The sequence below is a fragment of the Oenanthe melanoleuca genome, chromosome 8 (assembly GCF_029582105.1).
Source record: "Oenanthe melanoleuca isolate GR-GAL-2019-014 chromosome 8, OMel1.0, whole genome shotgun sequence".
NCBI classification, from domain to species: Eukaryota; Metazoa; Chordata; class Aves; order Passeriformes; family Muscicapidae; genus Oenanthe; species Oenanthe melanoleuca.
Window position 1 is genome coordinate 9307417 of NC_079342.1, and position 72089 is coordinate 9379505.

General features: G+C 39.6%; 1 protein-coding gene across 1 annotated transcript; it reads left to right on the forward strand.

The window, feature by feature from the left end:
• Positions 1–1145: 1145 nt before the first annotated feature.
• PLPPR5 (phospholipid phosphatase related 5) lies at positions 1146–45261 on the forward strand. The gene is made up of 6 exons (XM_056497887.1): positions 1146–1494; positions 21647–21779; positions 23974–24224; positions 32986–33162; positions 34624–34743; positions 43074–45261. The coding sequence occupies exons 1-6, from the start codon at positions 1264–1266 to the stop codon at positions 43104–43106; spliced, it is 945 nt and encodes a 314-aa protein (XP_056353862.1). The 5' UTR covers positions 1146–1263; the 3' UTR covers positions 43107–45261.
• Positions 45262–72089: the final 26828 nt, after the last annotated feature.

Consider the following 72089-nt stretch of genomic DNA (forward strand, 5'->3'; position numbering starts at 1 on the left):
CACTGGTGCAGACTCTTCTCTTACTCTAGGATGTTATTTGAGTGAGGAAAGACTCAAGGCCAGCTATCAGTTTTCTTTATAGCTGTTAAATAAAAGCTTTAAGTATTAATTTTTTTCATAGCTGTCCACATATAAAAGACTATTTCAATTCCCAGTTTTGGAAGGATTGGCTGGCCAGGGTGGGTAGTCGTGGGACTGTGGGGAACTTCTACTGCGGCCAGAAATGAGCCAGAGCACAAGTTGATTGTGTAAGTCAAATGTATTTCACATATCTGATGACCCAAACAAGCAGATATGCTCGGGATAAGCACTATGTATCGACAGGTTTCTTAATATAAATAAATACACTAAAGTTATTGGGTTGGGGGTATGTCAAGGAATCTAATTTTAAACTTTATGATGGACTCTTTTGTTAACATGTAACTACAATGTATCTCCAATACTGCTGGCATAAAAATGTCTGGCAAACCATAGAGCAAAAATGAACAGTTATTTTCTTGGAAATTCACAGAATCATACAAGAATACATGGAGGTGTTTAAGGAAAGCCTGCATGAGGCAGTTAGTGCCATGGTCTAGTTGACATGGTGGTGTTAGACCATAGGTTGGACTCGATCTCAGAGATCCTTTCCAACCTAACAGATGCTTCTGTGATTCCATGTTGAGGTCTCTCGCACCCCGGCCGATCCGTGTGCCTGCCCGGGCCCGTCCGAGCTGTGGCTGTTGGCAGTGCCGGGGCCGCTTCCCGCCGGCTCCGTGAGGGGCCGGGCCGGGCCGGACGGCGTGCACCTGCAGGGACTCCCGGCCCCGAGCACGCCCGTCCTACAGGTGTGTGTGTCGGGGCACAGAGGGACCCACGCTGGCCCTCGCCCCGCAGGAGGCGGGGGGAAAGCGCGGAGGGTTCCTTTACTAATCACGACCCCTGGGCTGTGCCGGGAGCCGTCCGGGAGTCGAGCAATTCCCTTCCCCGCCGGTCCGGCGCGGCCGCTGCTCCCCGGGCGGGGCGGGGCGGGGCGGGCCGGCCCTGCCTCCGCCGCGCTCCGCCCGCCCGCCGCACGAGCCGCTGCCCGCGCTGGAGCCGCTGCCGGAGCGGCGGGCCGGGCCCCGCTGCCCTGCCCTGGCCTGCCCTGGCCGCCCTCCCCGCCGGGCTGACAGCGCTGCCGGCCGCCGCTGAGCCGCCCCCGCCCGCGGTGGATGCCGCCGGGGAGCGGGCGGAGCGCGCCGCCGGGCACAGGGGCTGCCGCGGCCGCCGGAGCCCACGTACATGCGAGTGCCCTCTCCGCTCACCAGCATGCTTTACTTCCAGATGGTGATCATGGCAGGGACCGTGATGCTGGCGTATTACTTCGAGTACACGGACACCTTCACCGTCAACGTGCAAGGCTTCTTCTGCTACGAGGGCGCGTACCGAAAGCCCTACCCGGGCCCGGAGGACCGCAGCGCTGTGCCGCCGGTGCTCCTCTACTCGCTGACCGCAGGCGTGCCCGTGCTGGTGGTAAGCAGGGGCCGCCGTGCCCGCTCTCCGGTGACTTGTTGGGCTGGGCCGGAGCGGGCCGGAGCGGTGCCGCGGGTCCCCGGGCCGGAGCGGTGCCGCCGGCGGGCGGGTGCCCTGCGCGCTCCCGGGGCTGCGGCCCGGCCCCGGGGCCCCGGCGGGCAGCGCTGCCGGCCCCAGCCCCTGCCCCACCGTGCCCACCGCGCCTCTCAAGTTTATTTTTAGCACCGGTTTATGTAACTGCCAATGATTGTATTTCCAGCCCCGTGCGACTCCTTTTGGTAAAAAATTATCTTTTCTTTTCGAAACGCGCGTCGCTTGCAGATAGATGGGCAACCTGAGAAAAACCCGGTTTTTAGCAACCACTTACTGATGTGTCATCCGCTACTAATTAGAAAACCCCTCTGTCAGTTGTGTTTTCTAAAAGTCAACTGGTACGTGCAAAGAGCAGGGAGCAGTTTTACTTGATTTAGTTGTCTCTCTGTGTCATAGTTACTGATGTGTGTGCAAACGAAGCATGTGTCTCTAATTGAATATGATCTTCATCAATCAGTTTTAAACAGGTGTATCTAAAAAGTGATTTATGTAATCGATTTTCTTTGGGGATCTTTTTTTGGAAAACAGCCAAGAGAAAGCTTTTTGGAAAAGCATTGAGATTCCTTTTAAGCTGTTGAAGGTACTCCTTGTGTTGTCAGATAACGATGGCATTAGCATCATTCAGTGATCCCTGACCATACTGAGGAGGAAGGATCTAGAGGGGACCATTTGACTATTGGGGATGGATTATATGTGGGTTTACCAGGTGCATGCACAGTTACACATGCAGAAAGCTCTTGTAAAGAGTTGATTTTAGTTATCCATAAGCATTTTGAAATAATAAAAAACTGCAATAAGAAGAGGCCTTTTAAGATGGCAATTATTTTTCTATCATAGTAATTATTTTTCAGGAAAATGTAACAAAGTAGGAGCACAAAATTAGGGTAATACTATGGTAATGCCAGACACAATTTCTGCTTTTGTGGCATTATGAGATCTCAGATGGTATCACACATAAAACCTTGTGGTCAGGATCAGTCTTAGTATTGAGACTTGGTTCTCTTTTTAACTTTCTTTTTTTTTTTTCCCCAAGGGATTGAACCTCTTCATTTGGCAAAACCTATTATGTTGCATTTTGGCTTTGTTTGGTTGTTTTGATTTGAACATCAATTACTTGACCACTTTATTTACCTGTTTGTTCTTTTGAAGCCCTAAATACTGTTGAGATTCAAAAAGGGAATTTTTGTTGGTTTATTTTATTTTTTTTTGTAATATATCTCTGTTGTTGGCATGTGATGCTTGTTTTTGCTTTTAATTCTATTTCTTTTGTCTGCCTCAGGAAGTTACAAAGATTATGTCAGATATTCATGTTAAGCATCTCTTTTTCCTAATATGTGTCAGCAAGATGGATTGGTAGTTTCCATTCATTTCCTGGGTGCTAGATGATTACATCAGAGAAATCTCCATGACATTTTGGGCTGGCAGTCGTGTAATTAGCCTTCCTGAAAAGCTAATAATAGAATTTAATGATACTTAACTGTGTTTCATCTCCCAGTCACCAGTCTTTTGGGCATAAGACATGCTTTGGGATGTCAGGGAATGGAAAATCATTGTAGGTGCCTGTGTTCAACTTTTTTAAAAAGTATTTTTATTTTATTAAACAAAAAATTCAGCTCCTGGGAGTCTCATGGATTCAACAGCATTAAGTCTAATAAATAACTTTATTAAATACATGCATTTTCCAGGTTTTACATAGAGTTTTGTTCTGACTTGCTTTGGGCAATCCTCTTGGACTTAGTGTTTACCTGGGATGGCACTTACTCAGTTGTGCAGGACATGTACATTGCCTTTGCTTGTTCTTTTCATTGAAAGGAGTGGTGCAAGTAAGATTTCTTCACCAAAACAGCTTATATGTTTTAGTTGTAGTAGATTTCAGAGATTTAAGTTCTTTTCCATTTAATTTGTTTCTATGACATTTTGGACTACATTTCTGTGTAATTTTGTTTCTGTATATGAAATATACAAATGAATAATGTAACACAGGCGTATTTTGGTCTGTAAAGACGCAGCTGTAGACTAGTGAAAGAAAAGGATTTCTGTGAATGCAATTTCCCTTTTTACCCCTAAAATGAGTATTGTCCTTGAATATAGGATATTAAATACTATGGTTTATGAGGATTTTTTTTTAAAAAACACTTTTTTTTCTTTCTGCTTTTTTGATGTATGGGGTTATTGCTCTTTCTGGAGTTTTGAGGTAGAGCAACAGAATCTTTACCTTGGTGTTCACAGCATCTGAGGTTTTTTTGACTGATGGGACTTTTGAGTTTGAGCTGTAGAGTGCTTCAAGATATAAACCAGGTTATTCTGGTTCCATTGCATTGAATGAAGTTGCTCAAAAATCATAAAAAACTAGTTTTTCTAATGATTTTCCTTTCTACATGCATGCTAGTAGAAAACTAAAAAAAGTAAAGTACCAGTAGCAGGGCCAGTCTTGATGAGCATCTCATCAGCAGTGGGTCTCTGTCTGCTGTCACACAGCTGCTGATCCAAAACCCCTGTGCCACATCAGAGATGCTGCAGCAGCCCTGTCAAGCCATGGGGTTGAGCTGAGTGTCTGCTCAGAGGGCAGCAGCCTGCATGTGCTGAGACCTAAATAACAACCTGTGTCATTTGACAGGGATGTACTGTGTTCATCCTGGAAATTTTCTGGAAAGTCTTTAAAATGCTGCTTCCTGCTCGTACATTCCTACAGCCCTGGTGCAGCATTGCTGCCAGGCTTTCATTCCTGAGTCAATCTGCTTCCTCAGCCCATCTGCCCCCATGCCATCCAGGGACAGATGCAGCTGGCTGGCAAGGCAAGGCACAGGTGCTCAGGAGCGTGATCTGAGAAGTGCAGTCTCAGGGCAGAAGCAGAGACTAGCTCTACTGGAATGCTTGACTTTTTGATGGGGTTTTGACTTTTTTGTTTGGATTTTATGCATGCGTGTGGTTTTTTTGTTTGCTTGTTTTGTTGTTTTTATTGGGTTTTGTTTGTTTGTTTCTTTGTTTTTTAATTTAGTTTTTATTTTTTGTTTTTGTTGGGGTTTGGGGTTTTTTTTTGTATTTTTTATCTTTGAGTTAACTGCTCTGATATGGGAAAGGGAAATTGTGACTGAAGGAAAGAAGTTTTGTGCTCTGTACTTGGGAATTACTGGGCTTGTATATCTACAGTCTTTGGTCAAGTAATTACCGTGTATTTACCAAATATTTGGTCAGCCTTGACTTAGTGGGCAGCTGGACTAGATGATTATTGTAGGTTTCCCCAGCTGAACTGTTCTATTCAAAATATCTCATAGGTTGTGTAGGATCTAGTAAGGAGCCAGATTGTGCTATTCACTTTGGCTGTAACAAATTTATTGTCTGCCTAGATGCCTCTGCTTAGAGCCCCTGCAGCTTCAGAGCTGTCTGGAGTAGCTGTGGGTGTCCCATGCCTGGCAGTGTTCAAGGCCAGGCTGGATGGACTTTGAGCAGCCTGGCCTGTGCAAGGTGTCCCTGCCCATGGTGGGTGGGCTGGAACTGGATGAGCCTTAAGATCCCTTCCAACCCAAACCATTCTATGATTCACAGCTATTGAAGCAATTGTAGGAAACCTGTAGAGGAATGCAGCAACTTTTCTTTTTCCAACTGGTTTCCTAGCTTTTATGTAGGTTCCATGAAATGAAGATACAGTATAATGTTGGTTTTCTGTGGATTATCTCTAAAGGATGTAGGCACTGTTCCTTATACGTCCAATCTGTACTTTGAGTTCTTCCACTGGAGAATTTTGAGGGCCCAAGTAGTTGCTTTTGTTTAGTCTGTTTTTTAAAAAGTGCTGAAAACAACTGCAGCTTAACATATGATAAAATATATGGTCCCTTCCAGTGTTAGACTTTAATTTGTTGAAGGTCTCCTAAGTCACACTTTGAGGCACAGGTAATGACTTGATTGAGTAGATGTGTTTACATAAGGTGCATTAGGCACACAAACAGTAAAATCTTTTAAAAAACATAGATGAGGTGGAAATTGCATTCAGAAGAGTGGAAATTCTGAATACATTGGGATTTTTTTTTGTGTTTTCTTTTTGTTTGTTCTTTTTTTGCTTTTTGTTCTTAAAGTCAAATGTGAAGGGGACAGGAAAAAGTTCGTGATTTGAGTCTATTCAAATATGTAATAAGCATAGAACTGCTAGTTGAGGGCTCAGTGCTATTTAAGCCATTTCCCAAAGTGCCAGTTCTTGCTCAGTGGGCTGGTTGCATTTTTAAACTTGTTATGACAGATGTAGCTTGGGAAATGCACGTCAGTCTAATCCTTTAACTTCCAGTAGAGATGATTTCTAGAACGGTGAGGCTAGTGTCTCTTGTTTTCAGAATCTATAGAGTGATCAGTTCTGCATTATTTCTTTCTAGTAGATGTTAATAATTTTGACCTCTTTAAAATACTGTGAAGTGCACTCAAGGATTCTTTTAGTGATTCCACATGCTAATATGGATTACTTAAAATGTCAAAACTGTTTAAACAGTAAGTGGTATAAAATGTGATGTGTTGGACCAAAGATGTATGCTGACTGTCATATAAAAGCCAGGAGGAGATACTGACATACTTGCATTAAGATATGTAAACAGTCATATTATGCAAATGTTGTTTTTATTTCCAAGTAACAAATACATGATTGCAGTTCTTATCCATAAAAGATAAACTTCTATTTGCCCAGGTGAGTTCCTAAGATATTTGTATTTTCTCTGCAAACCAATTAAAGAATAATTTGTTTTAAGATAATACTTTTAATGTCACTACTGAAAAAATATTTGCCATTTAGATTGCATTCTTTTTTTTCAGTGGACTGGAGGAATCTTTAGATTTGGCACATCAAGGAATGGATGTTAAAAACCAGACATTATGCCTCTAGTTTAGCTTTAGTCAGTAACTTTTTCCTCAGAGGAAGAAGTTTTGAATCCTGGCAAAAGAAAGACTGTAAAGTGAAAGGTGCAATATCATTGTTTTTATATCAAATTTACTGTACCCCGATGCTTAAGAAAGAGCAAGATCATTCTGTGAAAATTGAAAAAGAGAAGTTACCTTTAGAAATATCAGCGCAGTTTTCCTAAGTCTCTTTTCTTCTTCTCTGCCTTTGCTGCTGTCTTAATAGCTCCAGGTCTGAGTAGCTCAAGAACAGCTGAAGAATATGCAGAGACCTGAAGGAGATGCACCACTTGATTCCAGCACATAGATCTAGGTGATGTGACTGGACACCTCCCATCTCAGTTTTCTTTTCTGAATCTGCTAGTACCTGTTTTCCTTCTGACATCTATGAATCTGTGTGCTATGGCATCAGGGACTGATCAAATTTTCTCAGGCTGAGTTCTCAAAATGCTCCTGGCAAGGAAGCTTTAAATTAACCTGTAGTTCACTGAAACTATTCTACTAGTGTGTTACTTAGTACTGTACATGATAAAGGGTTCTAGATTGTGATATCTGAGACATCAAATACTTAGTTGTCTGTTACAATGTGAGGAAAAGCATAATCTAGAATTAAAGTCCTGAAAATATTTTCTGTGAATTTGCCATGCCTCATGCCTGAGCTGTTTCTTCATTCCTTATCTTAATCAGAAAAAGCTCTACCTTCCCAAGTATTCCTTCAATCTATTTTAGACTGATTAATTTTCTACTTCATAGCTGGTACCAAGTCACTTTCGCTTCTACGGACACCTTAATAGTATTGGAAAAACCTAAAGCACAAGGACATTCCACTTTCGTGAGATCCCACTGGAGTATTGCATCCAGCTCTGGGCCCCCCCACATAAGAATAACATGGACCTGCTGGAGTGAGTCCAGAGAAAGATCACAAAGGAAATCAAGGGGCTGGAGCATGTCTCCTGTGAGCACAGGGTGAGAGAGATGAGGTTGTTTAGCCTGGAGAAGAGAGAGCTTTGAGAAGACCTTAGAACTCCTTCCACTACATAAATGGAGCCTGCAGGAAAGCTGGAGAGGGACTTTTTTACAAGGGATCATAGTGATAGGACAATGGTTTAAACTGAAAGGGATTCGATTTAGAGTAGACATTAGGAAGAAATTCTTCACTATGAGAGTGGTGTGATACTGGAACAGGTTGCCCAGGAAAACTGTGGATTCCCCATCCATAAAATTGTTCAAGGCCAGGTTGGATGAGGCTTTGAGCAACCTGGACTGGGAACCAGATGATCTTTAAGGGTCCCTTCCAACTGAGGAATCCTATGATTCTAAGAATTGAACACTTTTCTTCTCGTCTGCTGCTTGAAGAAGGAGTGACCTCTGTGTGTCCTGAAGGAGATTAAAGTGTTTTGTCATTTCTGACAGAAAAGACTCAAGGAAGCTTGATAAATAATGCAAGGATGAACAGTTGCCAGCAACTGTGTTACACGGCAAAAAAAATCCCAAGAATATGTAGCAAGGTATTAAAGTTTTCAGTTTTATGTACAACTTATTGAGAAAGTTAAGGAACTGCCCAGCAAGATATGCAGTCTGTCCTAGTACTCTTTTTCTGGGAGTTGTCAACTTTTATTATATTTGAATGTCTCATTATGCTGTTTTAGGTAAGACAGTGATAAAGCAAGAGAAGATTAAAGTTTTACATCCTGATTCATGTGAATTGGCTAGACTAAGCAGCCTCTGAAAGTGAATGGAAATGGTTTTATTTGAGAAACTAATTAGCTAATCAAAGAAAATAATTCCAGGATTATTGAAATAGGTTATGTATGAAGAAGCTAAAGCTTTTTAGCTTTATGTGCCTTTCTCTTGCTGGCCCATTTTTCAGGAAGCCACTTTTTCTGAGAGGAGGAATGCCCTTTTCTGGAATACAGGAGAAGTTTAAAGCTAAGGGACAGTTTTTTTCATGCTCTTCCTTTGTGAATAGATAATTGGTTTGCAACTTTACTTAAGAATAAAAAAATAAATCATGCTGTTAGGTCTGCAGTGGCTTTGTGTACCAGATGTCAGTATTGGCCTGTTGAGACACATAGCAAGACAAATACATGATTTGATAGTCTGATGCTGGTTTTATCTCAGCATTAAACCACTAATCCAACAGAGCTATAACCTGGAGAAACAATTAAAAAATCAGAACCACTGTGTGTTTTCATGGGAATTCTTTATCCATGTGTCTTCCCGTTGTGGAGTGATGGCTTACATGAACAGTGCCTGCAGAAGTTATGTTTGTACTTATGTTTGTATTTGAATGTATTTCTGCTGTGCTTAGTATGCATGTGATTTACAAACACTAACGATATCGAGGCCATATGCTTCATCCTTTGATGGGCTCTCTGGAAGTAAAGTGGCAAGCAGATGTGAACAAGGCAGGCAGGGTTCTGTGTGCAGCAGCTGAATGCCTGCTTGTCCTACAAATGATGCACTTACGTTTAAGTGAGAAATTGTTAATCCAACTAATCCTGCACGATTAAGGAATTTGCATTGTTGTTTGTAATCTAAAATAGTAGGCTTGAAGTAATAATCAGTTTTTCAACTAAACAATTCTTGCTCATTGTACATCATGCAGGATTGAGGAGATGGGTGTCCATATGATACATAATAAATGACAGCCAAAGTAGAATTGTAAGTAGCTTTAGCTGTGTTTTTCAGCCTTAAAAGCAGAATGATGTTTAAAAAGCTTTATATGCTCTTTCAACATCTCTCAGATGCACTGAAGTGCATGATGGCCCAGCTTTCATCATAAATGGTTTTTATTTGACGGAGATGTGGTAACCTCATAGATTGCAAGTAAAAAGTCCACCTGAAGTGCATATACCATACCTCTGGCACTCAAAAACTTGTACATGAGACATACTGTTTTAAGGAGGAATGTTTGTTGAAACAAAGCCCTTTGTATTTGCACATAGTGCAATGATCATGGTGATGGACAGTGACTAGGAAAGCAGAAGTTCTAGCATTTGCTGTCTCTGGGCAAACTGCCTTTGCTAAGAGCCCTTCTATATATCTGTGGATCAGAATATATTTATTTTCAATGTAAAATGCTAAGAAATCTGCAATAGAAAAATGATTGTATATATTAAGGCTTTTTAGAATCTATTAGTGTAAAAAAATTGTTCAGCACAGATTCAAAACTGACTGGATGTCAGTTAATGTAATCTTAATTCTGGATGCCACTTCCTGGAGTATGATGCACCATAAAAAACCTTCCTGGTTATATGGTATGAAAACTTGGGTTGTGGATTCCACTTCTGGTTGCCAGTCTAGACAACATACAATTATCTATAGTTCTGTGTCTATTGTGTAAATGTCTGATAAATATCCATTGTCTAATTATTATGCATTGTATATTTAAATGAAAATTTCATTAACGATATGCACTTGCTAATGTACAGCCAATTATAAATTCAGTATAGCTATGTTTAAAAATATTATTTTTCTTTCTCTGCTATTACTATGTCTTGTCTCTCATCCGTGTCAGGTTAAAGAGTGTGTATTAAGGCATTCAGAGTTTTTCATTTTCTAAATAATAATTTTTTAAAAAGCAGCTATGAAGAACAGAAATTTGCCTAACAGTATTCTATTCAGATTTTATTTTTTTCTTTTTCTTTACAGCATATTGAAACACCTGTTGTTTTAGATTGGTAGGTTTCATGCTATCTGTAAAAAGTATCAGTCATACATTTTATTTTTTATCATTCAAATTTTTAGTAGTATTATGAGAGTTTCTTTGATCAGTGTATAGTTTGGTGCTTTATAAATCAAGTATCGAATGTTAGAATCCATAAGTGGAACTCAGCTTCCTAGTATAGTTATTTTGGGTAGTAATAGAGATTTCTGTGACCTGTCTGTAGCAATTTAGGGCTCAGACATGACTGAATTAATTCTGCTTAAAGATTTCTTAATCATGGGTCAGCTGAGCTGCAGTTACCAATGACATGAACTTGCAGCCTGTGGGGGAGCACAAGGTGAAGAATTTGAGCTTGACCTGCTTTAATCTAGACTTAGCCCAGGATGTGTTAGGTTTTTGGGTTTTATAGTGGGTGCATAGGCTGTCCATAACAGGGCTCTCCTGAGAAGGGGAGACCTCACAGGGTGCAGCAGCTCCTGGCTGACGCCTGACCTACCCAGTGCAGGTCTGTGCACGAGTTTAGCTCTATGGAGAGCGATGTGTGGACGTGCCCAAGCTTCTGCACACACTTATTAGTGCTTTGGTCATAGATTGAGCCTGATGTCCAGAGCCTCTCTGCTGCTCAAGTTCTGCTTTTCCTGTCCCTGTGAGGAGTGTCCTTGGCCCTTTTGGGCTGTGTTAAGACTCTGCCATGAGGCCAGGCCTGAGGCTGCTGCCATCATGCATTCAAAGTGCACAGATGTGAGTCTGAGCTTCCAAGAGGCCCAGGGGAGGACTGGGGAGCTTGTGCTGCATTAGACTGCAGGCCATGAGCCTGTTCCATGTGGATGGTGTGGGGACATTCCAGCTGCTGGGATGGGCCCCTGTGCCAAGGGCTCACGCTTGGCTGAAGTCAGCGCTTCAGTCAGTCACGGGGACTCTTTCCAGAGCATTTAGCAAAGGCAGCTGAGATTTGTAGGCAGATTGACCTTGGGCCATGTGAGTGGCTTGGGGACATCTGCAGCTGGCAGAATGAATGTACAGAGCTGGGCTGTGAGTTCTGTCAGGCTTTGCCTTGGTGAAGGAATCTGACCACTCAAGCAGGATGGAAATGTAGCCATTAATGCCTAGCTGTCAAATGGAAGTTGTGAAACTAGGCTGCTCTGTAAAGCACTTGGAGATTTGTGCATGAGCAGTCATACCAGAGCAAGATTGCTAATTTGTTATCTTGATATTGTTAATGAATTATCTTGGTACTGATGGAGTTTAATCACGTGCTTCAGTGCTATTTGAAATCACAAGGCTTTCCTGAGGTGGAGTGCTGTGTGTTGAATGAATTTGGTGCCAATAGAATCTTTTTCCGGAACCACATTCATTTTAATAGTCAGTACTGCAGCTTTATCCAGTATTTCTTTTGTTTCTGAATTGAGTGTGATTAGGAGTAGATGGAAATCATAAAGCAGATTGATCATTATTTCTTAAAAAAAAAAATGTTTACATATGCAGGTGTATATGTGCAATGTGTTGCCAGAAAAAGTCATGTTTACTTGGTCGACTTGTATCCATAGTTCAGTTCACATGTACTTTTAACCTTGAATACCAATGGCAAAAATGTAATGCCTCAAAGGGTTCGTTCATTTACATGAGAGTACTAAAATTGTTATCACTGGATGTGTGCAAGCACCTTTCATTTGAATTCTCTTTGTAGTAATTTAAATTGTTTCAATAATGAGATTGCATCCAAGACTGGCTAAAAACATGGAGTTGTACATTTATGTAACAGTATGTATTTTATATAATATCCTTTATTGTCTTCGCAGAGAAGACCAAAAACCAGCTATTATAAAGTCTGCCTTGAAGACAGTGTCAGAGCTTCACAAGATCTAAAAATTTTAAATAGAATCATTCATCCTTAAAACACTTCTCTCACCACTTGAGCTTTTTTCAAGGTATTTGATAAAGCCAGCAGCATATTTGCTATTATTCTACAGATCTGTGCAAAGGAGATGATCCTTGCTAGGGTAAACCATTATGCACTATTTCATGAGTGGAAAGAGATACAGTCACATATTGAAGAAGAGTAGCTGGGCTTACTTCAGCCAATGGACTTTGCAATTAGTTTTGAGAATACCACTGCATGCCTTAAAGAGCTGTTTTTATGCTCTGCTGTCTTCACAGCAAAGTATACAATCTCCCCTCTGTCTTGCAGGCATTTCCTGTACTAGGAAATTTTTGCTGAAATTTCCCACTCTTGCTACTCCTGTTTCAGCTCATTGGCTGCTGTGCCAATGAGGGCACTTGGGACTTCCTCTTGATTCAAGCACTGCATTGTGTAAACTTCTAAACAGGGTCAGACAACATAGTGTTGCCAGCTGCACATCTGCAGCCATCTGGATTTGTGGCAGGAGCAGTAAAATAGTCATTGTGTAGCAGAGTTGAAAGAGTGACAAAAGTGGCGCAAATCATATTTGCAGAAAACCTACCATAAAGAAAATCCACCATATTTGATCTACAGAATATACAGTATCATTATTGAAAAGGTCTTTCGTCTGGTATATTTATTAAAAAAAGATAAATGGGATGTGCTACAGATGTGCAATATTTTGTGAAAAAGCTTGCTGGCTAATTCATTCCCATTGCTTTGTTAAGAGCTGGGGTAAGTAATTATTAAAGCTCTTGGTGCTCCTAAACAGGCCTCTACCCCCACTTGTATGACTTGATTAAGATTCTGTTTCTAATAAACATCACTTCAGTATCTTAATTTATTATAATAATATTCTTAAGGAGAAATAATTGCACACTGTGAAATTACAGCTTTCAAGTCAGGGAGGAGATGCAGGGGGAATGGTCACATATTGTTTTGCATCTGGGCTTGCTAGTTGTTTGAGGTGAGGCTAGAAGAGGCACTTCAGACCTCTTTTCTTTTGGATCCTTTCTCCCAGACCAGCATCTCTACTTCTGGGAGTAATGTCATGAGTCTACCTGGTCAGTAAAGCTTCAAAAGTTAACTTCTGTAGAGTCATTCTCTTGTACTGATGCTTGAGTAACCCAGTCAAAGGTACAATCTCTACTTTTCTCTACTTGACAGCTTTTGTTTGGTCACTTGTTTGCTGGCTCTCAGAGGCACTAGAAGTGTGGATTACTATTCTCAGGGTTTGTTACTGAGTCATTTTACTGCTGGTTTTATGCTGAATTGCACATGTTATGAACAAGTAATCCTAATGTGACACAGTTCAGAATGTCATAGTTTTAGACCAAATGTTTCTATGCATGGGCATTTAAAGTGTTTTAAACTCATTTCAATGACACCTGGATTCTTTGAAGTAATGCTTACTTTACTTAATGTAAAGACAAAGTATATTAGAAAAATTACTTATAAGTTAATATGTTCAGGAGTGGGCATTTTTTGACTTATCTTTCTGATTTATCTGATCTGTTAAACCTCTCTCAAATATTTGGTACTGCTTCCGTGTAGAATTGGATTGTCTTCCTAGTTTTGTTATTTTCTTGATATAGTATTCATAGCTAAGATTTATTTCTGGACTTTGGATGAGGTATTGCTCTTAATCTAGAGTGCCATTTTCAGCTAATCCACCTCGTGCTGAAGTTAGTGGGGTTACTACCTTGGATTTCAACTAGGAAAGGTTAATGACCTTAATGTATTTCATTTCTTGGCAATTATACTGTAGCCTAAGGTAATGGTAAAGGATGAGGTGCTTATACAGAGGCCATTATTAGTAGAAGTGGAGCTACTTACGTGATTACAAAGAGCTGTTTTATTTTGTAGGTCATTTTTAATAAAAAGCTTGGAATTATTTTATTGAGCTGTCTGCCTGAATTCATCATTATGAATGAAATACTAGTTGATGATAATAAACCAGTTGTGTGTATGTTTTGTTGACACATATATTTTGCAAGAAAAATCCAGAAAACAGTATTTGTGGAATCTTACAGATATTAATCTTAGGTACAGCATGTTTTTTCAGAACTCTGTTAAAACACAGGGTACTTATCCTGTTCCAGTGTTTGATCCTTCATTTTCCATTGTTTCATGGCAATGGCAATTCAGTGAAAGTGGCTTTCCTTGAACTGATCTCAGGAATAATATATCTGCAAAATGTATCTGGCCTTGAGTAGAAGTGAAGCTAAAAGTAAGACAGTGGGAAAACGAGAAATTCAGATATTCTCTTTCTTCTGAGCCTCTGAGAACAGTTGGCTACAGTCATATACTGACTGTAAAACCACTACTTTGTGACCAGAATCTTTAAGAGATGCCTTTTATGTGATCAGATTTTATTCAAACAGGGATGAAAGACCGTTTATGCTGAATTTTGCAATTGAATGTTCATCCTGGGTAGAAAAGCACAGTGGACAGATCGTCACCTAAGGCTTAAAAGACAGAGTAACATTGCTGTTGGAAATGATCATGGGTATTTATCAGGGAATCATATTTTCAATAGGCACAGAACGGTTAGGACACCAATCTGCCTCAGCAGACAGAACAGTGTACGGTTTTCTTGGCCAGTGAAAAAACAAAGGGGTTCACCGAGGTCAAGTCATAAAGAACCACAGTCTTCTCCACATGTGTCACTTGAAGTCCAATGGAAGACTTCCTTGATACAGCTGAGTGCAGAGATAAACGTATGTGAAATTCATCTTCTGATAGAGAAGATAAATCATGGAGCTTTAAACATTTTGTTTTTCCTTCACAAACACCACAGTATTGTAAAAGTTGAAGTTAAGTGCTCGAGAAAAATGAAAAATTTTAATGTAGAATTCTTTTTCAAACTCCTTAATGAAATAATTATATTTAACAACAACCTTTTTCATGTATCCATCAGAGATCAGGAGACTAAAATCAGTTGGTATCTGGTCATATTGCAACTCATTTTCCTAAGGGGGTGTGTTTGTAGTGTGGAGTTTGGAAACTTTGCATAATGGCATCCTTGGTTTTTATAAAAAAAAAATGAGAACAATTTAAAAACTGTAAGAATTTCCTATGATAACCTTATCTGGAGTATTTGAGTCTAAAGGAACTTCACAATTTTAAATTTGAGTTTATGTCTTTAGAAGGTAGTTTTGAATTAATTTTTCTCTTTCCCCCTCACCATTTACTAGGGCTTTTTTAGATGTAGAGATTTTCTCTAGATTAACATATTTTCCCTAGTTTTCTGATGTTACTTTTTAAAATTAGAAGAGCTTGATGCATGGGCAAGAATTCTCATGAATATCTCTTATTTACTACCTCTTGCAATCTGTTCAAGAAGAATACTCGTTTCAGTATTGTGAAACTGTGCTAGCATTTAGATAGATTTAGAGCCAGGTGCCAGACACTTGTCCCCCAGACTGCCACACTGGCATTCCTAAGCCAGTGTCCTGGCCATTTCTAATGGCCTGGAGATCTGCAGTGTGGAGCAGCTGGGTGTTCTTATCTCACAGAGGTACAAAAGGTTCATGAAAAGACACGAGCAGGTGGCAAATGGCAAATGTGCCCAGTGCCCGGCCTCAGTCCCGGAGCATCGAGTGCCATACCAGGCCTTGCTCTCTTGTGCCACCAGTTGTGGCCCTCTGGTGATGGCACAAGGCCTTGTGATAACTGTTTCTCTAAATGACCTTTTCCATAACCAGCCTTTGCTGTGTCATTGTGCGATTCCAGCCCTGGTGCTGCTCTGCGGAGGCTTGGCCTGATGACACCACGGGTGGGCTCCAGAGGAGATGCCATTTGCATAAGGAAAAAAGGAAGCTCTTAAGGGACTTTACTTCTAAATATTTCATTTTATTCCTCTCATGTGGTAATGAATGAAGACAAGTCAGTGAATGAAGAAGTTGTCTGTGTCTCTGTGATTATGTTCTCATATGGTTCATTTCTGGTTTCCTGTTTGTAAATGATTGGTTATTGTTTTCCTCTTGCTTTCTAGTACCAGTAAAGTCTTCCTGAAGAGAGCAACCTTTATCATTACATATTGAGTATGTCTACAATGTATTAAAAAGGGAAATAAAGAATATTTGTTCCTGTCAAAAGTAACATTACTGTTTAGTAGCATGTAGCCTTACTCTGCACTACAGAGAAGTGAATAAATCACTATTAGATATGTAATCTTTTTCTGCTATTTTTCTTTTGTAAGTGGACATAACCAAATATATTAATTTTTAGTATTTTTCTCAAAAAAACTTGGGAAGTACATATTTTTAAAATAAAATTTACAGGCTTCAAAAGGCTATTTTGTTCAAAATTATTTTTTAGGGAAACAGTTGGGTTTTTTTTTTACATCTTTTCTGTAGACCTTTAGAAGCTGCTATGCAGTATGGTCTTATATCCTCATGCTGAATGCAAGAGAAGATATTTGTATTTAATCAATACCACACAGATTTATCTAGGATTTATTTTTTCATTTTCTGCAAAACTACTGGTCATTTGTTACTATAGAAAATGTACTTCTCTGAAAATTGATCGGGGCATTTGCTGTCAGTTTAAGCAAGCAAGAAGCAATGAGAACAAGAAAAACACAAAGAAAATGGCCTCAAGGGAAAGCTCTGCATAATGAGCTTGAAACTGCTCCTGCTGGAAATACTGTTGCTACTTTTCCTGCCAGGGCTGTCACCTCACTCAACAATTTTAGCTTCAAGTGGAGAGTGGAGCTTTACTTTCAGCATCACTAAAGGCCAAGTTTTATGCTCCTGGATTTCCCAAACTCTGAGGCCGTTATGCTCATTGGTACATGGATGGCATTTTTAAAAAGGAAATAGGCCAGGAATAGCCCATGGTCTCAAAAGCTAAAAAGACAAGGTAAAGAGCAGGAATAACAAAGCAGATAGAAGCCATATTTTTAGAAGAGATCCCACACTAAGTGGGAACTCATAAGTGAAATGAATAGGGAGGCCATGCAATTTAATTGATAACAGTTTTCCTAGAGATGCGTAAATAATTTCCAAGATTTTTAGCTCCATCCCCTACCTTCCCTTCTTGCCTGATAAGGAAAAACAAGGAAGTTCATTCTAGAGAGAAGAGCAGAGATATGGACTGCCTGAGATGCTCATTACCCCAGGTTATTTCTTGAAGATGGTCTCATAGAAGTCTTGGTTACTGTTCAAGTCATGCCTAAATGGGCTAAACACAATGAATGAAATGAAGTCAGAAGGGAAGCTACAATGCACTGTATTGTAATCTTAACTTGACAAGATGAGCACATGGATGAATATTTAGTGGTCTTTTTAATGCAGTAACCACTTTTCAGTGTTACTCATCTATCTGAGTGGTTGCTGTAGTTACAGCATAACCTTGAGAATTGGCAGAGAGGGAACTGTGTATTCTATGACATTCCCTGGCCTGTGTGAAATATTTCTTGAACATTTGTGTAGCCTAAAGTAGGTGTTAGCTGGAAAGGTCTATGACTGTATACACAGACATTTATTTCCTAATCCCAAATGGAGATTATCAGCATTTCAGGATTTATCTTTTTGAACCGTATTCATGTACCCTCAGGTATCTTGTCATGCAAGTGAATATTGAAGTCTCACTTGGGTCCTGGGACTTTATTGGGAGTTACATGAAATATATGAGAATGTAGGTTCTCAAGTAGACCTCATCAGTACTTTTTAAAGTGCAGATTTAAGGTAATTTGTTTATATAGGTACTGACTGTTATAAACCATAGGAGACACTAGGGGAAGTTTGTTTATGGAGTCAGTTCACTGGAAAATCAACAATGTCAGAGCTGCTCTAGCTCTAATATTTGGAGTGAGTCAGGCTTGACATTTTGAGTTGAAGAGAACGCAGAATTTAGAACCAAGTTAAGAATATACTGGATGGAAGGACAAATTAGATTTTTAAATTGACATGCAGTGCTAAAACTAGGCACAGCTTGCCTGGATTCAGAAAAATGACTAATACAGAAAAAACCTGGGCTTACTTGGGAGGAAGAAGTCAGTGTAGGGAATGTATGCAAAATGCTATAAGAATCCTGAGAAGAAAACAAGGAAAGGGACAGGTGTTAGTGATTGGCAATAAATGCAAAATAAATGCAAAAAAAACTGGTATAACCACACCATGAAAATCAATCAGCTAATTTATTAATACAGAGCTGAGGTGAAACTAGAAATAGTAATTTTAGATCTCATCCCTCTCAAATTCTGTTCCTGGCTGTCAAATGGATTGTCACATCACAGACAGGATGTGATTGCCATGGAGATGGTTCCAAGAACTCCTGTAATCTATTTTTTTGCTGGGTTAATATTTTTATGTGCTTCCATAAGAGTAAATGATCATTCTGGTTTTTCTCCTTGTTGAAACACTTATGTACACTATGTTTTTATCTAAGGACTCTGCAAGTTGTTTATATGTGTTCTTCAGAATACTGGAGAGCCTGAAGTTTGTACTTCAGATGAAAATTGTTCTTTTCCTTATACTTTTGTATGCTGTAGCTATATGGAAGGGTGGCCTTAGGGAAGGATGACCTCCTCTGCTTTTAACAACTGTTAAATTATCTGTGACCTACAAATTTTAATACATACCTTTGGGAAATTTGTACAGTGATCTAAAGTAGTATGACCCTGTTAGAATAAGGTAAAAGATGCTTCTAATATCCTCTCTTTTTATTGCAATCATTTTTCTGTACCTGTACTTGTGTACTTTTGTCCAGACATTTATGTTGTCAGAACATTCAGATTCTTCATTGCAATCTTTCACTGCCAGTTTTGGAATATTCCAAAAACTTTTTGCCCCAAGACTTAGAGAAGAAATACACAAATAATTCTGTTAAATTAAATGTCATTTGTTGGCTGGTTACAACTTGCATATGCAGTGAAAGAGGTAATGGTGGTTCCTGTGCCAGCAGGAATACAGAAATTGCTCCTTCCAGCAATATACCAGGCATGCAAATTGCTGTAAAGTGTAGGAGGGATATTGCTCTCCTTTCTTCTGCTCTGTAGAGCTGATTATTGCCAGTGATGCTGGAGAGAAGGGGAAGGGATTGCACTGGAAGCAGAATTTCTCCTGGGTGTTATTGAGATTGAAAAGGATTTTTCTTACATTTCTGAAACATCAATAGGCTGATTATTGAGATGAGCAGTGCTTGTGCTGAAGGATGGAGGAAGGAGAACAGCTTTAGCTGAGCTGCCAGTACAGAAAAATAAAGAACCTGTATTTATTGCCAAATTCTAGAAGGAATCTATCGAAGTGAATCCATGGAAGCATAGAGATGAATGCCTTTTGTGCTCAGGGACTCTTATTACTTCTGACAGCAGAGCACTAGGCCTTCTGTAGCAGAAGTTTTGTCTTTAGCTGAATTCCACAGCCTTCTGATCCTTGCACCTATGTGCTTACCCTTAGAGTATTCCTGTTCAGCTAAGAACTTGAATGCTGCTGTTTTTGGAAGAGAGGGTTTTCTTCATAGAGGTCACCATCAAAGACAGGACATGTATCAAGGAAAAACTTTTGGCAGCAGCAATGATCTAGATGCAGTCGATGAAGACAGATTGCTAGAAGTGAGGATCTCCTTTCCTATAACTGAACAAGCAGTTCTCTCTTTAGTAAACTCCAGCTTCCCTACCAGCCAAGAAGACAACCTTTATTCTTAGATCAGCAGATTCAGTTTCTGCTCAGAGCTGGAGAGTTGAGCTTGCTGGCACTCTTGGTGTTCATGCAAAAGGTTGAGCACTGTATCTCACAGATGCTTCCTTTGTGGTGAATTCTGCTCTTTCCTGGAATTTCAAAATCTGTGAAAATTTTTCTGAAATCTATTGAGTTTGGCAGAAAGAATTAAAGGCAGAATCTGACTCTATTCAGGCTGCCTAGTCCTTGAGAGGAAAGAAAAGCATTACTGTGACTCACAGTAAAAGTGTTTCTGTTCTCACCTTTATGAATCATATTAAAACTGATATTTGTGGTATGTTTTTTCATGCGAGCTATAGGGATTACTGGGTTGAATTCTCCTTCTCATAATTCGGATGGTCTTGAATCTAACGTTGAATTATTTTTCATATTGATCATTTGCTAATTATGGATGAAGTAATTCTACTTCACTGGGCTGAAAATTTGCTTGCATCACAGTAGAGAAAGGATATTTGTTAGTTCAGGTATTGAAATTTCTTTTTTATCTAAAAATTTCACTAGGATCTGAAGCCAGTGTAAATTAATAGATAATGACTGTTTTGGTGACAAATTAAATTTTGCTTTTTACATACTTGCCTGCAGAGTTGTTTTTGTTACTTGTGCTACACCATAAGTAGCACTTTTATCCATGATTTCCCCTCCCAAGGGTATCTGCATAATCTACAAACAACTAAGGAAGGTCATTATTTGTATCTTTCCTGTTGATAAAATGTGCACATGAGCCAGTGCCCACAGATGATTTTATTTGTTTTGTGGAACTGTTCAGATCTATTGTGATATATGAAAGTCTTTTCCTGTTAGGAAAAAGGTTTAGAAAAACCTCAGCAATTAATTAGATATGATGATCTTATTGCTTATATTTGTGGAGTGTTAAGGTTTCACTTTGGTAGTCTTCATTCTTGTTGATCAAAGTGTGATGTACCTGTCAATAAGCTTTTAGTTTATCATGCAGAGGAGTGGAAGGGCCTTGCCTGTAACAATCACAGTAAATCAAGGTTAGAATCCAGTGGTCAGTATTTGACCCTTTTGCTCTGCTTTTCAATTATCTCTGCCATAAAGCTTCAGTATTGTAGCTTTAGATAGATACCTGCTTAAAGTCTTGGCTTTGGCTATCAAGTTTCAATCCATAGTTGAACTGAATAAATTAAAGGTAATGCTTTATTGTACAGGTGAATGCATAACCCAGAGAAGATATTTTACATTTAAAATTATTTTTTTCTCATTTGATGATTGTTATGTTTTTTAGCCAACTGTAATGTGAATGATATATAGACATGAGAACTTTATTTTGGTGGAGTGAATGTGAAACAGGCCATTCTTAATATTAAAATATCAGTTGTGACACTTTGTTCAAGCATGAGGAACAGAGCTAAAGCCAGACTTGATAAATTTAGCTAGCAAAATGTGAATCAAACCCTGTTAAGTACCTCCTGGCAAACCAAACCTCTGATGTGAACAGGAGCTCTTTTGTGACTTTTTCCCCCCTTTTTCTCTACCAAAATTTAAAGCTCAACCTTGCGAAGTACTGAGTGTCAGTGAATGCCATGACTGAAATGTTCAGCATCTTCCAGGATTAGGCCTTTACTTTGGTCCAGATTTTGTGCATTATGTGATCTGTTGTTCTTGAACTAACAGATTTCTTTCTCTTTCCCCCCATCCTGAAAACTAGGTTGTGTTATGTCAACTACAAATCCTGGTTGTAATAACTTATTCTCTTTTAAGGCAAATAAAGTAAAGCAAGCCATAAGGCATATTTCCCTCATAAGAAGATTAATGTACAGAACTTGATTCACTTATGCTCTCTTTTGTGCTGGTTTGGTCTTGTTTCTTTAAGATGAGATGTCTGTCTCTATAATATTAGTGTATTTTTCTTGCTGTAATCTGATGCACCATTTCTCTCCTCTTTTTTTCTCCTCTTCTAAGATTATCGTTGGAGAAACTGCAGTCTTTTGTCTACAGTTAGCTACAAAGGATTTTGAAAACCAAGAGAAAACAATATTAACTGGAGACTGTTGTTATATAAATCCACTGGTGCGCAGGACCATCAGATTCCTTGGTATGAGCAAAACTACTGCTTTCATTTTCTGAATGGTGAGAGTGATCAATTATGTCTTAATTTTGACCTGGGGAAAATACTCATATAACTATATAACATTTCAAATGTAGTCTTAAGTCAGGTGCAGTTTTCCTTTTAGGTAGCAAATGAAGCTTTTTGAAAGTTTGGATTAAAAACCAGTTGCAGAAACAGCAGTAAAAGTAGAAAAAAACATGGGACCACTAGGGGGGAAAAACAACCAGCAAGCCTGAAGTGGGATGAAGTGAAGAAAGGTGATATCCTTGTGCCATATCTGTAGCTGACAGAAAATATACACACACCAAAGATGAAGATAGTGAGATATAAATGAGTGTTTGAAGCTGCTTTCTTAGCCTGGATATTGTATTATAGTCTCTAGCAGAAAACTGTACAAAGCTCTACATTGGTTATGGCTGAAACTCTCCCTTTGGCTTTAGTAGATATAAGTAATCTTTTAGTAGATATGTCATATTTTCAACTTATTTGTTCTAACTGTATTTGAAGGGAGAAATCCTACCATTCAAAATGCGTATTGAACATTTCCAGATGCTGCTTTTTAATACACGTAGGGATGCCATAGCAGGTCTCAGTTCTGCTGTTTGCTTCTCTCTGATGGTTGTCTGTTCTAAAAGGAGCAGCTGGAGGAATGAAGCCTTGGGGCAGATAATCCTGCTGTGTGCCCCAGTCTCAGGGGGAGGGAGGGCATGTGCAGCTGTGCCTGTGTTTGCAGTGTTTGTGTAACCACTGTGCCTCCCAGTAAGGAGACTGTATTGTTTAGGTCTGGGGAGTGATGATGAGCTCCTCCCACTACAGTTCCTCTTTGTGTAATCAGTGCCTGAGTTTTCTTCCCACTAAGTGGTTCCTCCTTTCCTCACAGAAGCAAAAACATTTGGTAGGGGTGGCAGGAATGAACAAAGGCCTCTCCACTGTGCCAGCAGATGAAGCATCATTACCCATTATGCTCCCCCAGAGTGGTGTGTCCACCCCCAGAGTGCTGTGCACACCTCAGGACTGGCTGGAAGGCACTTCTGTGAGGTGACATGGGCAGGCACAATGTGCTGCTCACCAGAGTCCAGCATCTTGGGAGGAATTAACATTCATATGACATTGCTGACCAGCCAGGTCAGAAATCACCCTTGGTCCTCTAGCTTTGCTAAGAAATAATCTTGACCTTTATAAATGCGTGTTTCTGTGGAATTACATTTGCTGTGATGTTGATCCATTAAAGTCCTCATAATGCCCCATGAAACTGGGATTTTCCAGAACTCACCTATATTCACAGTGAATTGGAGCATGGGAAAGGTATGTTGATCTGCCTGCAGAAAAACAGGGAGAATCTATAGCTCAGGTGGAATTTGAACAAACACCCACTGGCTTTGCCTTCTGGTCAGGCTGCTGTGTTTGCATGTTCTTCCAGAGCTCATTTTGTATTTACAAAAGGATAGAGAGGGACCTCAGAATAGCAAAAATCTGTTTTCTTTTAAGTAATCAGTACATGCATTTACATTCTAATGAATGAGTACATGTGCTTAATGTTTTGCTGATATGTCTAATTAAAAAAACTCTTTAGCATAAGTAGTTCCTCAAATATATAAATCTTTAGCTCACTGTGTTGATACTGTGATTAATATGCCATGCATAGAGATTTATCCAGTAGCAGGCAGATGAAGACAACTGGTGCATGGCAATATTGAATTATTCAGTACTTTAGATTCTTTACAGCTGCAAGGGGGAAAAAAAAAGAATTTTTTTCCAGTTTGTGCTATGACTTTCAAGTTAATTCTCCATCAGGGTCTGACCTTGGTTTTCAAGCAGATTTATTGGGTGAAGAATTTCTCTCTGTCATTTCTGTTTAATGAACATGGGCAAAAGTTAGGTACCAGTAGAGCCAGCTACCCCAAACAGAGGATATGCATGGCTAAGGGCCTAGGAAAGCAGGCTGCTTGCACAAGAGATGAGTGTTCCTGTGGAAGATGGGAGAGACATCAGGTGTGTGGGTACACTGCAGTGCTACTGCTGCAGTTTTGTAAGAAAATACCATCTCCAACATAAGTCATGGTCTTCAGGGTACAGTACCTGGGAGGATTTTTCATGTTCTTGAATGGAGGAAGCTGGTGTATTGCTGTGATAAATACGTTAATTGTCAGGAAATGTAACTCTTTGTTTCCCTCTTTAGGAATTTACGCATTTGGACTGTTTGCTACGGACATCTTTGTAAATGCTGGACAAGTAGTAACAGGGAATCTTGCACCCCATTTTCTTGCACTTTGTAAACCCAACTATACAGCACTTGGATGTAAACAGTACACACAGTTCATCAGTAGCGTACATGCCTGTACTGGAAATCCAGACCTTATCATGAAAGCCAGAAAGACTTTCCCATCCAAAGAAGCAGCACTAAGCATATATGCAGCTATGTATCTGGCTGTAAGTATTACATTATTTAATATCACTGTATTTTTGAGAGCAAATGGCTGGCACTGTGAGGGGGAGGAGGGAGGAATGGGCAGAAGATAAGACTCAAAACTGGCAGATTTTCTGCATGCAAACCTTCTGTGAGTTACTGTGAGAATGATTCATTGGGCTTAATTCTGATAGTGTAGTGATTTCTGAGCCTTGAAAGCCAAGACAATGCTAAGAGAGGACAAGGTGTCCATAAAGGGTTTGGATTACTCTTTCGCCATTTCCAGAGAGTGTGGGACAATCTTGCTGGGTGCTAAAAAGTAAAGGTAGGGATTTCCTCTGACTGGTAGTGGTACTGCTCTGTTATAACCCAGTGCAGGTCAGTAGGATTGCACATGGCCATACTCTTCGGTGAGATGAAGCAGAAGGGTGAGCTGTATGTATGTCTGATCTCTGCATGTTTCTCAAGACCGCTGTGTGTCTTTTGGTACCAGAATTGGTATTTATAGGTACTTCATGCAAAGTCAGTTTGGCTCTTATGCAATAAAGTGGGCTACAAGACAATCCATCCTTTTTGCCTCTCTCCTCTCTTTTACAGGGAATTATGAACAGTGCTGGGATAAAACCTGGTGTTTACTGCTTGGATCAGAGCTGTTGTATAGGTTGTAGAGGGGCAGGGAAGAGGAAAGTCACCATTTAATCTCACTCAAGTCACTCAGCTTGGTTTCAAGTGCCTATTGTTCTGGTCTTAAGCAGAAGAAAGCACATCTTGTTTCAGTGCTGGGGCCCAATGGGAGTGACCTGTGCTGATAATCACAGCCCTGTGCAGCCCTTTGGATGAGCCCAGGGCTGCCTTCAGAGTGTCAGTGGGAAACTAGGCAGGTGTCTGTAGCTTTGTGGTCATTGCAGGAGTCAGCCCTTCCGTTCCCTTAGTATTTGAGCAGCGGCTGCCCGTAGATGTGTGTGTATATGTATGTATGCACATGTAGATATGCTTGTGTGGGGGTGTGTATTGCTTTTGAGCACATACCAGTTGAGCCAACTTTTAATTCCTGATTGATCTGGAAACTGATACTTGCCAACATGGCAAAGATCCCAGCCCCAGCCACAGACAGTGTGTCAACTCAGTGCTTCTGCCCAGGGTTTGAGACCCAGTTGCTTAAAATCTGCAGCAGGTAATGTTTACCAGGTTCCCTGTGAGCAATATCTGCTTATGGGATGTTGGTCATCAGTTAGTACAGACAAGTGTTTGCAAATAAGAGATGAACAATAATATTCTATTCTAACTTGAGGCAAGTATAAACCTTCTACTAGTATTGTCTTTATTTGGGGATATATCTAAGGATGAAACACTCTAAATTTGATGCAAGCTATTTTAGAAAATACTCAAAATTTTTTATTTTAATTGCTCCTATTTTTCTCATCCATCTGTAAAGTTGGATTTCCACTGTTGCCATGAGTCAGAGTAACTAGGAAACCAGCTATTCAGCTACTGCAAAGCAGAAAGTAAAATAGTATTAATACATTTTAAAAACAAAAAGTAGACATCAGTAAGGTTTAATACCTAATATAAGTGGCTTTTGACATGAGCAAGAATACTTTATGCAAACCTTGCCTATGGACAGTATACAGTTAACAATATAAAAAATTAAAGCTGCTGAGATCCATTTCATAACTATTTGCTCTGTCAGTAATTGTAGAAATGAATCTATCCTATGTTGTTACTGTACATGCTGTACTGCTGTTACTGCATGGTGCTTGACACAGCTATAATTTATCTAAAGCACTATAAACTATTCTCAGGACTTCTGAATTCCTGTAGTAGCTCCTTGTTACAATACTGACAGGTTAATTGTTTTGTTTTGGTTTTTATTTTTTCGTTAAATTCTAAGCATGACTGAAGCTACAAATACTGTTTATTACACTCCAACGGAAAAAAATATTCAGTGTTCCAATATCTGGGGTCATGTCCTTACACTGCCATGATGTTTATCAGGATAGTTGGCCCTAAATAACAATTTTCTCATCACTGTTCACTGGAGTAGAAGATTTAAAACAGTAGCCTAGTCTGTATGAGCCATGCTACAACAGTTATTGAGAGCATGGACATAAAGACCTCCATATATTACTCACTGTTTCATTAGCATATAATCTTTGGTACAAAATGTGCTTTCTTTTTGGTTAACAGAAATTTTGGAGAGAGGGAGAGATTATTATGGAGTCCTCCCTGGATATTTCAGCCAGCTGTGCACAAAACAAAACCAGCTTAAAGGAAAAAAAACCACATAAAGAGCTGACCCAAGGGTCCTTGCTCTCTGAGGTGGTGAAGTAAATGCTTTTGACTTACGTGATTTCACCAATCAACCCATTTAGAAACAAAGCCTATGATTTATCTAATAATTCCCCTATCTTGTTCCATTTAAGTACAGGCACATCCTTATCACCTAGCATCTGTGCATATTGTCTTGTTAACAATAGCTTCTTTTTTCATCTAAGTTCTTGAGTCTTCTGTTTTTCCTCTCTCCCCCCCTTTTGAGAGTGGGTGGCTGCTATGGTAACTCAGAATTCCCCTCCAGCTTGGAAGTACAGTCTTTTTCAAACAGTTGTTCTGCTAATATTTAGAGCTTTGTAATGTTTGCCTCCATTACTTCCAGTACCTTTTAAGAGAGACTTGAGCAATGGAAAGGTGTTTTCCCTACACTGCTTTAAGCACAGATGCATTGCCATTGCATGGTTCATTCTTTCCAGTGTACCAGTGTTTTCAAAATGAACTACTGTAAATATGTTCTAAAATCTCTAACTAATCTGGCTGGTGCCTGGATTTTTCCTTTGGTTTCTTCTCTGATCTCATTGGAGATCTTTTGTTTGTTTTTGATTGAGTTGGTTTAATAAGTCAACTTATTAAATAAGTTATATTTTATAAGTTTAATAAGACTGCATCTGCTTTCATTTCTTATCAGCATTGCAATTCACTCTTTCTCATGTGGAACAATATTTGCTATATAGGTATTAAGGCAAACACTGCAGCTTTATTAAACAGTATATAATTGTACGAGCCACATTTTGATATGTATAAGCTGACATAGCCTGGACAATTAGAGGTAAGTTTTGAGGCAGCCAAGTATGCACATAGTTGGGGTGTTTTCCACAACTGAGACACAGGAAGTGGAAGTCATGAGTCTTTTTTTGGTAGGATTTCAAAATGGTATATGAAGATTTAGTCAGCCTATTCCCATAGATTTAAATATAAGACTTGTGACTAACAGTTGTCCTTTGGCCTAGGGGATTGGTCATTGTTAGCTGTAGTTTAAGGGAAATTCTATAAAGTTTTGCCCCTTTTTGTTCTTATTGTATTGCATTAAAGCAGTTGGGGAGGGTAGTGTATGAACTTTGTGTTACTGCATGCATGGCAGACTTGCTTTGGGTTTGTAATGACAGAGGAACAGGCTTCATGTCTTGATAGCTGACACAGCCCCTAAGTCTGTAGGCAGCTTTTGTTGCTTTGTACTGTGAGCCCTTGGCCTCAACTATGACTTCAGACAGGACTAGCAGATTGCAAAGCTGACAAAATTTTTTTTCCTCTCTGCAGAGCTTTTCTTTGGCCCATGATCATGTTTTCTGCATGGCTTTTGCTCCTGGCATTTTGCTGCATTGATTTTGCTGTTTGGTGTGTTTATAAGTCACTAGGAAAAGACAGCAAGACAGTCTGAGTAACTGTGCTGGCAACATGGTGACACTCTCCTCAGTGTCACTCCTTGATCCATTTGTAGGTGTAGGTCTAGACTCACCTGTCCTTTGTCTTGAAGTGCCTGTTAGATTCCAGCTAAATGGGCAGCTGATGAAGGCATGACAAGTCTCAGGCAGACTTAAGGGAGTGTTCAGGAGGAAAAGGACTAGCAGAGGCACCTCCTTAAATTGACTTTGTTTCCATTTTTTGTTTCTTCTGGCTGCCTTTCAGGGACAGTGCTAGGAATGTGGAGCTTCTTTTCAGTATCTGGTGCAGCAAGTGTCCCTCAACTGATAATAAAACATATGAGCTTCACATATTGAGTGTATTGGTTTCTTTCAGACTAAATAATAAAATAATGTTACCATTTGATCCAGGAATTTATCTAAAGACCTCTATAAATTTCGTCAGTCAGCTATTCATTACAATTCAGTTCCTTAAGAAAACAGCCTCTGTAATAGGTGTATCTTATGGTCTTGATACAGTGAGTTATTTCTTTTCCAGTTGTTTTACAGTTACAGCAGTGGGGAGCTTATAGTGGGAAAATTAATGGTAAGTTCCAGAATTCTAGAGCTTTCTTTTCTTTTTGCCAAGCCAGTCCCTGACTTTGAAAGCTAATTTTTGTCTAGGGTCATAAATACTTAGATCAAAACATATAGTGAAAGCTGGAGGGGACTTCAGAAATACTAAAAGAAATCTTCAGTGGACAGTTGCAGAAGGACCCAGATGATTTGAGGATATGATTTTGATTTGCTCTAGAAATAGTTTGACCCATTAATTATTACCAAAGGAAGCTGAAAAGAGTTTAGGTTGTCAAACAGGATTCTAACTAAACTAAACTGTTTATGGACTACAACAGCCCACTGTTTTTTTAGCTTTTTGATATGAGTGTCTCTTTTCTTTCAGGTCTGATAAATATTGAAAATACCTTGGGTGGAACATTTATAACATTACTTATATTACTTAAATAGTTCAAAATTGTTTATTTAATGCCAGCACATTGTAAAAGCAAAAGAAAACACAGGATAATTTTTGTTTGAAGTCCTGCCTGGGATGGGTGCCTGTACAATGATTTCTTCCTGATTTTTCTTGTTGCCTTATGAGTCATTATTCAGTGCCCACTGATGGACTGGTCTTTGTCAGTCTCCCATGCCATCTAAATAATTGAGAAATGAAATAGCAGATGCAGAAGGGATCTTCTTACACACATCCCTGGGCCCCAGGCTGATGAAATCAGCAAGGAAAATTATCTTCCCTCCTGGCTGGAGTACCCACCTGATGTGTAGCTCCAGTGTAGCTAAAATGGGATTCTGAGACCTGTTACACCTGTGTTTGTGTGCATAGATGTTGGTGTGGGTGGGCCTAAAGATAGCTGAAAGATGCCTAGAAAGAGCTTGCAGCATAGCCCAGGGATCTCCTTTGTCCTGCACTTTACATACAGTTCCTGTTCTTTATGTTAACATGTTTTGGAATGATTTTATTGGTACTGGATTAAGGACAAACTTCATATGAGACATGCAACCTGACACTTTTGAATTAGTTTCGCAGTACAAGCTAAATGGCAAGGCTGTGATTGTTCCTTACACTATGGCCTGAGCCAGTCACAGCAGAAACCTCACAGGTAGCTGGCTTTGTCTTGGTGGTGATGGTGATAATTTCTTTCAATTTCATACTTTGAAACCCACTTCAATTAAAGGTTTTCTTTCAATTTATGAGGTTCTCTTACAGCTTTGCTTCCAGTATCTTGAAGACTGAATGTCAAATGTTTGTGTTTTTCTGAAAATCTAGTAAATATTGTCATATTGTGTGATCAGGTAAACAATCTACCTCCTTACATGACTCTCTGCCTGTGTCTGCTTACTGGTGACAGCTGTATATCTTTTATTACTAAAATCTTATTTCAGGAAAAAGGAACTGCGATAGCAGAAGTTCTTTAAGAGAAGAGTCACTACAGTTCTGATGTTGCAGAAGAATGTGCAGCCTGCTATATTAATTCTGATTGCTGTATCAATCCTTGACCTACATACGAAATCTCTGCTGTTGGTCTTGCTGTTGACTAATTTAAGTTTTCTTTCATTAGAAAACTCCTCTCCCAATTTTTGTTCTTAAAAGGAATGGAGATGAAGTTGTTCAGTAAATATCTTTACATTGTCATTAATTTTTACTAATGTTTTAAATCACTGAGCTATTTTCCTTTGTTTATACTGCATTTAATATTTATTTAAAAGTAAGTGAAGCCTTCTGTCATCTTTTCAGGTTGTTTATTCTTTGTCAATTACTGAGTGTGCTGGTTTATAGTTTATCCACCAGAATCAGGAAGAAGACAGCTGCTTAATTATATTTTGTTCTTAGTTAAATCAGGTCGTTGACTGTGTTATTACATTATATTAGAGCTGTAAGAGGCCAAGTTTAAAAATGGGTCCTGAATGAATCCTACCTTGGAGGAGGCCGTATTTGCTTTGTAGAATTTTGCAAATACAGGCTTTTTGTTACACTATTTCAGGAAAGTTAGGCCTTTTTTTATTGGTTCTCCCGTAATATAATGCTATTCCTTATGTGAGTGGCACCTGTTCTTTAAAGAAAAGACAGAAATGGTACCTATGCTGGCAGAACTCTCGGGTCTTTTTGAACAATGAACTGGGCATGGCAACCATGGCTGCCCCTATAAGGGAGGGGACTTTGCAGATGGAGGTCTTTACTCCTGTGAGGCACATGAATCTCCAGCTGTTTTTCCTCAGTGCTTGGAGCTGGAATTTGAAGGACATGCTCAATTGTAAAAACGTTGAAAGAATTTTGTGCAGAACATTTTTTGGGTTCAGTTTTGTATTAAAAATGTTGAAATTTGATTGAAGCAGAATCAATTGTTTGTACTATAATGTGTTTTGTCTTACTAAAAATTCAGATTATCTTCTTGGGTAACGACCAGTTGTTATAGATAACTGAAGTATTTCACCATGACCTGCCTTAAACAACAAGATTTTCCCTCTCAGTAGTCATTTCAATTTAATATAACACAATACAGAATTACATGCAGGATGCCTCCCTGCTAACTCCCCTGTGTCAACTTCACCCAAGATGTATTTGAAATTTGATTTTCTCATTGTGTGTTAAAAATATTCCAGTGTTTTTCCTAGCCCCAGCTGTCCTAACATATAGTGTGAATGTGGATAATGGTGGTAGTATCCAGTAGAACAATGAGATTTGCTAAAACAGATGGTTGCTGAGTTAATTCAGTGTGCAGTACTCTGTCTGTAGCTTGGAGAAAAACAGTGGGGCTAAAAAGGTGGATATTAAAGTTGCAGTTCTTATCACCTTTCCACATGGTAAGAGTAACTCACTGAAAACAGCCTGCAAAAATACAAGGAGCTAAGATAGAAGAATAATCAGCAAAGGGAGAGAGATGGTTTCTGAAATGGTCTAGGAAGAGAGGAGGATGTGGCTTGGAGAAAAACCCCAAAACTCTTTTTTCCAAACCTTTGCTTTGTCTGAATTAGTGGAAGTCTTTCTGCTAGGTTTCCTGTTCATCATACAAAGTACACTGAAGGTTTGTGTGTTGCCCTTCTCTGATGTTATTTTAAGATTACAATTTAAGGTAAACAATCTTAAAATTTTAAGAGTGTTTCATCCTCTAAGGCATGGATCTTTCTCTAGTGTTTTGAACAAAATTACTGTTAGATATTGTCTTTTTAGGCAAGTGCTGACCATTACTTAGTTGCTTCGTTTATTGTAACTCTAACCACACTTTCTAAACTGCTTCTTGGATGGATTATTTCAGCACTTTGTAAACTGATTCCCTATTAAATTCCACCGAAGTTTCAGACGGTACAAAAAAATCCCCAGACCAGCACAAAGGACTGTGCATTTGTTGGCCAAAGAAGTGGTATTGGTTCTTCAATGCAGACTCATCTGTTTTCCTTTGCAGTCCAAAGTGATGACATTACAAACTTGGAACTGGCAATGAAACTCCATAGGAAATACTTGCATTCTGCTGTTCAAAAACATAAATCCTGTTTAAAATTTGAAGATTCAGGGTTTCAGTAGTTTACTTACAGAAATATCTTCGGCAGAGAGTAGAAACCTTTTTGTCAAAAATCTTGTTAGTTGAAGTATAATTTACTTTTGGAGAGTGGGGAAGAGGAGTGTTGGAAGTGGTCTTAATGCCAATATTCAAGAGAATGGAAAGTCAAATATTTGGTATTAATTTCTTCCATTGGTTTATCAGAGCTTGGAAAGTGCTGGGTTAAACCTGGTAGTCACTAATGCACTCTTAGGGCAGAAGAGCTGCTCTGTTATCAGGCATTGCTTTTAATTCAGTAATATTGCACAGAAAGAATTGGACTGCAGCAGGGCAAATGGATTTCTCACTCTGATGGATAAAACCTGCAGCATTTAGATTGGTTTGTGTGAATCATGATGTTGAATTAATTCATCACTTGTTGAAACTATTATTTTATTCGCTGGTTAAAACTATATTTGTAAAAGTAGATGCTGACATTTAGTTCAATTTTCACTGCTCTTTGACACTGATTTTTTACCTTTTCACTGATTTTTGACAAATCACTAATTAGTCAGGTGAGGAAGCGTTTCATAAGGAAGAAAGGCTTTTGCTAATAAGGAAAGGTCTTTCTTTATTCCCTTTCTTACTTTGCCTGGCAGCTGGTAATAGTACTAATAGTACTTCAGGGTAAAGATTTTTTTCTGTTACTGTCAACACTGCACAGTGAAAAATCAGTCTCTACTTGTGTGCATTAATAAATAAATACACAGACCGAGAGTAATCGGATAGGATTTTCCAATTTGCCTGGTTTTCTGTAGGCTTTTCAGGTTCATGTAAAATGCAGTTTTGCTGTATGGTCTGATTCTTTCTCTATATCCCCAGGAAAAAGGTGTGATGACTTTATCTACTACTCTAACTCCTAGTTTCTTCACACCATCCCCCCACTCCAGGAAAAAAGCACCAAATACACATAGTTTATTCAAATAAAATATTGAGCTTCTATTCACCAATTTGTGGGAGACATCCATCAATCTTACACTTTCTTCCTTTCTAATTTTCAGATGTATATCACCAACACAGTGAAAGCCAGAGGAACAAGGCTTGCAAAACCTGTTCTGTGTTTGGGTTTAATGTGCTTGGCCTTCCTTACTGGAATCAACAGAGTAGCAGAGTATCGAAATCACTGGTCAGATGTAATAGCAGGATTTGTAATTGGAATATCTATAGCAGTATTTTTGGTAAGTGTGTGTCTATGTCACTTCTGTTTGAAAAAAAAACAATGTATATGTTTGTATCTCTAAAAAAACCTTCAGATAACTAAATAACAAAAGGCATGTTTCTTAGGTTCTTTAATTAGTCATCAGTTTCCTTGGTAGTGTTTATATACACTCAGAAATGTGAAGTCAAGAAAGGACCGATCCAGTTATGTATTTTGACTTATGAACTGGATTGTAACATTTCAAACTAATTTTTGAAGCCAGGCCCAGTTGTAGGAAATATGTATTCCTCAGAATAACACATAGTTATGATTTCATGTATAAAGTATTAAATTCGATATAGTGGTACCCACACTGATTAGAGAAGAGGTAGCATTTGTTTTTCTGGCTTTACAGTAACTCTAATGAATTTATTTCGTGGTGATTTAGGTTTATGTTGAAATTTCATATTATTCTGTATCAAGAAGTCTTAGTTTAGCCTTTTCCTTTTTGGAGCTGTGTTCCAAAACCAGATAGTTAATCACAGTTGCCAATGACTACTGTGTGTGTCAGAAAACTATTTCTAATCTATTAATCACCTTCACTAATATCTGCAGTGCAAGACTGTAGAATAGAACAGTCACTGCTGTTTAATGCCTGTAGGTTTGTCTGCATGGCAGCTTGTATAAATACACCTTTGAAGTTTTTCATCATGAAAACACTTTTGAGCTTGACTCGTGGATTGCAGGGTCTTGGTCTCTAGATCTTGGATCTGAAAGCATGGCTTGGCTGAGAACCCTCCCAGGGATGGCTGGGATGGATGTTTTCACCCTCTAACATGCAGGGGTAGCTGCAAGTTTCCTTTAAAATACATCTGCTTGAATTTCCAAATGTTCCCTTCCGCAGGTGTCCAGTAGCATCAAATTTAGTTGTGTTTTGAAGAAACTGCAGTTGGCAATTGCTGCTCAGCCGAGTGTCAGAATTAGTGGAAGCACAAACTGTTAATATATCACATTCCTGACTCCCTGTTGAGAATCTGCTGCCCTGAGCAGATTTAAAGTTGCATTCAGACTTGGAGATGGTCCTTGCCTTCTTACTCACTTTCTTACTCTTCATTTGAGAAAGTCTTTACTGATCAAAACTGAGATGACACTGGCCTTGCCAGGAGTTTAAGGTTAATTCTGTGTGATGCTGTAAGGTATCTCTTTGTGAGATTGATAATAATTGGTGTTCTATTATGTAGCTTCTGTAATGGATTTTCTTATAGATAAGGTTTTTTTGGTTCTCAGATGATGCATGTACCAGTAAATTGGTTGAACGTCTTTTGTCTTGAAATATTAATTAAGGATTTTCTGTAAAACATGAACTTCACATTTCAGTGTTTCTACTGTAAAGCTGTGACTAAAGCTGGTGTCATTTCTGCCTAATGATAATTGTCAGGATCAAAGCTTGAAAAAATGAGTTCTTCTTTAGGTATTCTGTTTATCTTCAAATCCCTTCTAGGTTGTTTGTGTGGTAAATAACTTCAGAGGACGTCAGCCAGAACATGAACACTCTCATCTGGATAATCTGACCCAGATGCCCATGATCAGCATACCCAGAGTAGAAAGCCCTTTAGAAAAGGTAATGTCTGACTTCTTAAAAAACAAATAGAATGTAGCTCACTGGAAGGATGACCACAAACCATCCTGACAAGAGTGCCAAGGTAATCAGATGTAAAATAAAGAAACATGTCAGTGAAGGAGAAAGAAGGAAAGAATTTAATTCAGTGACACCCCTTGGGAGGCTCTTCATGTCATCATTTCACTGCTGTAGCTGATGCTAAGCCCATGGAGTCAGGTCTGAGGCCCTCTTCACTTGTGTTTATCAAGTGATGCGATGAATCCTCTGCCTGATAGTCCACAGAAGGCAGAAAGTTCTTAGAATGCTTAGGAAGAAAATCCAACCCCTGGCCCAAGGGGCTTTGCAGGTACAAGTGGCATTTATCCTATTTGTTTGTGGTATGTCCTCAGCCTGGTGTAGAGCATGAGATGCAGTCCCTTCTGGATCAGCTGTGGGGCTCCTATCATCAGTCATGATCTAACCCCAGGGCAGGGTGCCCACTTGGAAGTGAGAGTAGCGTGGGCCATACAGTAACTGCACTAACCCCATGATCTCTTGTCAGAGCACATGGGATTTTTAGGCTAGGACATGCTAGTGAGAGTCTCCTGGGTATGCCAAGACGTTTTGCTTAAGTATCAAAAAAAAATTATTTTAGTTTACTGTGAAAACCATTTATATGTTTTTTAAGATGGTGTGTTAGGTAAGATTGTCTGACTAATTTTATGAGCAAACAAATACTGAAATAAATAGCATAACCAAATACAGAAAATATTTTAGACATTTTTACCGAGGGGAAACTTTGAACTAGTAATGCCAAGTTTAAAGACAGCTTTACTTTTTCTAATGACTGTATCTGTCATTATTCATTAAAGTCTATTGTGTTATGCCCATATTTGAAGATGGTAAACAATCCTACACTGGGTAGAGCACCAGAAGTATTTTCTGTGGTATTGTTTTAATTCTGTTTTAATTCTGATAATTTTTTTTTTTTCATGTTCAATGTAAGAAAGGCTTTCAACCACTTCCCAATCTGTCTTACTCACTTGAAAGTGGTGGAAGTTGTCCTTTAGTAAGAATTTCTGCTAGTCCTGAGTTTTTTGTTCTTTTTCTTGAAGGGACAGAAGATTTCTTTTCAGGATGGTCTAACATGCATTTTTTGAACTAAATATGTCTAAGCTACTTCTGCTGATATCTTCTTACAAGGAGGTCAGAGTCTCATTTACTTGAACAAGCATTTAGATGATGAAGGTGTATCTTCAAAATAATCCATTCAGTAAACTTTCTGTAAAATGTAAAAACAAAACAAGCTGTCAGCTGGCCTGGAACATACCACATTAATAAGAACATGTTTTATTTACATGCTAGGCTCTCATGCAAGAGAAGCCATTTCTGTGGCTCAAAAGCCATCACAGGTAATAAATATACATTCTCTGGATATTGAAATATAAAAATTTTTTTCTGAGGATAAAGACTTCATGTTAACTTCTTGTTTCTGTTTGGTTTGAAAACCTCTCACTCATAATCTACAATGTTCTTTTCCTGAGATTTGGCCTAGTTTGAGATGCTGTGGGGAAAGCTATGGGAGAATATGAGAGGATGGTGGCAGGAATAGAATAACAACTGCCTTTTGTGAACTGCCCAGGACTATGTTATATCAATGAGTTTCTTTCCTTCTGAACCCATATTCTTATGGCAGTAGGCAGGAGCTGTTTGCTGTCATGCAGCTTCTCTCTAGATAATTAAACTGAGGACTGACCACAAAGTGGCACCACTTGCTGAGATCCCATTTTATGGGTTCATCTTCATCTGTGTTGCAAAGCCTTTCTCCTTCTCAGACATACAGGATGGGATGCAAGGACAATAAGGTGAAGACTTTGCTAATTGCTTGGAAATGCTTTCTTCTGTTTCCACTTCCAGGAAGTTTAAATTGAATTAGCAAATAATTGGTGAAAAAGTTACTTACATGTGAGTGCTTTGGGTTTTGAGTTTCTATGGATATTTTTAGATTTTTAATGTATTTTTTGATTAATCTAAAGTTTTAGATAGAAGACATAAAAGTTAAATAAAAACTGTTAAAAAAAAAAGACATTAAGAATAATACTTTAGGGAACTAAGGTCTAAATTAAGTTTGCTAATGTCAATTAACTACCATTGCTACAAGAATTCTTGAATTAGTCTTTGCTTTTTAACTCCTTTTTTATTTTCCATCATTTGTTCTCCACTGGAGAAAGAGTGATGCTAAATAATTTGTGTGCTATTTGCCTCTTCCTTCTTTAGATATATGAGTGATTTTCACTACATTTCAGTTAGGACTGTTCCAGTTCAATATTCTGAATGCACATAGATCTACATTTGACTTTTTTTAAAACTGGTTTTCCTTATTTTCAGTCTACAAGCTCCGGTACCAATATTAAAGACAGGCCACTGTCAGAAATTATCTATTGGGAGTAGCACAAATCCTAACAGGCTGAAGTTACAAGGCTAAGGCAGTGCAAGTGGGAAGCAATGCAACTATGTGACTGGTACTAAAAAACAGTAACTATATAGGTATTGGGAGCAAGCAATTAAAAGCTCCTGCGTTAAAGAATGAGTTCATTAGAAATGCTTGCCAGATAGGACCCCACTCATTGCTATTTTGTAATAAACTCACCCGTAAATGAGTAAGCACATGATGCATCATACAGACCTGGAAGCATGTTGCTTTGCTGTTTCCAGATCTGCTACTTGCTATTCCAGTGCTTTCTCCATGGAGAACAAACGCTCCTGGCATGCTCACCGTGCTGCCACTGTCTGAGTTCTGGTGGAGCTCTAGCTAGTGTGCTTTGCAGTGCACTTAAATAGGCATAAGTTCTTGCAATACTCCGAATTGAGCTGCTGCTGCTGCTTAGTGACAAGGTTAGATCACTGTTTGCATGACACTTGTGTTTCATGGTGGTGCATGCAGATGGTTTAGCTGTTCTGCATGGGTACCCATGCAGTCAAGCTGCAGTTGCAATGTCTCCTTGAGGGATCCTTGCCAGAGTCTGCTCAGCCATGCAGGCTTAGTGCTTTTACCTCAACTATAATCATCCTGAGAATTAATGAAAAGAATGAAAGCCAAGAAACCTCATCACTCATCCATCTGCTGCTTTTTCTATTCTGTCTCTGACCTCCTTCATGTCTTATGAGACAATTGGTGTTTCAGGTAGCTGGCAGTCTCGTACAGAGAGGAAGCTCTCATCCTACCACAGTCAAGATTAGAGAGTCCTGTTCTTTTGCAGGAATAACTGAGAAATAAGGATATTCTGGAGAGTACTTGGAAGAGTTTGAGGGTTCAGCTTCATCCAAGTGCAGTCACAAACTATGTTTCCTGTTTCGGGGAGGCTGCCATTATTTCATGCAAAAGTCCCCTAAATTGGGCAGGTCTTACAGAGGTCTCCTACCCATCATGTAGTAGCTTATGATTCTACTAGTCTTACTAATTTTTTATAAGTATTCTAACTTCGAAAAAATACAACATGGAGCATTTCAGGACTAGTGGAAGTAGTAGATAGAGTACTGAGATGGAAGGTGTCAAAGGAAGCATTGGGTTAGGAGATGCACCCTGGTTCATCTCCTGTGAGATGAGATAATTACTGTGTGATTATCAGTGCTTTTTGTAGCTATTCAGTATTACGTATTTGCACAGTGGGTTCTTGGCAGTGCTCTGACAGTTAAACTGCATTTATTCCCCATGGTTCTGCTTGGCATTCCTTCATACTGCTACTTCTGTCAGCAGTTCCCAAACCTTCCCAAACACAGTCACTGTTTCTTGTTACAATGAAGTTTCGTATACTCCCCTGTAGGACTGACTATCCAGCATGACTGAACTCAGAAGAGATAGATTAGGTGCTCTCTCCTTCTACCATTTCCAAGTTTTAATGGTCATAAGTATTTGGAATTACTCTGGCAACATGTGACATTCTTGTTGCCCATCATATCAGTTTTTAGTACTGTCAGGGTTAACTGTCTCAGAAATCATCTCGAGTCTGACACAGTAATTACTGGTCTATTGTGCATGTGCCAAAGGTGATGGTGATAAAACATCCTAGCAATAGTAAGTCTAGATACTGCGATGAATTCTGCTAGTATTTTTAAAACTGGGAAAGCTTTCTTCTTCAGAATTTAATGAGTATTGTTTTTTTCTATTTACTCCATCTTGGTTACTCATGAGACACAGAACAGCTTCTTCACAGTGTCAGAAAATTTTAATTCTCAATGTTACTGCTTATTTCTTGATCTTAAGTAGGTTGGTCTTCTAAGTCTTCAATTGGTCTTGGTCTTCAATTGTTATGTGCCCTGGTGTGCACACAGCACCATGGCCTAGGGAGCCTGGCCTGCTCTCTGCAGTTCTCCAGGGAGACCACCTCTCACTGAGCTCACAGCTAAAAGCAAAACACAAAGTGACTTTAGCTTGTCATACTATTGGCAGATGGGAGAGAAGGTTGTGTCCATTTCTGTTGCTTCAAAATATTTTAGTTGAGAGGTCTCCAAATACTGTAGTGCTTGATGTCCAAAAGCATTTGTAGGTGTCCATACCTGTTTCTCCAGGATAGTTTGATGAGAGCCCATGAGCTTTCATCAGCTTACAGTTAGTTTTTGGCATCATCGTTCTTTCTTGATAATACAATCTGATAAAGGAGATAAAATACAACATTGCTTCACACACATACCACAGACTCATACCCAGGAGAGTCAGCTCATAAATAATTATAAGCAGTTTTGTTTCAATGTCAAACACTTGAATTTGTATTCATGTCCTACTCTTCTGCTTAAATCTGCTTCTTGGGGGTTGTACAAGAATTACTTCTGATTGAATGCAAATGGTGATCACTGCATCTAATGCTCATATAAACTAATACTTAAACATGGGAAGTGGAACAATACATTCAGTGTGACCTCCTCAAACATACATATTGTAGGTGTTACAGAATCAAGGCATTAGTCACAGTGGAGAAGATGCTTTGCAAGGAGCCTCCCTGAAAGCAGGCATCCGTAGGTGGTTCTGGTGGCTGCCGGGGCCGGAGCGCTGCGAGCCCCTTGCTCCAAGGCAATGACGTCCGTGTGCGGCTGGGCCAGGCGCTGCCCCTTCCGTGCAGGGCTGCAGGGCACATCCACCCACCTCTGTGCAGCCTGCTGCACTGAAACTCTCATTCCTCCTGCAGGAGCAGAACATACACTCTGCTGCCTCAGAGACTTGTGTGAGAACATTATTATTGTTGTTTGATCAATTATCATTTGCCTAAAGTACTACAGTAGCATTTTTCTATTTAACGAACTCTACTGTGGGAAAAATTACAAACAATTTTACAAATTTCTACTTTCAGAAAAGGAAAAATCTTTTTTTTTTTTAATGTTTCTAACTGTATCAATAAGAACAAAGCAACAACAACAGCAAAAGTTAATATATATAATGAAAACCGCAAATCACAAAAAGTTTAACGTATTTTTTCAATGCTTTGACATTATAGCATTGCTTAGCAACAGAAATTAATTAAAACTTATATACATATATAAGAAGAAGATATACAGGTGTGGATCATTTTCCTTAGAAACCTGCACTGAAGACTTAGCCTTTGGCTTTCCCTTTTTTGTTAGTGGTGTGAGAGCACAGTTACAATGCATGCTTTGCTCACCAGCCTGATACCGTCCTCTTAGGATGGATGGTACAAGTGCTGGTCTGCCTGTCTGTGAGACTGTTGCCATTGAGCAGACCCTCAGCATTTCTGATTCTGTGGGGAACTGCAGGGAAAGTAATTTCCCATGGAGTTAGAAAAGCTGAGGTCTTGTGCATGGTTTTTTGCTTGTCTTCCTGCATCTGTGTGAAATCTGTTTGCTGACAGTAGTTAGTATCTCACTCTGACCCTTGTCACAGTAAGTCTAACCAGAATTAAGAGTTGAAATGTAGTTATTCCTAAGGCATGCTGTTTGTTTGGGGTTTTTCTGCAGTCTCAGCAAGGCTTATTTGTAGTTTTGCCTGAGATGATAGCATGAAAAAGCACAAGTAACCAGACAGTTACATGAATCTGTATCAGTGATTCTTGCCATCAGCAAGTGATTAATTTTGACCTAGTTATGCATCACCCTGCTGAGTCCATTGGAAATGGATTGACAGGCCTTCAGTAGGGTCCAAATCAATAGGTCCATGATCAGCAGCTTAGCAGTTCTCTTTGAGGGCTTATTGAGGAAGGAGGATTTTCTTCTGTGTTATTATATCCCATGCTCTGCATGTCTTCCCAGGATGGTGACCTGCTCCTTTTGGAAGTATAGCTGGCAGGAGTGTGAACCACATTCTGCTTTCCCTTAATAATCTTTATGCACTCTTGAGTTAATGCCACATGAAAGAGCATTTGATTCTCTGCATCACAGACAAATGTGTGTCACTTAGAGACTGGGATAGCACAAGGACTTGAAAGAATTGATTGAAATAAAGATAAATTCTTTTTTCCCCTCCAATTCCTCATTTTTAGACCATTTTATGAAAAAAGTGAATAATTTTAGACTGAGGGTAGTTAAAGTTGACAGGATGACTCTTGAGGTCTAAATAAAAAAAACAAAGTAAATACTATGAAGAAAACATCATCATTGCCTCACTCAAGAGTCATTGAATTTGCCCACTGTATCATATTTTGTATACTCAAAACAGAAGATGGCAAGTAAAACAAAATGCTTGGAGTTGATTTTTTTTTTTTTCTGATTAGGATGTCTAATTTTGCATTTCTTCTTCAGAATAAAAATCTGCAAGTAATAATATTTATTACTATTTTTTACTGAAAACTTTTTCATAGAAAGTTGCTCTGGTTTTTTTTCTAATGCTTTTTTAAAAAATCTGGCTGTGGTTTAATAGTTGTTGTTTAATTAAAATACATAAATTCTGTTTCAGGAAAGGATATACATAGATGCTTGCTGTTAAGTGGTATTCTTTTATGAAAGCTGTCATGAAATACAGCAAGAACATTGCTGGAGCTAAAATGTATATTGTAAGGGAGGTGGAAGAGAGCTTCTTCCCCTGGACACAGTACAGTTATGGTACAGTGAGAGAGGAAGCAAAGCTGCCAGCCTGGCTTGGAGATGGGGCCATAAGGGGCAGCTCTCCAATCAAAATATTTCTAATTTCTTTTCTCTAAGGGGAAAAGGAAAGATGCCTGCCTATCTTCCCCTGCTCAGGCTGATAGACAAATATTCAGGCGGTTTAAAGAAGAACTGAGAAATAGAAAATTATATGGTGGGCATTTTTTCTCTCCAGCACTTCTTATACTGTGTGAGAAAAGATTCTGTGAAGAACTTCCCTTAAGCAAAAAATGGGAGGTCCCACTCTCCCCAGGTTATCCACATCCCCCTCCTCTTCAGCTCACATCTCCTCTCTTCTGAGTTTAGTCTGCTCCAGGAGGCAAAGTGATGAGAAAAATATTCAGTGCTTTGCTTGGTGTTTTACCCTCCTGTGAATTTTTGTGCTTGGGAGGAAACACATGGCTTAACATCAAGGTTCCCTTTACTAATTTCACCATTGCATGTTTTGTAAAAAATGGGTATATTCAAGGATACTGTGTGCCCAAAGGGAAATACTCTTCCTCTGGATTCTGCACATCACTGTGTGGTTGCCTTCCCCTTCAGATGTTTGCAGAGTCACTTGCTTAGGTTTGAGTATGAAAAAGTAGCCAAGCTCTTTGGGATGCTGCAGGGTTTTAGAGCTGCACGTAGAATGCTCATGTTCCAATACACATCTCATTGTTCCTAAGAATCGTCCCATTGAAGGAAAGAGGAAAATGTTCTCAGACTGCAACTGGACACTGGTGATTCTGAAAAAAACAATTTTGAATATGAATTCTTAACTGCCAAATGCCACTTGATTTCAAACGTTTTGTGACTTGATTCAGTGCCATTGAGCTCATGAGGGAAAAAAGTCCTTAAAATTAATATTAAAATTGTATTTACACTGAAATAGAGTATAATCTGTCAGAAACTGTCATTTTTATTTCTAGGAATAACTTAGCAATAAAAGCACAGCTAACTCAATTATTTACATGTAATTTAAAATTAAACTTAATTTAAAACAAACCAAAGCCATCTAAAATTAAAATGTAATAGAACCATCACAGATAATTACTTTGTTCAGCATACTTCCCTATCCAGTCTTTCAGCAGTTAAGAGTTGCTGTGGGAGTGAGTTAGAGCACTGCAGTGAAAGTCAGTTTTATTTTCATCATCCTGCAATAGTCTCCAAGTACAAGGCTGCCCTTCAAGCACAGGAGTCAAAAGTTTTCACAATGGTGGCTGCTGTCTATCTGTGTGGTTTTGTGGTTTTTATCTGTTTGTTTTTCCTTTAACTTGTAGAACCACATCACGGCCTTTGCAGAAGTCACATGATGTTGATGCTGATGTATATTCACTCCATTGGACTTCATCTCTTTTCACAGCCCACACATGATATTTGCAGTGTATCAAAAATACGAAATTTTTAGAAGTCCTATTTCTGACTTGATTTTTACATCACTAAAATGATACCAACATTTTGAAGAATTCTTAAATATTAGAACGTCACTTTACTTTCTAGCAAAAATATTAACTGTTTACTTTTCTGGTGGAGTGGGACAAACTGAGCACTAATTATCTGACATTACCCTCTATTTTGGCTTCTCATTGTTTTCAATGGTTCATATACCAACAGTACTTTGTATTTTGATTTAACTTTGATTTTTAAAATCTACATTTTTAATTCAGCATGAACTTGTTTCCATTTGAGGCAATTTCAGTGTATAAAAACTAGACAAATATTATGTTCTGTATGAAAATGCTGTTTGCACATTGTATTACACTGTATTCCATGTAAGATATCATTCAAACAGTATGTTATATGTAAGACTGGTGCTTCTGCTTTTGAAGAGAAAAAAATGCCAATTTTTACTGTAATAAGTATTGTATCATAATTAAAAGTTTATTTATTTGGATATTTTCCTGACATAATTGTAGTTGAATTGTTGTTTTGTAGTTCTTGAATGTCTTGAATGACATCTATGTATCTAGGTTAAAAGAAATGAGAATAATATAGAAAGTTTGATCTTTGATATATATCTTTATTACTAATGATATCCCATGAAAGGTTAAGGGCTCTGTTCTTAGCTTAGCATATCTGATGGGCAGCCATGCTATTCATAAATCATTTAAACAAATTATTCAAGGCAGCCTGCATCTTCTCACCATTGTTGTACTCCCTGATACTATGCTGGGAGAATGGGTGCTAAGGTAAGGAGAGGGTCACCAGCTTAGTGAGGAAAGTTCATCTGAGTTTCTACTCCCCATTTGCATGGAAAACTCATGGGAAAACCAAAATGGCTCAATTAATTTTTTTTTTCAGTCTAAGTGACCAGGACAGGCAGACTTTCCCTCTACAAAGCTTTTTCTCTCTGTTTGTGTTTGAGGCTCATATTCTTAAAAAAAAGAAAAAAAAAATCCTCTGCCAATCTGCATTATGTTGATGAATTGATTTTTCTTCAACATCAGCCAGGGTTACCATATCTCTGTAATTGTTGTGAATATGCAGATTAAGCCTCCCCTTTGGAAGAGTCTTGCTGACTATTCATAGTGAAGTTGTCTTATAAAAATTGAGCACCAAATGGATCTGAATATTGTGAATACTGAAGATATTCTTAACATCTGCCAGAAAGTTTCCCTCTGGCAAGAGCTGATAAAATAGCACTATAGAAACACTGAGAGTACAATTGGTCAGTGCAGGCTGTTGAGCATTTTAGGCCTTAAATTTTCCAGAGTTAAGTGTATTTCCTGTGCATTAATCATTGTTAGAGTATGTTTGAAACACAAGGATGTAGAAACAGGTATATTTTTTCTATGATGAATCATAATGCATTCTCACATAGTCATGAAGTAATTCCTGCTTTTGCTTTTTGTTTTAACCTGTAAAATACAACTACCTAAAGAGTGCTTGGCAAACAGGGCAAGGCCAAGTCTCTCTGAGTGCAATAGAGCAAATGCCATGAAGTCATTGTGCTAAGCTGAGAATGAAGAGATTGAGGAAGTGTATCTGTGGGGAGAAAAGACCTAGAATATAGTCCTTAGCTGCAACTAGGTTACTTAGGTGATTGAAAACCCACCTTTATTAGACTATCAACTGTGTTTACAAAATTGTAGTAGATCCAAAGTTTGTATCACCGTGTTAAGCTCACTTACCCTGCTCTTAGTCTAGCTAGTTAGGTTCCAAGGTACTAATGATTTCTCTGTGTGCAGATTTAAATGAAATCTTCACTCATTTTTGCATGGTAGCAAATCTGCATTTTTTTATATCTGATTTATAAGATTACCAAGAGATTCTTTTATGTTAAAAGAGATGACTCTTTTTCAGTGTACTGTATATCATCAGCTTGTAACTGGTCTCTTTCTCAGGATCTTTCCCAGTCAAATATTTGGGTTAAATTTATCATATTATCTCTGTGAACCAGCAGTGAGAAAACAAAAAGAGAGACACTCTGCTGTATAATGTATTTTTAAATAAAATAATTTTTCATTCATATGTAGTGTATTTTTTTAGATGTCTTCTTTACATATATTTTGGTTGATAGTGTGCATATAATGAATTTATTATTTTATGTGAATTGCAGTTGGTAAATTATTTTCTCAACCAGGAATCCCCACAGTTAATGACCATCCCTTAGAGGTGGTTCTGGTGAACTTGAAAAGCATGAGAGGAAGAGCTGTATTGCAGAGTCCACAGCCTGTTGGGGAAGGACTCTCCCCAGAATGTGGACCAGCCAAGCTCCAGACACTGCTCTGGCTGATTTTCAGAAGCAGCAAGAATTTGCCCTCCCACATCTGAAGCTCTCCCCTGCCCTGAAGTTTGGGCTTTACCTCTTCCATTCTCGACCCCAAAAAGCTTTGAGTAGGAACAGTTTGCCAAAACAAAAGTAAGTTGGCCCTTTTTTACTCAAATGGCCTTTTGGTGATTGCTTTTTAAAAAATCCCACTGATGAGCAAGCATCATTTCTCATTCAAGGAATATTCTGGTACAGAGTGGTGCCTACTGTAAAAAGTGTGGTTGAACCATCTCATTGGTTTTGAATGCAACTGGTTTTATTATTCTTGTGGATCTTTTCCATGTATACTTCAATGAAACAGCTCTGCTCTATTTATAAATAAGATGTTTGAGGAGCATCCCTAATGTTATATGCTGCTGTGTTCCTAAAAATGGAATTTCTAAGGCATATGGGGACACCAGCTGGGCTCCTATACATACCATTTTAGATTCTCTTACATGGATTTTGCTGTTCGTTTATGATCAGGAACTGCAGAAGACATACGGTGATAGCATCCAGGGTTACATTTCTTTTGATTTTAAAAATGTTCATTTAACTATATATATTAAAAGAGGACACTGTTGGTATTTTTTAGCTGCAATTTTCTTTGCTGTTGCTTTTTTCTTCTCATTTGTTGCTGACCAAGATCACAGTAAATGCAACAGTCCATTTGCACATTATGTTAGCAGGGAGCTTTTTATACTCTTCTGAAGTCTAATTTTGGTATTTCTGAGGCTTGCCATCAGAAAGCAGAGTGCATTACATTTTAGGAGCAGATAAACTGAGTCTGTTTTGATCAAATACATCCCTGGCCATCTGCATAGCCTCGGCCTTGGGGACACTCAGGAGCATTTGCAGGCGGAAGGGCGAGCAGACCTCCAGACCTCCAGCACCTCCCTCCAGGCACATCAAGAGCATTTTTACCCAGCTCTGCCTCTGACAGCTGCCTCAATCCCAGCATACTGGATTTGCCTGCTGCACACCAGCATGAACAGGTTTTTTTTCTCCCCTCAAGTACCTCTGAGAGACTGGACAGATCATGAAGTGCACAAGAGGCATAAATGCAGCTGGAGCCAGTGTCTGCCTGATTCTCACTTGAACAAGTGAAAGCTAAAGGTGGGCCTAGTATGGCTTCAGCTTTTGGCCTTCTCCTCCACTTTCTAGGCCTTTTGGTTTTCAGGGCTTTCCACAAAGAAATACAAAGCAAATATTTACAGTCTCTCTGCCACTTGAACTTGTGCTGCACCCCTAGGGTTGTGAAAGCTTTACACTTGCTATTGGCCATTAGAGACTTTCCGGTATAACACGGTATTGCCTTTTTGTCATCCTCTCCTGTGTGAAAATGGCTAATAAAGCTTCTTAGAGTTTCCAGGTTTAACCTGATGTTCGGGGAAGAAGACACTGTGAGCACCCCAGAAAGACCCCAGCCAGGGTGGGAATCGAAGTCCTCGTGTGACTGTGGTAAGCCTGGTTTTTGCTCAGCACTTGCCAAGTTGCCAGACCAAGGTATGACTCTTAACAGGTTTGTTGCTCATACTAAGCTGCCTGTATTTGCCTCATCGTGAAGCTTCAGTACCCTTCCAACACAGAGGATTAGTACTTGGTTCTGTGGTCAGCACTGGAGCTCGTTCTTTCTCTGTATAGAAGCCTAGGAAGCACAGCATATCCTGCATGAAACTTGCACCCTATGTCTGCTGGTGCTCTCCTAGTCAAGGTGGAGGTAAACAAGGTGTCATTAAGCCTTCCAAGGTGCTTGCCTTCCACTTGCCTGTAACCATCCCATGATCCAGGCATTTGGTGATTGCTGTAGCTGGGAGCACTGTAACTGGCCTGGACTCCAGCTGCATGTTTTCTGAGAACTGACATCTAGTTCTCTGCCTGTCGTGTCCTTGAACTCAGTTTCTTCCATTCCAGTTGTCAGCTCTTGATACTGCATTCTACTGTGAGATGTGATGTTCACGAGGCATGAGGGGAGCATGGCTGTGTTCATCAGCAGACCATGTTAGGTATCCTTTCATGCCTCCTACTCTGGTCTGTTGTCACTAGCTGTGTAAAACCTTTGGAAGTAGCTTAATCTAATTTAATTAGGACAATTTAATTCTGAACAAAAGTTTACACCCAGGGGTTTTATTTGATTCTGACTAATCCACAGCAAATCTCTAGCTGACTCAGATAAACCGCCCTGAATTTTCCCCTGTGTGGACAAGTCCCAGGCCTTTCTTTTTTTTTCCCCTCTAGAGTAGGTCTGCTGTTTTAATATCTTCCCCTAGTGACTACAGGCAGAGCAGTGTGCAGCACTCAGCTTCCTGAAGAATTAGTGAGTCCATCCTCTAAAATGGGAGTGTAGAAGTCCCAGTAAGGAGCTTGAGTTCCCGAAACCAAATTCTTGGCACCAGTGTTCTCGTCTGGCAATGTTCACAGCAAAATAAATAAACAAAAATAAGAAACCAAATCCTTTTTCAGACAAATTTCTTCTTACATACTAAAGTTAAATCTAAATACATATGTTCTGCAGGTACAGGGAACTTGTAGTCTTGGTGGCAGTCTTTAATGTGGTTCTGAATGCAAGATCCTTAAGCTTTGAATTCCTAGGATTGCTCTGAAGTAGGAAAATAATCCTAAAAAAGGGGAGTAAATGTGTCTACAACTGTAAAGCAAAAACTAGAGGGATGGCATTTTCACATTTGTGAAATACCACAGTAGAAGAAAAATGCTACTTTTAGTCTGCTGTTTCTGCTAAGAAATCATCTGCTGTTTCATATTCTTTTGCTACTGTTGCTTGAGGAAAAGCAGCTACTGTTCCTTCCTTAGCAACCTCTATTTATAAAGTAGCAACTGACAAAGATACTCTATTCAAATATCCTAAAAATAAGTCTGATGTGATGAGAATAAAGTGCTTATTTAGCAAAACAAAAGAAAATGCCCTTTTGTTCTCTTTGAAGAGGGGACTGGAAGCTAATCCTAGTAGGAAACACCAAGAAGATAAGACCCTGGCCTTTAGACAAAAGTTTACAATAATATCAAGACAAGGTGATCTTCTTTGAGATTAATACCTCTTTTTTTTCTCCCCTGATAATCTAGAAAAAACATTGTAAGAATGTTGGCTTGGATCATATAATCTTAAAAAGAAAAACATGGAATGCCATTGGTTTTGTATTTTGTGTATTTTGTGGAGTCACTCTCAAAGCCAGTGAACACCAGCTCAGTAGAGGAGGAATAGAAAGACTAAACAAACTATTTCTTGTCAGTTGGAGGGTGAGAGATTTCCCACGCTGTGTCTTTTCAGGAAAGAAACCAAATGAGTAGGGAGGCTTGATATCAACTGATTATGTGACAGAATTCTATCATCATGGGTCTCCTATGGGAATGCTGCCTGCTTATAGTGTATATGTTTCATTCAATTAACATTTTGCTTAAAGAAACAGATAATTGTGTGATGTTTGATCCTTAGTTCTTTGTCAGATTAAGAGAAGTTGATATTCCCATGGCATTGGACAGTATACTGCTGCCTTTTATTTTCTGCCTGATGACCTGACTTCCCTGCATATTGAAGGTAAAAGACTGTATACTGCGTTTTAATAAAATTAATAAAATGGACTTTTTCTTCAGCAATCTAGTGACCTGCATATAAAGCTTAAGAAAATCTCTCCCATGGAGGTAATTTCTTTTGAAATTTGGGATTGTAAACTCACTTCTATCTGTATGCTGTTATAAAACTGAAATTAAAAACTTCTTATAGTTGAGGGGAGGGGTCACCTCCAGGGGCTCAATGGAAGAGCTACAAATCGTAAGCACTGTGGTGGAAGATATCACAGGATTTTGTTCACCTAGAAGTCTCTTTATGACTTGCTTGATCACATCTGTTTTGATTTTCAAGTGTCCCACTCACTGCAGTGTGGTTGTGGTTTCAATTGGAAGGAAGATTGTTGAGAAGCATACATGTTAAAAGAGGACAGTCCTCTTCATCCTTGGCCATCTTCTTCATCCTCATTAGCTTTTAGTATACCTGCACTACTGCCTTTTGCTACATGGTTCTTTGCCCAGACTTCACTTTCTGACTCTGCTTCTGGCATTTCTGTTTCTCAGTGGATGTCACATACTGCTGTGTCCCATTGTGTAATAAATGGCAAGTGAATTGGACTTAGGCCTTTGCCAACATAAAATTGCTTTTTCCTATGCAGGTATGAATATAAAAATAGAATAATGTGGAGTGGTACCAATTATTTTAATGGGAGTAGAACAACAGCAGAAATGAGATTGTTTCAGAAGAAAAATGAAGGGTAGTGATGAAAATTTGATAAGAAATGTGAGTGAGATAATTTCAGCTAAAGAGAGCTCTGAATACAAGAGAGATTTCAAAGGATACAACTTACAATGACTTTATTGACAGTGAATGAGAATGTCCTACACAGCTGCTAAAGCAGATAGATCATACTACATTAATTCATGACACTGCAGATCCCATGGGGAGTTACGTTTATAGACACAAATATGGCCTGAGAATTTGTGACGGGAAATTTTGTAATGGGAAAGCCAAGAAGTTCAGGACTGTATCATACTTTCTGCAATATAACTGGAAAGAAAATCAATCAAGAAAGGCTTAGATAGTGCTCTTGTTGATTCTGGTTTGTTTAACTCCAGGTGGGAATTGGGGAGGAGGATGCTGGTTTTGTTTCTTTTTGTCATTTGAAAATTGGACAACCACGTTGTATCTTCCTGCTTTGAGAGTCACCCCATACCCCACGCTAATCTGGTTTGAGTTAGAGCTCAGATGCAGGCCACCTGCTGCACATGTAGTTGTACCTTCTCTCCTGTGCACCTCTTCTCACATCTCCCCTCTGCTTTTGCCACTACTCCAGCTGTGCTCACAGACCACCAGCAAACAGAGCTTTTGCATTAGCTTTAGGAGGCGGAGGGAGAGCTGCACCTTCCCCTATTACTGCTGATCTGTAGCCAGAGCTGAGACACACAGCCCTGCTTCCTCCTGATGTGGTGAAAGGACAGCAAGTGTCCTCAGCAGGACAGCATGCTGTGGGGAGCCATGGTCCTAGCTGCTGCTGAGTGTTTGCACATTTGTACTGTTACACTGGTATCGTTCTTCCTTACAGACTTGTTGCGAGAGCTGCAACTCACATCGTCAGTGGTTAGCCCTGGAATACAGGAAGGCTCTTTCACCTGCCAGATGGAGACTAGAATTATGATGAAAATTTATCAGCTGTGGCTCCCAGAAACTTCCAGATGTCCTGGCAAAGCCCTTTTCCAGGACAGTATGTTATAGGCTTTCAGTTTTCCTTCTCCCTTGAGTATGAGATAGATGTAATTTCTATTCATTCTCTGTAACAGATGACATCTTGTTTTTCATATGCCAGTTTCTTGGTTTTGATTAGTTTTTGAACTTATTCACTCTTCCATGTTGGTTTTTTTATTGCTCTTTTTTCCAGATGGCAGCATACATTAACCTGACATCAAAAATTTTCCATTTCCCTTCAATGACATTGCTCTCTGCTGAGCTTTACACTTCAGCAATGTTTAAGCATTTCATCTTCCTCATTGTTTGGTCTTAGTTTGCAGTTTATAATTTCTTAGAATATATCATAGACAAATACATATCTTCTCTTTGCACTTTTCAACACCTGGGTTCCCTGTGGCAATGATGGAAATGAAATTCAGCCAGGTGCTGTATTGTTGGTTATAAGTGTTGGTTTCAGTGCAGAGGTACAGGCAAGGACAAATTTGACACTTTCCAAGAGCAGGGAGAGACCTTCTGGTCTGAGCAGCAGTGTCCTCATGGCTCTTGGATACCATGGCTGAGCACAGTATTTGCAAACCTGCAACAGTGGCTGTAGCACAGGGATGCTCCAGCTGGTCTATAAACATGAAGGAGCAGCCAAGATATATGTGCATCTTTAATTCTGCTGAAGGCTTAAAATTGAGATTTCTGTGAAAGGGGGAAGGCGTGAAAATGAAATTATTTCATTTATTTAATTAAATAGGAGCAATAAAATTATCTAAATATTAGAAGAGATAGTTAGAGATTAAGATTCTGAAGGGGAAAAGTTTCTTACTGAATCCTGGTTCCAGCTGGGAGAGTGTTAATTTTCTTCCTAGTAACTGTGTTTTGGAATTAGGATGAGAATATTGCTGGTGACACACTGATGGTTTAGTTGTTGCTAAGTAGTGCTTAGTCTAAATGAAGGCTTTTTCAGTTTCCCATGCTCTGCCAGCAAACAGGTGCACAAGAGGCTGGGAGGGAGCACAGGCAGTACAGCTGACCCGAGCTGGCCAGAGGGATATTGCACACCACAGAATTTCATGCTCAGGAAATGAACTGGGGGGAGCTGATCACTGCTTGGGGGTGGGCTGGGCATGGGTCAGACAGTGCTGAGCAGTTCTGTTGTGCAACACTTGTGTTTCTTTTGGTTTAGTTCTCTCTTTTTTCATCTCCATTCTTCTTGTTGTTGTTATGCATGTTTGGGGGTTTTGGGGGTGTTTTATTTTCGGCTTTTAAATTTAATTTTAATTGTTAAGTTGTTCTTATCTCAGTCCACAGTTTTTTACCATTTTCTGATTCTCCTCCTTCACTAGGGAAGACAGAGTGGATGAGTGGGTCTGTGGTACTCCGTTGATGGCTGGGTTAAACCATGATAAGCACATCAGATGAAAAATTACCAAAAAAAATCACTGCCAAAAGAGGAGCTTTCCATATATTTTGCTGAAGAAACAATGTAAACTCAGGAAAATGCAAATAGATTTCTGCCTTTTCTGTGAGACTGAGCCTTTTGCTGTGCCATCTTCTGCAGGAAATTGCAGTATATGATCAGCGTACAAAAGTATAAATTGACTGTATTTATAGATTATAGTTATGTAACAGGGGTTTGTTTTCTGACCTGCTGTTCCCTCAATGGAGCTCATCATGATCACTATGAGCAATCAAGTGGAGTTTTGCTGAATACGGTTTTGCAGGCAGGACTTCCTGATACCATCTAGATAAAATAACAGCTTAGCAGCTGGGGGTGATGACTACTGAATCCATCATTCCCTGATTCCCTTATCACCTACCCATGCTCCTACAAAAAGATATAACCAAATCACTCAATTTATGACTTGACCAATAGGAATTTTGACTGTCGTTAATAGCATTACCGTTTCTAATTACAGCAGTGATTAGAGGCTTCTAGGCAAACAAACTGACAATTTGGGTGCAGTTTGACTTTAGGTATCAGAGTTCTGGTTTTTCTTGCTGTTCATTTATTTCTGGAGAGGTCTAGAAGAAAGATCTGTTCGGCAGAGAGGGAGGGAACATCAGGAAAAAGTTCTACAGCCATGTGAATGCACTTTGAGTAATAACATAGGGCTCCATTTATTGGATAAGGTATTCAGCTTTATAGGACTGTGTAGCTATGAGAAGGTACCACAGGAGGATCCACACTCATCATCTGTTAAAGCATTTGGTCACTGTGGTATCTGAAAGCAACATCATGGTAAGAGACCTTTTTTTCATCTGCTCCCTGCCACACTCACCCAGCCCAAAGGTAATTCTGAAGCACTTAGGAGACGACAGAGAAGAGAAAGTTCAGTTTGAAGGAACTGAGGAATTTTTTTCTCCCTGTAATAGTTGTCTTCTGCACCTCAGAGCTAGCCTAATGAACCAAAGATTGGGAAGTGGAAATGCAAGATCATGCCAATGGAAAATCTTGGCTGGAGTTGGCAGATAAGTAAACCATTAAGAGTTGGAGGCAGATAGTAAAATTGCAGGATATACATTGAATTTTCTTGAAAATTTAAGAAATAATGCATTTCTCCTTTCTATTGATTTACTGGATACTCTTATTACAAAGACTAAACATAGAAGAAACACATAAAACTGTATTTCCTCAAAAAATGCCATTTAAGAGTTGTTTTATTTTCTTGAGTTTTGTTTTCTTTCACGTAACACAATGCTAAAACAATTGAAAAAACCCTGAAATTTATGCTTGCTTATAGTGCTTAAACAGACCTTTAAAATGAGTGGGGAATTTTGGTTGGCCAGATATTGACCAATGTGGTCACCCAGGTAAGAAGAACACATTACAGTTTGACTTTTTTTTTCAGCAAAACCAGACAGTTTGATCCTTGTACATTAGTTCTAATTGCAAAGGACCTGGTTCTTCAGGCAGTCTCCCCTAACTCTAATTAAAAACAGCTTATTGCCTTGGGGACTCTATTCCTCTTTTCAGCTGCAAAGAAGCAGCTGTTAGAAATGAGCCCTGCTCTTGTTTTTGTTTCTCTCTCCTCCTGGTCTCTATGTCCCCCCAGCTAGTAACAAAGAAGCAGGATGTTGCAGACAACAGCAAAAAGATCCGAGCCCAGCTTTCTCTTCCCTTATTTTTCAAAAATTGTGTTTTAAAGGTCACCTTAGTTGCAGATCTGTTTGTAGCTGTCTTATTTCCTTTGCTAAATAGAGTTTAGCCTGATTTGTCATCCAAGATCTTAGTCATTTGGATGAGAAAATCTGTAGTACATTTTGTATTCTGGCTAAGCTCCAGGTATATTCTGCCTGACTTAATTTACTCAGTGCCACCAACAGACTGATAGAGTTTTTGCCTCCTGTACTTCAATTTGGTATAGGTTGTTGTCCACCACTAAACCTGCCAATTCTAGGTGGTCACTGGGCAAAATGGCAGTGGCTGAAAAGGCAGGCCCTTGGCCAGCCACACAACACCCAGCAACACACTGCTGGCTGGTGGTCTGGCCTCACTAGCTTAGGGGGGTATTGCTGCCAAGGTCCCTAGAAAGCTTTCACAAGGATGACAGGTGCATAAACTGTGTCCACACTGGGTTTTGAGCATGAAATTTGCCTCATATTTGTCTTGTTTGGAAGATTTTCATAAAGCAGGAAGAACTGTAAGAGAAATATTACAAGGAAAGCTGTCTAGGGGCAGGAAGATACGTAAGTTAATTTTGAAAGGCATCAATAGTTCACTAGGTTTCATATTTGCATATTCTCTGGCCTACTCAGTGGTTCCTCTCAGGGTCTGGCTGAAATCTGTGGCAGAGATTGGTGGCTGAGATTTTTTCACACCTTGGTGTCTGTCTTACTATAGAAAATAGAATTAACTGGAGAACAGTGAGGTAAATACATGAAACATTATAAAGTGTGAAAGAACAAGGGAATAGATGGGAAATACAGAGTTGGAAATATGGAAAGTATGTTTAAAGCAGGACTTTCAGTCTGGAAAGCAGTGCATATAAGTGTATTTTGAAAGTCATTCTTCACTGAGAAATCACATTCTGATTTGTGTTTTGTATGGAGTTGTTCTGTATTATTCAGAAAAGTTCTCTAAGTGTTTATAAGAGGTTACATTACTTATAAAAGTGCTTAATTTTATAGCTGTTTTCTACTGATAGATCTCTTTTTGATTACTGTAAGCTTGAATTTAGGCCTGAACAGATGGTAGTAGAGATAGCTTAGGTGAGTTACAGCTGACTGCTGGTAGCAATTTTCATTTTTTCTGTCTTTGGACCAAAGTTTTCAAATGCATTTTAACTTTCAAAAGTTAGTATTTTTTCAAAGTTATTAACTGCCCTTATCTACTTGAATGTGCTTATGTGAGGATGAAGCAGTCTAATATTAGGCTAAAAACATGGATTTGGGTTTAATGTTCTGGCAGTTATGAGCTAATGCTGGAATGATCCTGCAAGGGGCAGCTTGAAAAGCTTCGTTTTTTTGGCTTTATGCAGTGAAGGATGATTGCATAGGATACTGAGCTGTGGAAATACATTGCTGTGGGACAGACACAGTGAAGGGCTTCCAGACGTGCTGAGGAGCTCAGCTTGAGGTTTTGGATTTCTCTCAAGCTCTTGGTGAGCTCGTTGGACACAGCCAGCAGGAACTGAAAGCAGTGAGTGCATCATCACTTACTTAGTGGGGGCAGAGGAGACCCAAACAGAAGGGATCAGAGATCCGTGCAGAACAGATAGCCTGGAAAGATTCCCAGGAATGAGAAGGATAAAAGCAGATTATACCTCCTTCCAAGCAGTGTGGTGAAGAAGGCAGGCCTTGAATTCCCCTTTCTAGTGTGTGTTCTGAGGAGAGACATGGCAAGAAGTGCTCTCCTGCATGGAGTGGCCTTGCTTCTTCCTTCTAAGGTGTTTGTGCTGGCTGCATTGTTGAGACTGCCCAGCCAGCTCCTGCTAGGCCATAAAATAGTCTCTGCAGGAGGCTGTTTCTTTAGGCTGGGAAAAAGTGCTTATATCCCATAGCTGAGGGATTTGATAGAGTCTGTAGAAATCAAATGTCAAATGCTTTTGTTTCTGATGGGAGTTCAGAAGATTTTGTGTACTTATGAAAAGCACTCTCTGTGCTATTCATTTGAGAATTTCAAAGAGGCGGATCCATGGGTTCTGAGGAGCCCTTTCTTGAAATCATAGTTTGTGGTTATTTTAAAAGCTCTTCCATTCCATATTAGAATATTGCTTCTGAAGGAAATAAATCTTTACTTTAACTCTAGTGTGCATTAGGAGATTTCCCATGCTTATAGGAAAAAGCTTTGCAATGTTCTATTTGGGAAAACTAGTTCTGCTGCACTTAGCATAAGCAATTTAGAAGAATTTCTGCCCCAACTGTCTTTGTATAAACCAGAAAGAAGACAACAGAAGGCTTAATTTTCCAGCATCTCTGATGTTGACTTGAAACTTCCAGTTTAGATGAATATCTTTTGGAGAGAGAAGAGAGGAGAGGAGAGGAGAGGAGAGGAGAGGAGAGGAGAGGAGAGGAGAGGAGAGGAGAGGAGAGGAGAGGAGAGGAGAGGAGAGGAGAGGAGAGGAGAGGAGAGGAGAGGAGAGGAGAGGAGAGGAGAGGAGAGGAGAGGAGAGGAGAGGAGAGGAGAGGAGAGGAGAGGAGAGGAGAGGAGAGGAGAGGAGAGGAGAGGAGAGGAGAGGAGAGGAGAGGAGAGGAGAGGAGAGGAGAGGAGAGGAGAGGAGAGGAGAGTTGTTTTTTGGCATGTAGGCTGAGGGTTGGAGGTTTGGAAAACTGGGCAAGTCACTGGGAAGCAAAAGCCTGTGACTTATCCCACAGCTACTGCAGGCATCTAAGAGGAGTTACTGGAGGGTGACTGACCTTTCAGAGGACAGAGAACCATTTCTGCTTTGATTGCTCACACATCACAGCATGGACAATCATTCATGTTTTCCCAGTGTCAATTGTTTCGCTTGGTGGTAAAACAGAGCAATGGTTCCTATAGGCAGGGATGGGTGATTTTCAGGGCCAGATTGGTAACCCTTGTGATGCTGCTGAAAAGGAAATATTTTCCCTGCTCTGTGGATGCTGACCACCCCTATCAGTTTCCCTTGTATTCTCAGTGGTTGTCACAAGCTGTCACGATCTAGTCACTGAAATTTTTTTCCCACTATTTTAAAAATACGTACTTAAATGTAATTTGTTAAATGAGGTCCCTACCAGTGGTTCTTGAGAAGTGTGTTTTGGTCCAGGACAAATTAATCAAGATACAAATTTGTTTCTAGAATAAACGAATTTGAAATGAAAATGCAATCAAGTATTAACTTTGAAAGCACCAATGGTTCTGTTGTAATAAGTTTATCTTTGTGCCTCTAGGCAGTCTTCTAATGGAAAAAAAGTATTAAATTGTGTTTATGACATATTATGGCATTTCCAGCATTTCATTACATAATAATATTCCCATGTTTGAGAAAAATCTGTGTCCTTGCATTTAAGCATGAGAATGTTTCCCTGATGTTCAAGAGTTCATTTTAAAATGAAATTTTACAATCCTTACCACCATTCATTTATAGACCCTGGCAGGATTTTATTAAAAATACTTTCTGATGTATTTGTGATAATTTATGCTTCTTTGTCCAAACAACTGAACATGCAATTTAATTTAGAGAAGCTTGTGATGATTAAAATATGAAAAAACCAAATAATGCAAAAGCTGTGTTTCTTCTGTAATGCAATAAATATAATGAAATTCATTCTGAGATTAAGGGCAGTTCCTGTATCTATATCTCATTTTTGTATTTTTTTTCAGGTAATGAGTTAAATTCTAAAACATTATTAACATATTTTAACTTTATAGAGTTTTGCTGGTTATAATTTTCTGGATTTTATTCAACCTACCCACTGAGTTATAATACAATGTTAATATTACATGATATTTTCATCTTATTTGGTAATGTGTACACATTTAAAACAAGAGAAGAACAGTTTTCCAAGACTCATTGATGATTCACTGTAGTGCTGCACAGTGTACTTGCAATTCATTTCTAATATCATCTGCAGCTGTTATAATGGTGCATTGTACATTTGCAGGCTGAGATCACTTGGAAATAAAAAAATATTTAAAATATTTCCAAGTAGTAAATAAGCAAAGAATTATGTGCTTTATGCTCTTTACTGCAGATGCTTTTACAGTGACTTCAAAACACCTCAGGACCTGCCTAGTAGTTTATAGGTAGTAATATCCAATTAAACTATGTAATTTTCCTCCACACATCACCTCCCTGAAACAGTCAGGTGGATGGGGAACCAAACAGAGCATGTGGAGGTTTTGTTTTTGTTGATTTGGTGTCAATAAATACTCTCTGGTACTGGATTGCTGCCAATTGAATAATCGTTTTTTTCTTCCTTTTCCCCTTCAGGAGTTAGAAAACTATTTTTTAAGGGGACCAGAAGCAGAAATAGATTTATATGCTAGCAATGATATAGGAAAATTATGCTTACTCAATCACGCATCTTGCACAATTTTTACAGCTATTTCCAACAAATTAGTGAGTATTTCTTTTAATGGCTATTACTGACACTTGTAAGAACTGTTTACTGTTCATAACCACAGTGCACCTTCTGTGTGTGTGGGTGTTACCACAGACTTATTTTTAATTCTACAAATGGCGTTGTGGGTTTCTGAGAGCTAATTTTTCTACCCTAGTGATCTCCTCCATCTCCTCTTTGCTCCTGCTGGGTTTGGAAGCTGACATGTGCCACGACTCAAGCTGTCACCCATCCTCTGTCCCCTCCTGCCACAGCAGTGCAAGGAGTGCCTGTTGTTCAGGGAACACCCTCTGACAGCTCCTCGGGGCTTGGGGCAGTCCCGGCACTGGCACTTCTCAAGGAGAAGTTATTGTTTCAACAGGAATTGTGGCCCCCACAGTGTTCATTAGACATTTGGTTGGGAAGATCTAAAATACTCTGTTGCAGAAATCACCTGCTGCTGTGAGCAAGAATGGTTTAGAAAAGTTTCTGATTGCAAATTGAAGTTTCTGAACTTGAAACTGGGCTCTTTGTAGCTGCCAATCCCCGAGGTGCACATTTTGGGACAAAAGTCTTTATTCTCTGAGGCTTTTCTCACTAGGGACTTACCTTTATGTTTAGCCGTATTTACAGTTTAAACTTCCTGATTGGAAGGGAGAAAATCAGGATTGTGGCATTTTTTCTGCCTGACTAAATACACAGATGCTTTATTAAAACAGACCTGTGGTTTAAGTTGTTTTGTCAAAGTGGGTTTTGTCAGTAATAAAATACAAGGTGAAGTTGCTTCATTAGGGAGAAATAATATTGCAAGTTTGACAAAGATGATTTGTGCAGACAGAAAATAGTGTGTGGCTCATAAACAGCTAAGGAAAATAACATAAATCATGGTAGGGCATAAAGTAATGCATTGCAATTTCTTACATGTTGTTTTCTTAGCCAGACAGAATTCCTTGTAATAATAAAAACCATGAAAATCTTTTTTTTTTTGTTTGTTTGTTTCAAGAGTAGTGTGAAAAGCATGGAGTAATAAAGAAATTATAATACAGAGAAAAGACATTATTTATTGCGGAACTAAATAGAGATAAATTAATGATTGTGCAGATTACAAAAATATGAATCACTGAAAAGCAGCATATAGAGACTGTGGTGCACTTAGTGGAAGTGTGATTTCAGGACTAGAGCTGTTTAACTGTAGCCAGAAATCAGGTATAATGTTAAAGTTTTGGGATATTTTAGTTTAAGTTTTAGAACATTTACATTTGCTTCATTTACACTGTGGAAAGAGCCTGGATCAATTTTTATATTGATTAGCTGTTCACTCAGGGATTTTGACTGCACCAGGCTGATGCTCTTCCAATATTTCCTACATTAAAAGTAATAAACTGCAGTAAATCTGATTATCCCCAAAGTTAGTTCTTTGAGAATCTGTAGTATTTTAATAAACCAAATATATTGTTATCTCTTCCGCTGGGGTTTTTCATTTGAGAAGACACAGCTATCTGAACACACAGTGTGAACTGAGCAGATCTGACTGTAACATTTTTAGCTTATTGTATATCATAGCGTTTGCCACAATATGCAAGGAGATGATGTTTTGGGGCAAACTATTGAATTCCTGTGGGTTATCATTTTGATGTAGTTAATTACATGTACAGTCGTAAGCTTAAGGTATCCCATTCCTTTTGGCAAAGGTTCATCAGTGCATGAAATTGTAGAGAACACCCTGGATTTTCGTACATGAAATTTCCTTCCTTACTTACCGCATTTCAAAAACCTTCCTCACTTGTACTTCCCTTTGTAATTGTCTTTTCTATAGGAAAAGTAGTGTTTTCAAAGGCAGTCATTTAATTGTGATAACATGACAACTGTAGTATTTTTTTTTTTGTGAGCAGATCTGTTTCTTTTAGGTTTTCAAGGACAGACCTTCCCATAACAAATACCACAAGCTGCAGAATCCTTAATGCTAGATGCTGCTTTTAGAGATGGGCAGCCAATGAATTAAAAATGCTTATCCTCTTATGCCAAGCTGGAACTTTGATTAGTCATTGGTAATAAATATGAAAATCATACTAAAACATCTTCCTCTCTCATAGATAAATATTATCTCTTTTGAAGCAGTCCCTCCCTTTCTTTGCAAAAATGGCCAGCAGCTGACATATGGCAGAGTGGCAGGAAGCAGTAGAGTGGCTCATGAAATATTATGTCACTTATGTAAGGAAGAAGGACATAAAATAATACTTATATCAAGTGCCTTGCATAGACAGCAATAGCTGCAGTTTACCTAGGTCAATCTTTTATATCAATTTTTCTCACAGTGCACCAATGGATAATCCAGCTTGTGTCACTTCTCTAAAGCCATCTCTCTCACGGAAAGCCACTATCAGAGCACTTTCCAGGTGCTTTTTCAAGTGACTTCTTTGCTCCCAGAGCCACAGGTTGATCACGGTAATTGCATAAACATTGATGAATTATTATCATCGTGTTTTTCAGCTGTTTTTGTTATATAACTGAATTTTAACAGTGATAATAATGTGAAAAAAATCAATAGTATTCTGAACAAAATCTAAATTCACAAGAGGCCTATTTTACAGTTAGATTTTAATCCTTAACTGCTTGATTTACTTTCTGTTTAATAGGAAATCCATCATGTACTCAAAGAGCAAGTACTGTAAATTTTGAGACAGGGTAAAAAAGAAAACCACATCATCCAGAGAAATAATGAATATGAACCCCTGATTTAAATTCAAAGCTCAATTCAGCCTTAACTATAGAACTGCAGCTGGCACCTCGTAACACTTAAGCAGTCAGTTGAATTTATCCTCAATGTCCACAAATGCACTTAAAAACTTTCTTTAGAGCTTCATTTCTCTTCAGTGCCTGCCCATGGGTTTAGGCTTTTTGCAGACTTCCCAGGAGCCCTGTTTCCCTGGGTGTGTGGAAAGTTCAGTAGCAAACCTGCAAACATCCCGTGCATTCAGCTCTCTGCAGCTGTGCAAACAACACAATGCATTTCCAATACTCTGCTTTAAACATGCTCATGGATAATTGAACTTCAAAGCAACAGCTCTGCTAATTCTTTTATGGAGATGCAAATTACTAGTGTGACTTCTCACCAGATAGGGAGTTTATTGGAACAATCAGTCTGATCTAAATCCTCCCCAAGGCATGGGCACAGTTGGGGGTATTCCTGCAAGTCTAATCCATACTTTACTCACTGGCAGGGTGCAAAACTAATAGTAGCCTGGAGTCAGCAAAGTTTTCATGTTCAAATCCCAATACTCGAGTTACCTCCCCTAATAATCTACATTATTCTGGTATTATGTGCAGGGATCAGGCATCAAGGTAAAAGTTTAAACAAGAAAAAGCAAAAGGTCTTTACAAAGATTTAGTATGAAAAGATGGAGTATTTAATAAATTAAGTTTTTTCTTTCAGCAAAACTGTGCCTAATGGTTACTAAAATATGTGACATATTTGGCTCCAGTATACATATTTTCTGGTATATTTTTTTTAATGATCCTTAACTTGATAAATGCTTGGCATCTTCTGCTCTGACCATTACCATTGTACTGCCAACATTTAAATAAAAGGTTGAAAAGTACATTATATTCCTCAAAGGCAGCCAAGGCAATTTACCATCTTGCTTTCCAGTTCACAGATATGAAAGTTTAACTTCTAGCTATTGGGAAGTCCAAGTCTAATTAATTCAATATAGAAAATTAAGTCCCAAGAGGAATAAATAGCTTTGGTTATGCCTTCACAATTATGCCTGTCTCCACACATGCGCCTAAAAAGATCTGAAGTAATGGGTTTTTTTTAAGCAAGATATTGTGAACACTTGTAAATAAGTGCAAATTTCAACTTCAAAATGCAATTTAAATTTCCCTGGAAGACAACATGAAAACTTACTGCCTATATTTCTAAGTAGCTGCTTATTTATGATACAAGAAGAGAATCTTTTTTTCAGTCAGTGGTAAGGATCTGTGGGCTGAAATTTTGCACCTTTCAAGGTCTTTCTGTCTGAAATGCATGTGTGTGTGTAGAGGGAGCTGTCTGTTCTCCAGTCTGAAACATGGCTGGGTTTTTTACATGCTTTGACAAGTTGGGAACTTCTCAAAGGGAATTACATTCAGGACAGCTGTGCTAGTTTTGGGTGGGGCATAGTTAATTTTCTTCACGGTAGCTGCTCTGGGGCTGTTTTGGAGTTGTGCTGAAAACAGTGTTGATAACACAGAGATGTTTTAGCTGCTGCTGAGCAGCACTTGCACAGCATCAGGGCCAGTTCTGTTCCTCACCCCACCAGTGAGGAGATTGGGGGTACACAGGGAGCTGGGAGGGAACACAGCCTGGACAGGTGACCCCAGCTGACCCACGGGATATCCCAAACCATATGGAGTCCTGCTCAGCACATGAGACTCAGGGAAAGAGAAGGGAGGAGGGGACATTCAGAGTCATAATGTCTTATCTTCCCAAGTCACCATTATGTGTGATGGAGCACTTCTTACCTGGAGATGGCTGAACACCTGCCTGCCCATGGGAAATAGTGAATGAATTCCTTGTTTTGCTTTGTTTGCCTGCATGTGTGGCTTTTGCTTTATTTATAAAACTGTTTTTATCTCAACCCATGAGTTTTCTCACTTTTACTCTTCCGGTTTTCTTGCCAGTCTACCCGGGAGTAGTGAGTGAGCCTCTGTGGGGTGCTTAGTTGTCATCTAGGGCAAAACTACAACAGCCCTTTTTGGTGCTCATTGTGGGGCTCAAACGGTTCGAAATAATGACAGGTTTGATTGGAATGTGCTGGATGGAATTTATAGCTGTTATTGCTGTTTGGCTAATAATTGACAGGCTTCTGTGCTTGCCATGGGGCTCACTGGCCTCACTGTGCAGTAGAGTCCAGGGCTCATCAGTGGCTGCTTTGGCTGCAGATGCAGCTACAGCCTGTGCTGCTGATCCCCTCACTCTGGAACAGTCTGATCCCTCACTCTGGGACATTCTGATCCCTCACTCTGGAACATTCTGATCCCCTCACTCTGGGACATTCTGATCCCTCACTCTGGAACATTCTGATCCCTCACTCCAGGACATTCTGATCCCCTCACTCTGGGACATTCTGATCCCTCACTCTGGAACATTCTGATCCCTCACTCCAGGACATTCTGATCCCCTCACTCTGGGACGTTCTGATCCCTCACTCTGGGACATTCTGATCCCTCACTCTGGGACATTCTGATCCCTCACTCTGGAACATTTTGATTCCTCACTCTGGGACATTCTGATCCCTCACTCTGGGATGTTCTGATCCCTCACTCTGGACGTTCTGATCCCTCACTCTGGGACATTCTGATTCCTCACTCTGGGACGTTCTGATCCCTCACTCTGGGACATTCTGATTCCTCACTCTGGGATGTTCTGATCCCTCACTCTGGGACATTCTGATCCCCTCACTCTGGGATGTTCTGATCCCTCACTCTAGAACATTCTGATCCCTCACTCTGGGACGTTCTGATCCCCTCACTCTGGGACATTCTGATCCCTCTTTCTGGGACATTCTGATCCCCTCACTCTGGAACATTCTGATCCCTCACTCTGGGACGTTCTGATCCCTCACTCTGGGACATTCTGATCCCTCACTCTGGGACATTCTGATCCCTCACTCTGGGACGTTCTGATCCCTCACTCTGGGACAGTCTGATCCCTCACTCTGGGACATTCTGATCCCTCACTCTGGGACATTCTGATCCCTCACTCTGGGATGTTCTGATCCCTCACTCTGGGACGTTCTGATCCCTCACTCTGGGATGTTCTGATCCCCTCACTCTGGGACATTCTGATCCCTCACTCTGGGACATTCTGATTCCTCACTCTTGGACATTCTGATCCCTCACTCTGGGACGTTCTGATCCCTCACTCTGGGACATTCTGATCCAGCACCGGCACTGGCCTGGGCTGGCACCGGGCTGGGGCAGCACCGCTGCTGCTGTGCTGCTGTTCTGGGCACGCTGCAGCTCCAGCCTGGACTGGGGCCACAGGGACTGTCACCTGTGGGTGAGCCCATGGGCAACAGGGACAGCTGGGAGTGTTTCTGGCCAGGGAAAAGCCACAGCAGAGCAGGCACACCCAGAAGTGCCCATGGCTGTGGCTGTGTCAGTGCCACAGCAGGGACACGCTGCAGCCTCGGGCCCAAGGCCAGGTCTGTGCTGCAGGTACAGCTTGAGGCACCAGGGGCTGTTCATGGTGCTGTGCCGGAGCACCTGAAATGGTGTGGCCATGGATAACCCACAGCAGGGCAGGAGCACCCTGCAGGGACTGCAGCCAGGGCAAGGCCACGTTGGGCAGGTTTGCTTCCTGAGGGGGCAGTGGCTGTGGGTGAGGCTGTGCTGGAGAGACTTGTTTCCGAGGGCACTGAGGGCCATAGACAGGGCCATGCTTGAACGTGGCCCCTCGGAGCCACTGTGGCTGTGGATAAACCCAAGCAGCAGCAGGCTCCCCCTGAAGAGCCCGTGGCTGACAGAAATGGCTCCGTTGGGGCAGGTGCAGCCCCGAGGCACTGCAGGCTCTGGGTAACCCCAAGGGATAAGGGGAGGAGTTCATTGCAATGTTAAACATGATGGTCTAGTCCAAAGGAACTGGGAGTGGATATTGTAATGGAAATAGATTTAATTTGTTGAATTCCATTTTATGGAATTGCTATAGCAGGAGCCACCTGAACCAAAGGAGAACAAGCCTTACATGAGGCAGCCCAAGTGCTCAGTTGCCATCTGGGGTTAAACCATGACAATCTCAAAGGGTGAAGAATGGAATGAGAATTTTGTTTCATGGGATGAATGTGGCAACAACTACTGGCAGCTCATGGGTTCACACATTACTTACACTAATACTGGGGCAGTAACAGATTCTCCTGTAGTGCCACTGTCCTCCCTGAAAGTCAGTCAGATTTTACTGTGCAGTGGCAGTTCTGTGCATTAGAGCTGTGCCACTGGGCAGGCACAGAAAGCAGGAGTTGGACAAGTAGTATGTACCATTTACTTATTTATTCATTATATCTTTTTTTATGTACCATTTACTTACTTATTCATGATCTCTTTTTTTTTTCTTCTCCTCTCTACTCTTTAATTGGAGACTCTTTACATTTTTTATTTTACCTCCTTGTGCTCCATTTCCCAATCTTTTTTTTTTCTCTACTGTTATTTCCTCTGGGAAATTTTTTCCTGTTCTTTTTTTTTTTTTTTTTTTTTTTTCCACATTTTTTTAAGCAAGAAATACTCAGAGATGCTTTGAGTTTGAAGAGAACTTTAAAACACACAGTCTTTAAGGGACTTTTGGGCTGATGTGGATTCACTTCTTTCTTTGGTGAGGAGTGTGGGATGGGCCCAGAACATCTGGCTGGTCAGACAACCTTGGCAGGCAGGGCAGGTGCTATCCCCAGCAAAAACCAGAACAAAGTAGGAGCAGTCTGGTGGGAGCTGCTCACTGGAGCTAAAAAAGGCACCCCAACCTCATCACTACCACTGTTCTCTGCCTCACTGATGGAAACAAAAAACTTTAAACATAATTTGAAATTTTCCCAAGCCTTGATATTTGGTGGGTGAACAAGAGGAATCTGCGAGTGATAGAAAGCCCACAGAAAGAGGAATGTTCTTGTAGTGCCTTACTAGCAAGCAGCATGGAGGTGAGCGATGGTGGCCTTCAAAAGCTGCATGGAAACCATGATGCAGCTTCCCTGGAAGGGCAGTGCCATGAAAACCAATCATATGAGCTAGGGAGAGGGAAATCAGGAGGTGGTGATTCCCTGGGCACGCCCCAGGAGCTGGCACAGGGGCAGGAGCGTGAGTGAGTGTCCCAGTGCAAACACACGTGCTCTTGCACCCTTCTAGGAGTTTACATGCCACCAAATTATCCTCTTAATAGAAAGGAAATGCTAAAAGTGAATGCAGCCATGTGCAAGCATCCCTGAAAGACATGGCCTGCTGGCACTTCTTTAAATCTGGCATTTAAAATTGCTCAGACAGATGGAATGAAAGTATGTAATAAAGTGTGACATTTTATTTTATCATCTACATTTGTTAAGTGAATTCTTCTGATCTTTCCCACTTCCAGTAGCACTGAGTGTGAGTCAGATTCTGACAATTTGCAATTTGCAAAAACCAACTCCAGGGGTCAGACAGAAAAACAATAAGTAGTAATTAATTACAGGATACACAGAATCTGGTTATGGTGTTTGACAGTTCAGCCTAATAGAAAAAGTGATATAATTCCAAAAAGTCACAGCTTTATAGGCAATGATTTGCAGACTGCTTCTCCATTCCATTCGTCTACTTTTTGGTCTTCCTTGTATATATATTTCTAAGAATCAAGGTTTTACTAGGAATTCAGAAGAAAATATATTTGTTTTCCTCTATCTTCTAAGTTAGTTGAACTTGTTTGCTTTGGTGTGCAACATAGTACCTTCTCTTGCTCTCTTCAAAGCACAGCTCCCTCAGATACATGTTGTCCCTCCCTCTCCACGCTTCTCTCCCTGCTGCCCTGGACACACTCCCAGAGCCTCTGCAGAGCACAGGTACAGCTGGCAGCTCTCAGACTCAGCAGATTGCCACGCTCATTTCACTTCCAATTTTGTTGCTCAAGAGGAGCAAAGCCTGAGGGTCAACACTCTCAGCTTAGCATTGCTAATGAAAAGAGGTGGAAAACTGACATGAGCACACACCAAGCCCTGATGCTTTGAAAGATTGCCCCCATCCCTCCTTTTACGATTTGGTCAGGGACCTCAGCAGCCATTATGTCACTTAATGTTCATTCAGTGCTATATTGGGAATATTAAGCAGTAAATGATTGAACTTTTAATTTGCAATTAAATTAAAAGCAGCCTTCTCACTATAAGAGAAATGTCATTGAGAACTAACTTAATATCTGATACATTTTGCAAACAGCTTTACTGCAGTTTATAGGTAACACTTTTATAGGGCCTGGCTCTGAGTTTGCAATGAGTACTTGCTTCTACTACAAACACAAATTGCCTGCACCCTAGGACATAGCAAAAATACCTATGCAGAAGTAAATATTAATTCTACTATGGCAGCAAGTAGGAGTTCCAACTTCAGGGCAGAAACTGCTGTGTTCATGCTTTCTCAATAAAATTGAAACATACCTGGGCCTTGAAAGCTGACAATCTAAGGATTGCAGTGTTTACATAGATGCCTACACAAATGCCTGGAAACGAAAACTTGTTATCACTTTTTTATGTGTGGTACCAATTTTTCCATCAAGAAGCCAAAGTACCCAAGAAAGTACTGCCACCTGCTTATGAATATTTCAAACTCCTGAAAGCTCAGCCCCTCACTCTCCAAGGTGTGGTATCCCTCATCCATGTAAACAGAGAGAGGTCAGAACACCCTGGCTGCCACTGGTGGCTTAAAAATATACGGCTGAATATAAGTGAAGCCTCTGTTTTGCATGTCTTCAGTCCAGGTTTCCCTTGTCCCAGGGCAAGGGAAACCCCAGCACTGTTGTTGCTCTTGGTATCGGTGCTATCTCTGACTATGTAGAATCACAGAACCATAGAATTGTTTGGGTTGGCAGAAGCCTTAAAGATCATCTAGTTCCAGCTCCCCTTCACAGGCAGGGACACCTTCCACTAGACCATGGTTCTTATCCAGTCTGGCCTGGAACACTTCCAGGAATGAGGCATCCACAACTTCTTTGGGCAGCCTGTTCCAAGGCCTCACACCCTCACAGAGAATGTAACCCATACATCTTTTTAAGAAGTTTGGTGTAACCTATGCTGTTTGGTGGTGCTGAGGATCAGAGGCAGTAAGTGAATGAAGAGAGCATCACAGCCCATTGACCTTCATGTCTTTCCTTTCCAAGCAATCTAAAAAATATTCACTTCTTGGTGGACATTTTCTTCTACATCAGAACTTGTGAAGTGAACGTTGAGGAGCATTTTCAAGAAGCCAGTTGCAAGTGGGGACATTTTCAGCAAGTGCACCAAACACAGCATAGGAAGAAGATCCCCACCAGGGGATGGTGGATGAAAGTTGAGGTTTTGCCACTTGGGTTTTTGGTTGCACCTCTGAACAATACACAGACCAAGAATTATTTGCAAAAATTATTCTGTGACACTTTTGAAATAATGAATATTTCAAGTGAATTATTATGGGCCATACTTGAATAGGAAAAGAAGCAAAAATAGTTGATAAATTATTCATGCAGCTTTAGCACTGATGTAATAAATATTACATGGTGTCAGAGGGAAATGAAGAATTTTGAAATGAAGAAAGAAATTAACTATGAAGGAAAAGCACCTGAAAATTGGAGAAGGTGAATACAAAGATTTGAGATATGTGAATAATAATGAAGAGACTTAACAGGGGGAAATAAAAAGGGGAACAACTCTGAGTCACTTCAACAGGCAAAATACTCTTCCTTTCTAGTTCTTTCTCTATAGAGAATACACAACTTTCCAAACCTCCTTCAGCTCTGACTAAAAACAAAATGAAGGAAACAAAAGAAGACCCCCTAGAATCTAGACCCCCTAGAGGTGGGGACATATCTAGATCTGCCTAAGGGAGTTACATGATCAGAGGTATTGATTTACAAAAGGACTGTAATATTTGGAGAAAAATGTCATTTTAATATCAAATAATGTCTTACTTATTTTGCAAAGTGACTTTTATCAACAGCTTAATACTGAAGTAGGACAACAGGATTGTGTGTTTCTTAGGGACAGAATCTGTAAGGCCTTTACTGTGCTTTAGCTGCTGTGCCACTGATCACATGTGAATGGTCAGTCAAACCTGCTTTGACATACTGCATCAAGGAGTCTTAATTTCAAGTTTGCTCTTCTGCTCAGATATAGTGTGTACAGATTCTCATTAGTTCTTATCAGTTGACTCTTAATTTTAACATTCAAAAACTCAATTTTTTAAAATCCTATTTTTGTGTGAGAGAGGAATTTAACCTTCTTTTGCTCCCAAATGCATGCCTATTGACCTCTCTTTTACAGCAGTAAGTAGAAAATAGGAGAGAAGAAAGAAGTTGAAAAACCCCATCATATTCCAAACGGACTTTGAAAAAAATTATTTTTCTAAAGTAGAAATGGGAACACATTACACGTTTTTTCTCTCTTGATAGTGGACTTGGGCTTCTTTTAACCTCAGGAGTAACATATTAAAATGAAACGTTTTATGTTCGTCATTTCCGTAAATGTCTCATTTACAAAATCTGTCATGGGCACACCAGTCGCCTCCTCATTGGACATTTACCAGCCTTGGCATATCAATCCATCTCTTGCACATCTGCTCGGAAAATGTAATTAGTTATACCCATATGCTGCAGAAGTACATGATAAAATTCAAGAAACAGAAAAGGCCAAGAGACTTGTCAGTCTTTCTCCTTCCTACTCTGTGTATTTCGTTGAAGACTTAGGAAACTGAGAAGCTTTTCTTGCCCTCTGCCACAGGGTGGGGATATCACCGTGTCCCAAGCAACTTCCAGAGATAAGGCAAAGCAATGTATAGTTTGTTCGAGTAGTGTTCACTTTGGAACAATAATTTATGGTTTAAAAATACACAGTATTCCCCAAATAGGCAGCCCTTCTTTCCCTAGTCATTAAAATATTATTAACATATCCTTGCAAGGAAATGTTAGATAAGATGTACAGGGAGCCTCATCAGAAGGTTTGACATGGGAATTCAAAATGAGAAGCTCTTGCCACACCAAATGACACTCGTATGGAGTGGATGTGGAAACTCTCAGCTTGTTGATCAGCTCAGGTTTTTGTCAGCTCTGCTCAAGTTTCCTGGTGTGTGGCAAAGGAGAGAGGGATTTACAATCCAAACTGGAGCTCTGCCTCAGCAACCAAAAGTTGGTTCAATGGCACCTTGGTGCCACTGCCTTGTGGGTAGAACTATTCCATGTTCACCAGTGTTCAGCCCCTGCATCCACTGGACATGTCTCTGCAAAAGGGACAGGCAGAGGGCTGGTGTAAATCCCTTGGACTTCACTCAGGGTCCTTTTTCTCACTAGACAATAGTAATTACCTTGCTATAGATACTGAAACAGAGCTATTACAACTGTGTTTATCCATTGATCCCAGTTTCTTCAAAGTTCACCCCAGAGAATGAAATATACTCTGGATAGTTCCATCTCCATGGCAAGGGATTTGCAGCTTTTCTCAAAATCTATTGTAATGAAAAACTAGTTAAATTTTTCACTGATAATACATTATCAACCTCAGTTGGTGGCGTGTTTAAAACCCAAGATTACATTTCAGTTCTCAAGAGATCTGAGCTTTCAACAGGACCTCACAGTGTGGATCAGAAGCCACTGGCCACTAGTTAAAAATACAGAACAAAACAAAATCTGAAAGGCTGAATTCTGTCAACTCTGTTTGCATATTTCTTACTGAAATCCAAAACAATGTGTCACTGTTCACTACATGAACAAAGTCATGGTGATGTGGCATTACAGAAATACCATTTTAAGTTATCTCTGACAAATCAGTTTTAGTTGTGTATGTTGTTCATAAAAAAAAAAACCCAAACCACTTTCAAATTATAAGCATTCTTTTACTTCAGTAGGGGGTTCAAAATCAAAGCTGCTGCACCTCCAGCCTCCACCTTTTAGGATTAAGTGGGAAAAAAGAAAAGCTCTCATAATTATAGAGATTTAGCTCTCTTTATAAACTGGCTATTTTAAGATCTGTTTACAAGATGACAATATGAAACATCATTCAAAAACAGTGTGAATTGATTACATTCTTCTGAAGAACATGTAGCAGCAGAATATGCATTTGTAGCTGTTACACTGCCCTATAATTAAGACTTTATTGCTTCCCTTTTAAACACCTTGCTGCTGCTGAAGAACAATTGAGATAATTTAAATGAAACAATGGAAAATGCTGATTATAGTTTTCTGCTCCTGTTTCTTTTCAATGAGCAAATTGTCCCCAAATACTATTAATAATTTGATTTTAGATCCATTGGGAGACAGTCTTTGGTCTCTTCATTCATTTCCATGGATCCTGGATCACAGCATGGTGATGGTGTGGTCAGAAATCATATTGGTAATGTTCATGTATCTCAGAATGAATGAAGAAATCCAAAAACCCAAGAGGCACCATATAAATATATCTGGATGCTTAGAATTACTCAGAGACTCATTTCTGCTCTGATCTTACATTTTTTTAAAACTAAAATTAATACTAGTAAAGTAATAAAATAGCTGTACCACAAATAACTAATTAGAACAATCTAACATCTGGATCCATGTTATTGGAGAGGGATTCCAAAGGAAAATCTTCAAAACCCTGCAGTGTATTCTGAATAAATACTTTTAATAAATGAGACTATATATTACAAGTAGAGATGAAATAGTACTTTTTCCATAAAGGTCTTCCAGAAAAAATGCTTCTAAGGGAAAATGAATATATATAGCAATAGCATTGATGAGCTTTGTCAAATTGCAGATGATTTTCCAGGCATGAAAGCCAGAATTCCCATGGCAACCCTCACAAACTTCACATACACATTCAGTGTAGGTAGCAAGCCATACAATGTAGGAACATTTCAAGTTAAGGGTTAAAAACCAAGATAAATATAATTTAAACCATGAAAGCAAATATCCTTCTAATTGTATCCAAGGTATTTTTTTCCTTCTGTCCTATTTCTGATTTTTCTATATTCTGAAACGTCTGTCTAGATTGCAATCCAAGTGAGAGATGTCAGTTCTCTTTGTACCGCTCCCAGGATCTGAGTAAGAGACAAAGTGCAGTTCCTCCTTTTGTTCCTTGGCACCTCTGGGCA

Excerpts from the sequence above, each read along its gene's own strand:
- PLPPR5 (XM_056497887.1), top strand. The coding sequence starts at position 1,264 with ATGCGAGTGCCCTCTCCGCTCACCAGCATGCTTTACTTCCAGATGGTG. Across the intron at positions 1,495-21,646 it reads CAGGCGTGCCCGTGCTGGTG|ATTATCGTTGGAGAAACTGC; the intron begins GTAAGCAGGGGC and ends TCCTCTTCTAAG. Across the intron at positions 34,744-43,073 it reads TAGAAAGCCCTTTAGAAAAG|AACCACATCACGGCCTTTGC; the intron begins GTAATGTCTGAC and ends TTTAACTTGTAG.